Raw genomic sequence first — 72,089 nt, 5'->3', positions numbered from 1 at the left:
ATAACTGTTGGTAACTGATGCTTCAGAAATAGATATAACAAAAACATTGCTCTTATTATATATCAATTCTGCCTTCTTTCCAATAATATATAGAACAAAAATGATGGATTTTATAGAGCTGATAAGATGTGCCTGTAAAAGTTACTCACAAGAAATGCTATAGGGTACTCATCCACAGTGTCAGAGACAGGGACAGGGGCACGGTGACCCAGGGAACCAGCAGCAAATGCTGCATCCATGGCGTCACAGGGACTGCTCCCTGAGGATGAGGACAGGAATTTACAAAGAAGAAACTCACAGAAGGAGGAAACAAGTCAATGCTCTTGCTTAGCTGGTGAATCCTGTCCATGGGAATGACTTCTTCATTTCCATAATCAATGTAGAAGACATGTGCCTTCTTCTGGAACTCATCAACACCTCGTATTACTGCTCTGTTCCAGGTCTGCAAGGGAAAGAGGCAACATTGGCTTTTAAAACCCAGTTTTACAATCCTGATCTAAGAAGCCGTCACCCTAGAGAGCAGGTAAGCAAAGGTTCCTGTTTCAACCTCTGTAGGCATTCAAAAACTCAACATCCTTCGAGGAGATATCCCTAAAACGGTCTAATTAGGACAACTGAGAGTTGTTCTAGCCCAGAGGACTATCACACACACCTCAGCTCCACACAGAGGTGCAGCTGGGAAGGCCAGTAAGCAGTGCAGTCACTTGGGAATGAAGCAGCAGAGGCTGCTGGGCCAGTCCAGGGAGGAGTGAGACTAGGGTGACCCAAGTTTGCTTTAATAGCTTTAGTCTTCATGAAGTGGCCTCAACAAGGTTACCTTGTTGAAGCTGGAAGCATCCTGTTTAAAAATTCAATCGTCAGTGGTTACCTGATCAACCGTGTACTTGGCAACACAAACTTCCCCCTCAACAGGAAGATAACCATCTTCAGGCCACCATATCTGCATATGTCTCCTTCAAACTTGCAGACAGTTGGCTCATGTATTCTAGAACCTCCGAAGAATACAACTGGACATAAAAGTTACTTGGGTTCTTGAATTCAGTAAACTGTGCCCTTTCAAAGACAGAAAAAAACACCAAAACAAAATTCCTTTAATTTTTATACCTAAGATAGAGAAAAGTTGTACGTTATATGCTTAGTTACGCTGCAGACTAGAAGTTAACAGCAAACAAGGAATGAAACCCAGAAGTTCTTTAGATCTCTCTCCATGTAAACAAAACAAAATACAACAAAAATACCTTTATTTCCATGGTTTTCTTGAGTTGCAGACTTCTCAAATCAGAAAACATCACTCTCTCCGTTCTAGCAGTCATTTCTTTAGCAGTTCCCAGGGGACAATCACCCTGCTTGGAGAAAGCACACAAAGCTGTGCCCACTAGCATAACTGTCAATGGCCACCAGCCCTGCCTCCTCTGAGTGTAAATACACAGTGCAGGCACTGGGGAGGCTGCCAGCAACTCCAGATCCACCTTCCACAGGCTGGGGGACACAGCAAAGGGCTCCAACACAGGAACGATGAGTGACAGCTCAACCCATGCAACATTTAATATTCTCCAGTGTTTGAAATAGGACTCACTCCACAATGCAGGCCGGCCTGAAACTATGTAGCCTTAGCTAACCTAGAACTCAAAGCTATCTTCCTGCCTCAGTCTCTCGAGTGCTGGGTTTGCAGGCATGAGCCACTATATCTGGTAATATTTAAAAGTTAAAATGTTTACCTGTTATATTTTGAAACTGCTGTAAAATTTTTTTCAGAAGGTAGCAGCAGCTACAGAGAGACGAGAATTCTCTATGAATAGGAATAGGACACAATGGTAGTAAAAATGCTGTGGTCCAGATAGTTCCCTAAATGGAGGAGAGCTAACAACACAGGAGAGACGGGCCTAGAACGGAAGACCCATGGATGGAGAACCTGAGCTGGCAGGGCCATAAAGCAGGGCTCTGCAGTCGTCCTCGCTCTGTACAGGAACAGGACTGTCTGAAGAACATTTGGGGGAAAGACTAAAAATAAACAATCCTCAAGAGCCCAAGAAGCCACATTATCCCATTCCACCCCACCACTACTGAGTATGCAATTAATGGGGCTTTGTTTTGTTTAGAAATAAATACAGGCATGATGTAGATGTTCAAAGTATCTTAGCTTGCTAAGTCTTCTTCATAAAGGAGGGCTATTTAAAATTTAATGCCAAAAGATACCCTACCTCACTTTTCACGTCAGCGGTCTTTGTTTCAAACGGTTGATTTATTGTCTTCCAGCTTGTGCGAACTGAAGTAAGGACAGCTGATTAACATACACAGTTCAAACAACAGGGCATAAATCTCAATTTCGTTAAAATTCTCAATCAACAAAATTTAGGAGGTCAAAAGCTTGCAGAGAGTGATGTTGATAGCAGAAAGCAGCAGACCTGAGATGCCCAGGAGAAGCTCTACCGTGGGTGTGTGCACCGCATCTCCTCTAAAGACCCCAAATGAGAAGGCCTAGAGCAGCCCAGGCTTCCGGGTCCTTGTCTGTAACATGCACACAGTCCTTGCATCCCGCAGAGACTGCTGTGTAAACTTGGCCACAGCGCATGAGGCACTGTGAGGCTGCAACACTCCCATCCAGGAACACACGCAACAAGTGGGTGCTGTGAAAGTCTAGCCATTAGAAATCCACTCGAGGGGCTGGAGAGTTGGTTGAGTGGTTAAGAGCACTTGTTCTTGCAAAGGACCCAGGTTCAATTCACAGCACCCAAATGGAAGTTCACTATTTCCTCACGCATCAGACACACATGTGGTATACAAACACACACACACAAATAATAATAAAATGAATCCAAAATAAAAAATCCATTGAGGTTCTCAACCTTGCTAAGCACTAGCCAGTGCTCCAGACTTACAAGCAGGGCTGGCAGGGGGGTGAAATAACACCACGCACAGAGCTTGGGCTTGCTTAGTCCATTAAATCCTCGTCCATCAGAACAACATGTGCTCACTGTCCCAAGAGAACAGAAGCAGCAGTGCTCACCTCTGCTGCACCGGTCTGCAGATGGTGCTGTGGGAAGACCAGTCCCTCCTCTGGCAGGCTGTGGAGCAGTAGTACGTCTGCTTGCACTGGGAACACCTCAGCGACCCTGGGGAGACAGTCCATCTCAGCTAAAGAGCGTGGCTGCAGAGACACCTCAGTGGTGATGATGAGCACTGACTGCTCTTCCAGTGACCCAGGTTTGATTCCCCTCATCCACATGGTGGCTTACAGCCCTCTACATAACTCCAGTTCCAGGGGATATACTGCCCTCTTCTGGTGTCCTCAGGAAACGTGTGTACATGGAAAACAGACACTTAAAAGGCAAAATGCCCACACAAAATAAAAACCAATCCTTTTTTAAAATGAAAGAAATACACACAAAACACTGATGAGCTGAGGTTGGTCAGACAACACAATGATAATCACCAAGAAAGACCATGCAGACGCTGGGCTGCTCAGGTCAGGCCTTGGGAGGCGTTTTCAGACTCTTGAATGCAGAAAGAACAAGGGTGAAAGTGAGCGCAGGCTCAAGCTGGAGACACAAACATCCCCAGGAGAGCCTGGAACACACACTGCAAAATGAGAGATGGAGGCGCAGGGTTGCAGGAGGACATGGCAGGTGCAGGAAATGATTTCTATGTGACATTAAAAACAAAATGGGGAAGTGTCACACAGGGGACACAGGGACACTTCTGAAATAAAATCCTACCAGCCCCCAGATGGAAAAAAACAATCTAAAATTAAAAAACAAAAGATCTTAAATGCTTCAACTCTAAATTGAAAAAAATTAAAAAGCTAAATTTCCAAGTAGCCAGTAAGCTTATGGAAAAACTGTCAGGTCCTGAGACTACAGACCAGAACATGGGGCCACATCGCCCACCACGGGGAAGGCTTTCGCTAGACCAACAGCACCACTGACAAAGACACAGGGCGAGCAGGACTTATGGCCATGGAGGCGACCTAGGAAATGCTCTGTGGTTCCTCTACCTGTGACTCCCAGGTGGAGACTCAGAGGCCTCCACAGCCTGGGGCAAAGGGGCTAAGAGCTCTGTTTACCAGAACCAAAAGCTAGACCTGAGTACAACATCTCCAGGAACAGACAACCTGTCAAAACTCCACATTCTATACAACAAAGGTGTACAGGCATCTGTTCATCATAGCAAATAAACTGTAGAACACCATGAACACCATGAGACAGTCATACAATCACTGCTTCTCAACAAACATAACTGGGACAGAGATTAATCTGATAGCCATTCTAAATGAAATAACACGTAAACAAATGGGCCTATGGCCGTGCAATTAATTCTATTATGTGACACTGTGCAGCACGATTGTCTGGGACAAGACAGCAGTTCTAAGACTATAGAGATACCTCTATCTTAAGATGTAAGCCTGCATTTCAGGACATGTAATCTTTGTTTGAAATCATAAAATAACTGAGTAAGAAAGCAGGAAGAACAGGAAGGAGTAAGAGCAACAGGCCGCTGGAGAGGAATGAGTATACATTACACACACCATTTACAGTCAGTGTGTTCAGTGCTCACCACAATAAACATAAAGACCATCCCGTAGGCATCAAAAGCAAGCTTGCTTACCAAACAGGCCACAGCGGTGGCAGGTGGTTGACCGAAGGGGCGGTCCTAAAGAGCTGAAGAGCGCTGCATTACTTACAGACAAGGCATTCTCAAACGACTTGTGGGATTTTTTTTGGTTTTTCAGGAGACACATTATTGCTGGGCTTCTATGAAGAACAAAGAACAGCAAGGTTAAAATGTCTCTTCAGCACTACATGTGGGACCACCTTGCTGCTAACAGTGTAGGTAAGACTTTCACACACAATTGAAACCCTAAACTTAGCATACAAATCAAGCACAAAGTCAACTCTGACAGGGAGCATAGATGACACTAATTATGCTCAACTGGTAAAATGACGACCCCACCATCACCACCACAAGTTGTGTAGAAATAAAACTTACACTAACCACGAGGAAAGCTATTCAGAGGTATGTACCAATCGAAACAACGTTATGAAGCATTTACTTAACCCACAAAAATGTAAGGAAAACATGGATGGCAGAAGATAAGCTTTCAATATGTATAAATGGATAAATGAGGCATCACTGAAATATATCTTGTATGAGAAATTCAAGTAGTAGAAAGATGAAATATTGCCTCATAACTATAAATTAACAGAGATCAGGGGACAATGTACTATCAGATAAAAGATTACATTACAAAAGAGATAATTTCCACAGAGGACAGATATGATCAAATGGTCAATCCACAAGACGACCTCACATAGACCTAGGTTTGTATGGGGTCAACAGCAGAGCTCCACAATACGAAGCAAAACTGAGAAGAGAAAGGCAGTCAGTGAGATTTAAATGTTCTCTCTCAACAACTGATGGACTAGACAGAAAAAACAGCAAGAATTAGAACTCAGCATCACGTCAGTCAGCAGGCCCTGCCCGGAGGAACCAACAAGGGCAGACATGCCTTCTCTTTGAGGGCTAAGCAAACACTAGCAGCAAGCCTGAAACCTACTTTAAATCAAACTACAGCTTGAGAATGAGGGAAGGGACACAGCTCAATAGTGTGTGTCTTCTGTGCACACATTCATGAGAGCCAGCTTCCTTCCATCTCCAGCACAAGAAAAGGGGCACGGGTCTAAGAAAGGATGGCTGAACAGAAGCCACACAATACACTCCAGCTGGGAACAAATATTCAGAAGGTAGTAAGCTTATCATGCCAAATACTTGGAAACTCAAAAGCACTCTTAATGTGTGGGTCTCAGAGGACAAGTTAAGGCATACTGAACAGAAAAAGAAATACAAGTTATCAAAAGTTATGGGACACTTTGAAGCTCCATTGAGAGAAAAACCGAGAACAAAAGCCCCAAGTCAACAAGCTGATGTCTCCAAGTAGGCAATAAAGCGAAAAACAACTGGACTACACACTCTGCAAGCATCGCACAGCTAATCCTTGGCAGACTAGACTCAGCATACATAAGCATTGATTATACAAGTAACAGGGCCAATTTTAAACATTTATAAACCAAGAACATGAAGTAATTTGAACAGAGTTATAAATATTAAGAAAATTCTATCACCATTTTAAGACCCCCAAAAGAAACGACAAAATCCAGGCTAATTTCACTAGGGAATTCTACAACATATTTCAGTAACAAAAATAATGTACAGCTTCATTTTGAGGAAACAGAAGCAAACACCTTCCTTTTTTTTTTTTTTATCAAGGTTAATATTAATTGGTATCAACCAAGAGTAAAAAGTTAGTATTCCATAACCACATGTTATAATATCTTAATTGTAGTAAGGAGGACACTAGTACTTCCTGGCCACTTAGCCTCAAAATAATCACATAGAAACTGTATTTTTTAAAATCACTGCTTGGCCCATTAGCTCTAGCTTCTTATTGGCTAACTCTTGCATCTTAATTTAACCAATCTCCATTAATCTGTGCATTATCTACCAGCAAAGTTTCAGCACGTCTGTCTCCTCTGGCGGCTCCCTGGCTTCTCTCCGACTCTACCCTTCTCTCTCCCAGCATTCAGCATAGTTTCACCCACCCAGCTCTGTTCCCCTATAGCTCTGCTATAGGTCCAAAGCAGTTCCTTTATTTATCTATGGTGATCACAGCATATAGAGGGAAATCCCACATCAAGAGATTAATGTAATCCACAAAAATAACAGACTAAAATATCTGTCACCGTATAATCACTACAGTAAATGCATTTGATTCCTAGAATGGAGGACTTCAGCAAAGACAAGATGAAGTACAAAGTTCTGTCATTTCTGCTTCTAAGCAATGAGCTCAAGAACAAATAGAGTCTGCCAGAGGATCCATCATTCATTGGGGTGAGGAGTGAGTGCCTGAACCGGGCAGCTGCCCGGAGAGGGACCACCGACATTCCCCCAACTCCCCCCCCCCCACCCGCACACTCCCTGCTCTTCCTGCAGGGGTTATTCTCCCCGGATACTGCTTCTCTCTTCTTGTCCCTTCCCAGCTTGCACCCAGAACCCCCTACCCCGCCTCATCCTCCCGTCTTTGGGGCCACAAAATCCCACAGCTCAGCCTGTTTGGGCACCGGGGACCTGGAATTGAGTGCACCCAGGCCTGTGGGAGGTCCCCTCCATTAGCCTGCGTGTAGCAAGGTAGGCCCTTTGTCAGCGAGCTGCTTGGCCTGCAAGGAGACCTGACAGTCTGCCAGAGGATCCATCATTCATTGGGGTGAGTGAATTGAATTCATTGGGGGGAATTGAACTTCTAAAAGAAGACCCAAAGGGGATTACTCAGAGGAAGAAATGGGCAGGCACCAATGCAAGAATTCTTCCAACAATTTGAAAACAAATGAAAGCACCAGAACCAATGAAGTTATAACAGGAGGACTTGAACACACTAATCAAGAAGAAGTAGAAAAAAATGACTTTATGAAAGTAATACAGTCCCTTAAACAGGAGGTGAAAAACTCCCTTAAGGAAATGGACGAGAAGAATAACAAAAAGTTTGAAGAATTGAGTAAATCCATAAATGATATCCTAGGAAACCAAGAAAAAACAATCAAACAGATAATGGAAACAGTGCAAGACTTGAAAACTGAAATGGAGGCAAGGAAGAAAACACAACCCGAGGGCCAGCCATCTGGAAAATCTATGTAAACGAACAGAGACTACAGAAACAAGCATAACCAACAGAATACAAGAGATAGAAGAAAGAATCTCAGATTCTGAAGATACCATAGAGAAAATAAACGCACTGATCAAAGAAAACAGCAAATCCAACAAATTCTCATCACAAAACATTCAGTAAATCTGGGACACAATAAAAAGACCAAACCTAAGAATAATAGGCATAGAAGAAGGAGAAGAATTACAGCTCAATGGCCCTGAAAATATATTTAATAAAATTATAGAAGAAAACTTCCCAAACCTAAAGAAAGATATTCCTATTAAGGTTCAAGAAGCTTACAGAACACCAAATAGACTGGATCAAAAAAAAAAAAAAAACATCCCCCCGCCATATTATAATCAAAACACAAAACATACAGAATAAAGAAAGAATATTAAGAGCTGCAAAGGAAAAAGGTCAAGTAACATATAAAGGAAAACCTATCAGACTAACACCTGACTTCTCTATGGAAACCATGAAAGCCAGAAAGTCCTGGATAGATGTTTTGCAGAAACTAAGAGACCATGGATGCAAGCCCAGATTACTATACCCAGCCAAGCTTTCATTCACTATAAATGGAGAAAACAAAATATTCCAGGATAAAAACAAATTTAAACAATACATAGCCACAAATCCAGCCTTACAGAAAGTAATAGAAGGAAATTCACAAACAAAGGAGTCCAGCATCGCCCAAAATAACTCAGACATCAAGTGACCCTTCACCAGCAATCTCAAATAAAGGAAACACACAATCTCTACTACCAAATAAAAAATGACAACCGGAGTTAACACCCACTGGTCATTAATATCACTTAATATCAATGGACTCAATTCACCTATAAAAAGGCACAGGCTAAGAGATTGGATACAAAAGCAGGATCCAACATTCTGCTGTTTACAAGAAACACACCTCAACCACAAAGACAGACATCTACTCAGAGTAAAGGGTTGGGAAAAGGTCTATCAAGCAAATGGACCTAAGAAACAAGTGGGTGTGGCCATACTAATTTCTAACAAAGTTGACTTCAAACTAAAATCAATCAGAAGAGATGGAAAGGGATACTTTATACTCATTACAGGAAAAATCTATCAGAATGAAGTCTCAATCCTGAATATCTATGCCCCTAATACAAAAGCACCCACTTATATAAAAGAAACATTACTAGAACTCAAGGCAGCCATCAAACCAAACACACTGATAGTGGGAGACTTCAACACTCCTCTTTCACCAATGGACAGGTCAATTCGACAGAAACCTAACAGAGAATTATGAGACTTAATAGAGGTAATGAACCAAATGGACTTAACAGACATCTATAGAACATTCCACCCAAACAGGAAAGAATATACCTTCTTCTCTGCGGCTCATGGAACCTTTTCGAAAATTGACCACATACTCGGTAACAAAGCAAACTTCCACAGTTACAAAAACATATTAGTAACCACCTGCATCTTATCGGATCACCATGGATTAAAATTAGAATTCAACAACAATGATACCCCCAGAAAGCCTACAAACTCATGGAAACTGAACAGTCAACTACTGAACCACACCTGGGTCAAGGAAGAAATAAAGAAAGAAATTAAAGTCTTTCTTGAATTTAACGAAAATAAAGACACAACATACTCAAACTTATGGGACACTATGAAAGCAGTGCTAAGAGGAAAATTCATAGCACTAAGTGCCCACTTAAAAAAAAACGGAGAAAGCACACATTGGAGACTTAACAGCACACCTGAAAGCTTTAGAAAAGAAAGAAGCAGACTCACCTAGGAGGAGTAGAAGACTGGAAATTATCAAACTGAGGGCAGAAATCAACAAAATAGAAACACAGAAAACAATCCAAAGAATCAATGAAACAAAAGCTGGTTCTTGGAGAAAATCAACAAGATTGACAAACCCCTAGCCAAACTAATCAAACGGCAGAGGGAGAACACGCAAATTAATAAGATCAGAAATGAAAAGGGGACATAACCACAGACACAGAGGAAATTCAGAGAATCATTAGATCTTACTACAAAAGCCTGTATGCCACAAAATTGGAAAATGTAAAAGAAATGGACACTTTTTTAGATAAGTACCATATACCAAAGTTAAACCAGGACCAGGTAAATGCTCTAAATAGTCCTGTTAGTCGCGAAGAATTAGAAACTGTTATCAGAAACCTCCCTACCAAAAAGAGCCCAGGACCTGATGGGTTCAATGCAGAATTCTACCAGAACTTCCAAGAAGACCTAATACCTATACTCCTTAAGGTATTTCATAATATAGAAACAGAACAGTCATTGCCAAATTCCTTTTATGAAAGCTACAATTACCCCTGTTACCTAAACCACACAAAGACTCAACCAGAAAGAGAATTACAGGCCAATCTCACTTATGAACATCGATGCAAAAATTTTCAATAAAATACTGGCAAACAGAATCCAAGAACACATTAGAAAAATTATCCACTATGATCAAGTAGGCTTCATCCCAGAGATGCAGGGCTGGTTCAACATACGAAAATCTATCAATGTAATCCATCATATAATAAACTGAAGGATAAAAACCATATGATCATCTCATTAGATGCAGAAAAAGCATGACAAAATTCAGCACCCCTTTATGATAAAGGTCTTGGAGAGATTAGGGATACAGGGGTCATTCCTAATATAATAAAGGCTATTTACAGCAAGCCGACAGCTAACATCAAATTAAATGGAGAGAAACTCAAGGAAATCCCACTAAATTCAGGAATGGGACAAGGCTGTCCACTCTCTCCTTATCTCTTCAATATAGTGCTTGAAGTTCTAGCAATAGCAATTAGACAAAACAAGGGGATCATGGGGATTCGAACTGGAAAGGAAGAAGTTAAACTTTTCATTATTTGCAAGATGATATGATAGTGTACATAAGCGACCCGAAAAACTCCACCAAAGAACTCCTACAGCTGATAAACTCCTTTAGTATCGTGGCAGGATACAAGATCAACTCCAAAAATCAGTCGCCCTCCTATATACAAAGGATAAGGAAGCAGAGAAAGAAATCAGAGAAGCGTCACCATTCACGATAGCCACAAATAGCATAAAATATCTTGGGGTAACTCTAACCAAGGAAGTGAAAGACCTATTTGACAAGAACTTTAAGTCTTTGAAGAAAGAAATTGAAAAGGATACCAGAAAATGGAAGGATCTCCCTTGCTCTTGGATTGGGAGGATCAACATAGTAAAAATGGCAATACTACCAAAGGCAATCTATAGATTTAATGCAATCCCCTTAAAGATCCCATCAAAATTCTTCACAGATCTTGAGAGGACAATAATCAACTTTATATGGAAGAACAAGAAACCCAGGATAGCCAAAACAATCTTTTTTTTTTTCCTTTTTTTTTTCTTTTTCTTTTTTTTTTTTTTTCTCATGGTTTATTTTTTTTTATATTTAAAAATTTCCATCTCCTTCCCTCCTCCTCCCCCCTCCCTCCCCTCCTTCTCCCCTTTCTCTCCCCTCCTTCTCCCCCTTCCCTCCCCTCCCCTCCACCCATACCTCCCCTCCCTCCCTCTCAAGGCCAAGGAGCCCTCAGGGTTCCCCACTCTATGCTAAGACCAAGGTCCTCCCAACTCCCCCCAGGTCCAGGAAGGTGATCGACCAAGCTGAGAAGGCTCCCACAGAGCCCGTCCATGAAGAACAATCAGAGCCCAGAGCCATTGTCCTTTGCTTCTCAGTCAGCCCCCGCTGTTGGCCACACTCAGAGAGACGGTTTGGTCGCATCAGTCCCATTCCAACTGGAGTTGGTGATCTCCCATTAGTTCTGTCCCACCGTCTCCATGAGTGAACGCACCCCTCTCGTTCCTGACTTTCTCCCTCATGTTCTCGCTCCTTCTGCTCCTCATCGGGACCTTGGGAGCTCAGTCCAGTGCTCCAATGTGGGGCTCAGTCACCTTCCCCATCTGTCGCCAGCTGGAGGTTCCCTCACGGTCCTGACTTTCTTTCTCATGTTCTCTCTCCTTCTGCTCCTCATCAGGACCTTGGGAGCTCAGTCCGGTGCTCCAAGGTGGGGCTCTGTCATTTATACAATAAAGGAACTTCTGGAGGCATTACCATCCCTGACTTCAAACTCTATTACAGAGCTACAGTATTGAAAACAGTTTGGTATTGGCATAAAAATAGAGAAGTCGACCTATGGAATCGAATAGAAGACCCAGATCTTAACCCACAAATCTATGAACACCTGATTTTTGATAAAGGAGCTAAAAGCACACAATGGAAGAAAGAAAGCATCTTCAACAAATGTTGCTGGCATAACTGGATGTCAACCTGTAGAAGAATGAAAGTAGATCCGTGTCTATCACCATGCACAAAACTCAAGTCCAAATGGATTAAAGACCTCAATATCAATCTGAACACACTGAACCTGTTAGAGGAGAAAGTGGGAAGTACTCTACAACATTTGGGCACAGGAGACCGCTTCCTACGTATAGCCCCAGCAGCACAGACATTAAGGGCAACATTGAATAAATGGGACCTCCTGAAGCTGAGCAGCTTCTGTAAAGCAAAGGACACTGTCACTAAGACAAAAAGGCAGCCTACTGACTGGGAAAAGATCTTCACCAACCCCGCAACAGACAAAGGCCTGATCTCCAAAATATATAAGAAACTCAAAAGACTAGACTTTAAAATGCTAATGAACCCAATTAAAAAATGGGGCACTGAACTGAACAGAGAATTCTCAACAGAAGAAGTTCGAATGGCCAAAAGACACTTAAGGGCATGCTCAACCTCCTTAGCAATCAGGGAAATGCAAATCAAAACAACGCTGAGATACCATCGTACACCTGTCAGATTGGCTAAAATCAAAAACACCAATGATAGCCTTTGCTGAAGAGGATGTGGAGTAAGGGGTACACTCATCCATTGCTGGTGGGAATGCAAACTTGTGCAACCGCTTTGGAAAGCAGTGTGGAGGTTTCTCAGGAAATTTGGGATCAACCTACCCCAGGACCCAGCAATCCCACTATTGGGAATTTACCCAAGAGATGCCCAATCATATTACAAAAGCATTTGTTCAACTATGTTTATAGCAGCATTATTTGTAATAGCCAGAACCTGGAAACAACCTAGATGCCCTTCAGTGGAAGAATGGATGAAGAAAGTGTGGAATATATACATATTAGAGTACTACTCGGTGGTAAAAAACAATGACATCTTGAATTTTGCATGCAAATGGATGGAAATTGAAAACACCATCCTGAGTGAGGTAACCCAGGCCCAAAAAGATGAACATGGGATGTACTTACTCATAATTGGTTTCTAGCCATAAATAAAGGACATTGAGCCTATAATTCGTAAAAAATCCTAGAGAAGCTATATAAAAAGGTGAACCCAAAGAAAAACATATAGTTATCCTCCTGGATACTGGAAGTAGACAAGATTGCCAGACAAAAAATGGGAACATGGGGGTGGGGTGGGATGGGGGGATGGGGGGATGGGGAGAGAAAAGTGTGAAGTGGAGGATGGGAAGAGCTTGGGGGAATAGGATGGTTGGGATATAGGAAGGGTGGATATGGGAACAAGGAATTATATATCTTAGTTAAGGGAGCCATTCTAGGGTTGGCAGAGACTTGACTCTAGAGGGGTTCCCAGGTGTCCAGGAAGACGCCCCCAGCTAGTTCCTTGGGCAGCTGAGGAGAGGGTGCCAGAAATGTCCAGATCCTATTGTCATACTCATGAATATCTTGCATATCACCATAGAACCTTCACCTGGCATTGGATGGAGAAAATGGACAGAGCCCCACATAGGAGCAACCAGACTGAGCTCTCAAGGTCCTGATGAGGAGCAAGAGGGAGATCATGAGCAAGGAAGCCAGGACCGCGAGGAGTGCTTTTACCCATTGAGACGGTGGGACAGATCTAACGGGAGACCACCAAGTCCAGTCGGAATGGGACTGATGGAACAGGGGACCAAAACCGGGACTCTCTGAATGTGGCTGATGGTGGAGGAGGACTGAGAAAACCAAGGACAACGGCAATGAACATGAACTCTACAGCATGGACGGGCTCACTGTGAGCCTTGTCAGTTTGGTTGCTCACCTTCCTGGACTTAGGGGGAGCTGGGAGAACCTTGGACTTAACATAGTGAAGGAACCCTGATGGCTCTTTGTCTTTGGAGAGGGGTGGAGTGGGGTATGGGTGGAAGGGAGGGGAGGGAAGGGGGAGGAGGAGGGGAGGAGATGGAAATTTTGAATAAAAAAAATGAGAAAAATAAAAAAAAACAAATAAATACAATGACTCAAAATTCCTCAGCATAAATCTAACTCAAGATTTAACACACAGAAGCTGAAACCTGCAAAGCGAAAGAAATCAAAGACTACAAATGGACACACATCTGTGGGTCAGAAGATTCAGTAGAAAAGGTGTCTAACTGCATCAGATAATACATGTGATGCTATCTGGTCAAATCAGAGCAGTATTACTTTGTAGATATGGGAATGAGAGTATTCTAATCAGTCTATTTAAAGGCAAAGAAACTTAGAATCTTGAAAAGCAAAATAAAGTTGAAGTATCGATGCAATTTCAGGACTTATCTGTCTATGTGGCCATGGTCCCAGCAGGAGAACAGAGAACAAGTGGAAAGCAATGAAGAACACATTCTCTATGGCATCTATAACTTCAAGAATATCCTCAACTGACTTGACTAATTTGCAGACAACCAAGAAAAGCTAGCCTTCCCACAAACAGCACCCAGGACAACAGAACACCTCCAAACAAGACAAAGACTACAACCCAAGCTCATTAAGCAAAACTGAGTCAAAAAGGATTAAAATATAAAACCATGAAACATTCTCAAGAGGAACATGCCTAAGTTACCTAGAGTAGCAAAGAGTTTGCACTCAACACACACACACACACACACACACACAAACCACACTTGGATTCTGAAGCATAAAAACAGTTTTCAAAACTTAAGTTAAAAACAAATGATCCAAAAAGAAAATGGACAAAAAGACAAACATTTCTCCAATGGATATTGTACACGGACTTTTTATCAGATAAAATACTAAAAATCCAGCCCAATCTCCAAGGAATTACCCAGAGAGAAAAAAACCTGTAGTAGAATTCCTTGGATAAAACATTCTCAAAATGACTATAGAACTCGGATAGCCAGGGTTGAAGGAGGGGCAGGTGATGTGGGATTCCCCTCTGTATTCTGTGAATATTATAGGTTAATAAAGAAACTGCTTTGAGCCTATAGCAGAGCAAGGCAAAAAGAGCTAGGCAGCAGGGGAGGGAAGATGAGGACAGACTAAATGGAATGTGGGGAGAAAGAAGGCAGAGTAAGAGAGAAGCCAAGGGAGCCAGACAGAACTTTACCCGGTAAGCCACAGCCACATGGCGATACACAGATGACTAGAATTGGGTTAAATTAGTAAGAGTTAGCCAATAAGAAGTTAGAGCTGATGGGCCAAGCAGTGATTTAATTAATACTGTTTCTGTATGGTTATTTCGGTTCTGGGCTGCCAGGAAGAACAGGCAACCTCCTACAACAAATTGGCACACCAACATGGTTGACTACGACTAAAATCCACTTAAAACCTGAGAGTGTTTGGGAAGAAATTCTAGGCAGAAAAAAAAAAACCAAACCCAAACCAAACCACCCAAATTAGGCATAGCTTAACACCGGGGCTCCTTTAAGAGTGGTTTTCCTAATTCAGCGGCAGCAGAAAAAAAAAGTCACACAGTTTAGTAAGGGCAGCTTTCTGGGCTGTGCTGCCAGTGTGAACTCTGGTTCTTTCGGGAGGCCAAGCACTTGAAAGGGTTTGAGATCAGCATGCTGCAAGTTACCTGGTGGCAGCATGGGCCAACTGGTTACCAGAATTGAGGTGTTAAGGACGACTCCCACCCAGAAGTCTCAGAGGCAGAGAATGGAGCTCCACCATGTCAGACTGGGCAGAGCCAAAGGCAAAGCACTCTTAGAAGCGCTTAGCATTTTAAGAAGCACTCCTGGACATATAAGAATTACAGATACAGGGGCTGGAAAGATGGTTCAGAGGTTAAGAGCAAGCACTGCCTGCTCTTCCAAAGGTTCTGAGTTCAATTCCCAGCAACCACATAGTGGCTCACAACTCTCTATAATGGGGTCTGGTGCCCTCTTCTGGCCTGCAGGCATACACGCAGAAAGAATATTGTATACATAATAAATATTAAAAAAATAATAAAGTTGATTTATCAAATACAATACTTCATTCTATGGGCTGCTAAGCTAAGCCAACATGTGTATTTTAAAGGTTTCTTGAGTTCAAAATTTGGGTCTAAGGATTTGTTGCTTTGGAAAAGAGGTGGTTCTTTTGTTTCCACAGAAGATGAGAATCTGTGGATTAATTCTAGACTAATCAAGACCCCTGAAAGGTCACCATGTATACCCCCCAAAATACTTCACCCAACAAAAAGCAGGAAGCAGTTTGGAGATAACTATGCCCATATTCCCAAATATTGTCTATAAATGTTTATATTTAAGGGGGCATATGCTATAGAGATTTGCATTGGTGTAGATCTTAGTTTATTGATGCAAATTTTAGATCAATTCTGTTATATGTATATTTCTGCTCTTGATTAAGGTATTGTTTTGTGTAGCTCATCTAAAAATGTAATGTATAATTAAGAAGTATAGGTTAATAGATAATTATAATAGTCAAGCTTATAGTCATGTTAGTTAGGTTTTCTAGATAGAGATATATTTCAGTTAGATAGGTATTCTTCAAATATTTCAGAGACCTTCAGAATATGGCATTTAAAGATTTAAGAATTTAGGACTTTTCATGACAGCAAGACACATCTGCTCCTAGCAGCACTAATTGCTTCAAGAGGAGGATGGGCATCAAAGAAGCTCCTTTAGGAGTTTGCTATCCATTTGTGCAAGAAACTGCTCTTGCCTGGACTGCTTGATGCTATGCTGTATGAACTGGACATGCAGGACCCACACAGAAATGACTGCTGAGCTTGCCTAAAGGTGAGATGGTCCTTTGGGATTCCTGCTTCATGAAAGAGCCTGCCAGACATTGTGCAGGACACAGAAAAACGTGACTGGCAAACTGCCAATAGAGGAGGATCTATCTTTGAAATTTCCTGCTTCATGGAAAAGTCTGCTGGATACTATGGGCCTGCAGGATGAGGATGAATACCCCAACAATACAGAAGACCTTTGGGTGACTGTCCAGGCAGCGAGATGTGTCTCTCACTTCTAGAGTTTTAGAAGTTGCTTATATGTATTTTATGTTTACTTAGGTAATAGTATACCCTTCTGGAGTCTTTGATGGAGTTGAAGAATATATAATTATAGTTACAGTTTTCCTTAGTTATGATGAAAGATAAAATAGATATAAATATATTTAACTAATTCTTGCTTGATAACTTCTATGTAATTTTACTAAGTTAAAGTTTAAACCTTCCTTTTTTTATTTAAACAGAAAAGAGAAGGTGATGTGGGACTTCCCCCATATGCTATAAATGCCATTGGTTAATACAGTTTCTATGTGGTTATTTTGGTTCTGGGCGGCCAGGATGAACAAGCAGCCTTCTACAACAGGAGGGGCCTCTGGAGGCCACCACGGAAAGGCATGTAAGGGGCCCTGCGATGATAGCAATGGTGTCTCTCAGTGCAGGCTGTGACCCTGGGGTCACCAGATAAAGGTTACACAGAACCTCACTTTAACTCCTGCCTGCATGTGCACCTACAGTTACCTGGAAAAAGAAAAAGGAATTTTCCCTAAGAAAGGTTCTATGTTAGAGAAAAGCAAACTTGACCTTGGACCCCTAGAAAAAAAATGCCTCTTTAGTAGTACAGTCCAAAAATGTCAGAATGGAAAAAAGAAACTTACAGTTTTTACTTGCTTGGGTGGTGAATTGTTTCCAAGACTTAATGGTGACACTGGGTTCCCTAGGAGAGGGAGAACACAATTCCCAGTAAATGCCAAATAGTTTTCACTTCTGATAATGTAAAACAGCATAACCCAGTGAGGCCCAAACAGCAGCTCTCTCCCTAACAACCTCCCAGCTACGCTATAAAAAAATGTAAACGACATTTTTCAGGCAGAAAATAAAAATTTGCTAGAATCACAGATGTGCGTATCATTTCTTGACTACTACTTCTCCCACTGAACTTTTCTCCAGTCAGAAAGTAGACATTCTTACTCTCACCTTTCCAACTCCACAACGTTGCAGTTTTTAAATGAATGACCTAACACGTCAGCTGGATTCCTGTAAGCACGCTCCTCTAGCTCCTCTACACACAGTCACCTGTGACTGACGTTGTTTCTAACGTTGTATCTCAGAGGAGCAGCCAGTGATCTTCTCAGATAACTTAATGCTTTTCCTTTAACAGCAGCAACACTCAAGTGGCAAATTAAGAGCTGGTGCTAATACACAGGAGGACTAAGTAGGGAGTAAAGGTGAACGACTAACATTAAGGGCCATTTGAGGGGTTGGATGGAAACCTACTACTGTCAAAGCTTCTTAAAATATACACACGTATGAATAAAACTGAAATGAAGTCACCAGAAATAACAGGGAGGAAATGCCCCAACGTTCCCCAGCAGTGAAACCTCCTCCTCCTCCGATGCCAGGAACGGATCCCATCTAGTTGACTGGTTGGCCAAAGGTACTCCACGGAAAATTTCCAGACATTTCAGGGTACTGCCAAGGTTACTGGTTATGCTCTCCAGATGGTAAAACCCTACTACTGAACACTTATACATCACCGAACACTTACAAGTCAAGCTGTTGCCAAACTACAGCCTTCACCCTACTCACTAGTGTTCCTCTGCACATGACCACAGGGGAAGGTAAGCCACCAGTCAGCTGAAAACCCTGATGTGACATATTGTGAGAATAATCAACTAACTACTCTGATTGGATGCAAGCCCACTCCATGAAATGGAGCCCATGCTTGACACTCCTCGGGTGGCCAAGAACCTCAAAAGCCCATGGACCTAGGGGAAAACTGTTCTACTGTTTTATTGTTATGCTGAAGGAGCACAGCAATAAAAATGACAACATTCTGCTACACCTACAGACAGACCAGTGTCTCACTCAGTCACCACCAAAGAAGCCCTGTGCAGTGAGTGGGTGTGTACTAACAGAGCACCCCACAACGGGCAACGAGCAGAGGCTTTGAAACACTGAGTCCTAAATGGCATGTCTTTACCAAACTCCTCTCCTCGGGGCTCAGATCTATAAGGAAGAGGAAGTGAGAAGATTCTAAGAGCCAGCGGGGATGGAAGACCGCAAGGAAGCATTGACTTCCAGCCATAGCGGGCTGGCACGTGAACTCAGATTGTGGCAACATGCACCAGGTCTGCACAGGTGCAAAGTGGATGGGGTCTCAGCACAAAGACGGAAAAGTGAACAGGACCCTCCATCCCTAACCAGGAAGCTACATAAACTGATGCCCATTTACAAAGGAATCTGACTGGATAAGTAACCACATGGAAGGGCAGCCCCATGTCTATTGCCTAGCAGTCGATGTCAACACAAAGTGAGTTCTCTGGTGTGCGCGAAGACGTTTTCTCATGCTGCTGCTGCTGCGTGCGTGCGTGCGTGCGTGCGCCTTGCTAATCTTTTGCTTGTACCTTATGGTTTCTGATTTTGTGGGTTTTATTAGTTTTGTGTGTTTCTTGTGCTTTTTTTTTTTTTAAAAAATCTCGTTTACCTGTTTTCTAAAGAGGTAAGACAAAGAAGTGTGGAGTAGGGTAGATGGGAGGATCTAGGAGGAGTTAGAAGAGGGGAAACCATATTCAGAATGTTAGATGAAAATAATTTAAAGTGTTATGTTAATACAGCGTGGAGTCCCAGGCCATGTCAGTAACTTCTGCAGATGCATTAGAACCAGTGGTTTCAGCTCACACATCTGTGGCCTGTTGCCAATGGAGAACACTGGCTTACTGACTTTCCAGGAGCTGTCAGAAGTTGACGCGTCATGTCAGATGTTCATGCCCAGTGTCAGCATCAACATGCATGAAGCTCCTGAGTGCAAGTACATGTTCCTGAGATTATAATTTACCTAAACATTTTTTTTAACTTGGTGTAAAATATTTTTTGTTCCTTTGTAGTAACAAACTCTAATTTTGAGAAAACGTTTGGCAAACAGCTAAGTCAGAAGGAGGTCTGGCATCCCTTTCAGGTCACAGTCCTAGGCTTTCCATCCCTCACTAGAAACTGAGAGCAAGCCTTCCTTCCTTGTACAAAATACAAAAAAAGACACTTCTACACAAACATGGTAATTTTCACTGTTCCATATAAGTTTTTTTTTTTAACAGAGCTGGCATTTCTGGGTTTTGTTTATTAGTTTATGGCAATGAAAAATTCAAGGACCATTAGCCCAGACTGGTGCTGGACCTAAACTGAGCTATGAGGTGAATACAGTTTGCACATCCTTAGTTTAGACTTAAGGGCCACACTGGACTGGATTAGCACAGCATTAAAAGATCATACTTCATACACCAAGAAATTAAATCCTACTAGGCCCTCCTCTCCTTAAAGAGCAAGCTCAAAGCAAATCACATGAGAAACTATTACCATCCTAACTACATATCTGAGGGCTACTTTGTGCAAGGTAATTTTAAATCAACTTCACGATTCCCATTCCAAACCAGCATGAGTCAATCTCTCCACATCCTTGAGGATCATCTGTAGCAATTCCCTCCTGTGAAATCTTTTCTGTGATTAAAGAAGCCAAGGACACTACTTGGGATTTGCTTTCCCTTCTAAATAATAATTAGGTGAAAGAACTCTTCTGTAGTCATTTGGCTGCTGTTACCCCACTGACGTTCACTCTTAAATAGTCAGAAAATCCATCAAATCAAATAGAAGAGCAGACTGCACTCACCTGTGGGCACTGTCTTCCTGTCTCCTTTGGATCCACCTACTTCTCCATTGATACCAGCAGGGTTTGAAGAGACCACCGAATTGTCTTCCTGACTAGCTAAATACTGTTTGCTTTGCTCACAAAGCAAGAAACTGTTTTTATTTCCACTCTCTGGGCTTTTCAGTCTGAAGTTGGGATGATTATGCTGTGCTACAGGGCTTCTTAGTAAATCCTGTGGTGGAAGCTTGCTTTCCTTTTTCTCAAAATTAAATGGCTCTGCCATTTTACAAGTAGAGGCTTCCAAATTACTTCGTGGAATCATATTAGGTGGCAATTTAGCATTCACTGAAGTCTGGGGAAAGAAATACATTCAAGAGGTGAATTGAACTGAGAAAGCAGAACAATAAGTCCAGGTGACTTCTTTCAAACATTATATATCAGATAATTCCTATAAAAAGCCAGCAGATTTTACGTTGCTATCAAAGTCTGGCCTACAGTAGTACATAAACATGTCTCTATAATTATAAAGTCCAGGCTTGGCAGATCCGCTTACACCAACTCAAGAGCAGGAAAAGCATCGTCTCAGAGATCCACACCATTCCTTACTCTGAAGTACCAGGAGCAGAAAGACCTTTCACAATGGAAAGCCTCCTCCTTCCTAGTGGAGAGGGATATGGTCTACTGCTCCAATCGGGCTGTCACTCTGCTGTCTGTCTTACGCCATGCCAACTCGAGCATCACCAAGTTCCACTTTACCCAAAAGCCCTGGCTCTCCCACCTGCCTGATCATCTGAGCCATCTTTCTCAACTCCTCTCAGCTGACCTCTAAGCTCTCTGGTTTTCTCAAGCATTCCAGCTGAGCTTCATAAACTGAAAAAACAAATTTCTTTCAAGGACCTATGTGTGTATGTATATTCCTCTGAAAATGCGAGACTTGCTGCAAGTTTCCATGTTTCGGTGTCTCCAAGGGCCTGGGAGGCACACCTGTAGGACACTGCTGGCTGGAGGTTTTCCTGCCACCTGTACTCATGGCCTAGACGGAAGCCCCCGGAGGAGAGCAGAGTGGCTATGCCATGCAGGTGAAACTGCCTTTTCTCCAAAACCTTCAAAGGGAGAAGCCAGAAACTACATGTCATTTACAGTAGCTTTGAACAAACGGACGGCAGAAAAATGCTTTTGAGTCCTCAAACTCCTATTTCATTTGTTTTAAATTAGATGTAGTTTAGTACAATCCTGACAATCCATAAAAGATAATGGACTTAGAGACCATGAAAACAATCCAGCAACAGAATAAGTTTTATGAGCATGCAGCATCTGAAACACTAATCCGGATTCAAATAAGCAGATGGCCCGCGTATTTCTTATTATGCTTATTTCTTATTATGCGGTACTTCTGATAGACTTCCAAGCGCAGTACTTCAGTGGCCTTCGCCTTAGCCTACACCAGTGTAACCTATGCTGAGTGCCCTCAAACACCGCCCCAGGCACTCCAGCCCAGACTTGAGACTTTTTCTCCTCCCAAGCTTGCTCTTGCCTTCCTGGTGGCCTTGTGCATTTCAGGAGAGACATCCTATGCAAAAGGAAAGGCTGTTTTAGAGCTGCAAAATTCGATGGCTCCGAAGAGCCCCACCTTCCTCATTAAGTAATACTAGTTTGTTCAAATCACTTCATCTTTCTAGCATTCAGTGACTCTGATAACTTTCTCAACACTAATCGTGAAGATTAGACACGTGAATCCGGGTCAGATACCTAATTATGCAGTTCCCGCGATGTCGGGGAAATAAAGACACCTGAGTTGCTTTAACTCTGGAGGCCAAGTAGGAGAAATTTACAGCTGGGGCCCTAGAAAAGTCTAGTGCCAAGATGTCTGACTGGCACACAGCGGGTGCGTTATCACGCCTATTAGGCCAGCAAAGGCCCTCACTTATAACCTGATAGCCCTGCAGCTGCTACAGGAGGCAAGAGGGTTTAGGCAAAGGATCTAAGCCGTCCTAACAGCACTCCTGCAGCGGCTTTAACCAAAGCACTGAATCTATGAGTCTTTGGGGAGAAAAAAAAAAAAAAAACAAACGCGACCCAAACAGCTTTTGGCACTGGGCTGTTTCCAAGCCTGTTTGCCCACACCCCAGTTCCCGGGCCCTGGCTCCCTCTAACCCAGACAGGATCCACCCACACACCCAAACCTCTCAGCCAGGCCCGGAGGGTCGCCTCTGCCCTTCCAGCCTCTCCCCATGAGCAGGTCCTGTGCCCGCTCAACGCCCGCCCGACTTAACGCCCGACCTCAACGTCCAGCTGCCAACTTCCGGCTTCCAACGACCCAAGCCCGAGGCCCATCTTGACGCCGCGTCCTGCACCCTGGTGCCCAGGCCTCCTGCCCTGGAAAGGGCCTTTGACCCCGACCTGTCTCTGAAGCATGGTGGTGCTGGTGTTTGCCACAGCCCGAGCGAGGGCCAGGAGCTCCACCCGCACGCACGTACGCACGCACTCACCTCGCTTTGAGGACCCAAGGCCGCCCTCGTGCCTGGCCCCGCGCCTGCGCAGTCCGCGCCCACGCGCCCGGGGCTCTGATTGGAAGCAGGTGCTCGCGGTGGTGCAGGCTCAAGCACCCCCGGGACTCTTCTAGCTTTCTCTAGAAAGGTGTCCCCGGAGCATCAGGGGCGAATTTCGAGAGAAAAGGCTTCCCTGAGTCACGGGGTTGGCATTTTAGCTTTGTGAGGGTCTTTTCGTTTTCCAGCCTACTCCTTTGCGCCTGCCTCTACTGGAAACTAAACACACGAGCCCCAAGGCCCCCAACTGAGGGCTCGCCTTTGGGTGGGGGGAGGGGATGGAACTTTACTAACAAATTTTAGAAGAACAGCATTTCCATGTGCCTGTCATTCACTTTCAAGAGGATTCGTTGTCAATCTTGTCTGCATTTTTTATCCCAGCCACTTCTTGAATGTTTAAAAGGAATGCCCAGATTTATTACTTTACTCTTTTTACATTTTTTATTTATTTATTTTGTGCCATGGCACATATGTGGAAGTCAGGGGACAACGTTTGGGAGTCAGTTCCCTTGTTTTGTTTTGTGAGACCGTGTCTCGCTATGTAAGCCCTGACTGGCCTGTTATTTGACCCCGCTGTCTCTGAAGTCACCAATGATTCGCCTTCTTCTGGCACTATGATGACCAGGCTGGCCACGAACTCAGAGCTATCCACATGACTGTCGCTGGAATGCCGAGTTTAAAGGCATGAGCTATTGTTAGGTCCCAAAACCAAAACAAATGACTGAGATACCTATTTAACATATCAAATTGGACCTGACCGCCAGGTTCTCCTAATACCCCTCATTCCCTACGAGTATGCCTAGCATACCCCATCCTCTACCCTAAATTTCTACAGCCTAGGGGCTGGGCTGCCCTTCCCTATGTAATCCAATCATTTTGGTCACCCAGTCTTTTGACTACCCTTTACTCTCCTGTTTTCCCGGTTCTCCCAACTCCCCCCCACACATCCCCTTCTCTCACAAGGTCCCCACTCAGGGTCATGTTCACTCTGGACTCTCCTAAATGTCTCTGCCTCTGGCTGTGCCCTCCCTCAAATCAACAAAACAAACAAAAACAAGAAACCCTTCTCCACCATACCTAGGAGCAGTCATGTCTTTCCTTTTTTATTTATTTTTTATTCAGCTGCCATGCCTGACATTGCCTTTTTCATCTTTAATAGATTACTTTTAGAATAGTTTTACCTTTACAGAATGAAAAAGAAGAGGGTTTTCATGATGAAGTCACATCCAGTTTCTCCTGCTAGGACCGTGTTAGTGGGATAAGGTCTTCCCTTTTAAGGACCCATTGACATCAACTGAGGCCCATAATCTATTCAAATCCCTGCCTTGCTTCTATCCATCCTCTGAGCCAGAACCCAACATTCCCTTTAGTTATCTTTCCATCAGCTTTCTCCAGACTGGCAGCTTCCGGGAGTACTGAGCAGGCTTTTGGAAGCATGCCCCATGATCATGAAGTTTGTTTGATCTGAAGTTTGTCTTGTGGGAGCCCATGTGTGACTCAGTTTCCATCTGGAGTCATTCTGACTTAAAGAAGTCATTTGAGTTCACGCTTACCTGCTCTGCTTCTTCCAGTAACTGTGAGGGCTGTGAGTAACATCTGTGTTAGCCCACAGAAAGAGCATTTTTTTTTTTTTTTTTTTTGCCCAGATGAAAGAGCACATTTTTTTTTTTTTTCTATTAAGATTTGGGCTGGTGTACTCCAGCCAGAGGTACTCCTAGTAATAGATTAGAGGCTGCTTAGCTGAAGAAGATAATGCACCTTCTGGAGCTGCCTCCCGAGGACAGTGCAGGGAGGTGGTCAGCTGACTGTGCTCTTCTTTGTTCTGCCTTTTGGCAGTATTTAGTGTAAATGCTAGCTGAGAAATAAACTTGGGGCTGTTTGATATTGGCCTTCAGTCCTCCCAGTCTATCCTATGTTTCTGTCTTCATTTCTCTTGATCTAACATTTCCTCAGCCTCAGTGTCCCCTCCCAGGGAACCCCCATCTGATGTCTGCCGGAGTGGGCTCCGACAGTTCTCATGACCGGGAGAGAGTAAGAGTTGTTTGGAAGACCATGGAGGCAAAGTGACATTTTTATTGTAGGATATCTGTCAGACAAGGTCAAGAGACTGAGGCATGGTGAACAGTGCCTTGGGGAGCTGTGGGGGAGGCTCCAGGAACAAAGACAGAGGGCTTTACCTCAGGTGCACTTTGTTCCCTGGATTGTTCTGGGACATGATTTTGTGCCTCCTGTGTTAGACATTTGCATTCAATTTATAAGGCATGTTTGTTCTTGTTGGACACCAGAACATAGCTGTGACCCCAGTCTGGTCAGTGCACCCCGACTCTGGAGATGGCCTCTGCCTTGCTTTCGTGCTTTCCCAGATAGAATCTAGAGTACGTGCCAGACATTGTGTTCAAATGGTCTGTCCTGAGAGAGTTCTGAGAAAGGGCTGTTCCGTCGATGTGTGTGTGCTGGCATTTATTGACGGGTTTTTCTGATCATGCTTCTCTGAATGCGAACAGCCTTCCTCGGACCATTGCTCTGTTATATCTGTGTATAGAAGTACACTGCAGCCAAAAGGAAGGTTGTCTGTTTTGTGATTTTTTTTCTGTTGGCTTTTTGAGGGGCCCACTACCAGCTCCCAAATAAATCACACACGGAGGTTTATTCTTAGTTATGAATGCCCAGCTTTAGCTTGACTTGTTTCTTACTAGTTTTTCTAACCTAAATTAACCCAGCTACCCCTTGCCTCTGGACTTTTATCTTTCTGTTTCTGTACACTATCGTTTACTTCTTTCTCCATGGTTTGTTGTTTAGCTAGGTGGCTGGTCCCTGGTGTCCTCTTCTCCTTGTTCTCTCTCCTTTGCACCTTGCTGTCCTTCTTCTCAGATTTCTCCCTCTATTTATCCTCTGTCTGCCAGTCCCGCCTATCCTTGCTCCTGCCTCACCACTGGCCGTTCATGTCTTTGTTAGGACCATCAGGTGTTTTAGACAGGCACAGTAACACAGCTCCACAGAGTTGAACAAATGCAGCGTAACCAAAATCACACACCTGAAAAGAATCTTCCCAACAGTTGTTACAACTTTAGACTGCTGTCTGCCCCATTCTTTCAGGTTTCAGATTCCAGGTCCAGCAGACAAGAGCTGCACAGGTTGATGAAAACCGACAGATATCAAATACACATTTTATGAATGTGATTTATGATCATGGTAGCATGTTTGATCATATAGCTGATATAGTATTTATTACATTTCTCCCCTGTAAAGTTTTCCCTTTCTACACGGTGTGCCGTAGGAGAAGTCATTACTATTACACATTTCTTGCCCCAAACTTAGAGTCAGGCCTTGTAACTTTTCAGACCAGGCACATTTGGTGGGAAACAGAGATCTGGAAAGTAGGGCAGTTCTTTAGGCTGTTCTTTTCGGTAGACACTTTTCACTTCCAAGGACTAAATTCCAGGCCTTGTCCATGCTAGGCTAATGTCGCATCGCTGACCTCTTCAAAAAACAAACAAACAACCAATTTCATTTGGGGTATTTCTAATTCCAAATATAAGACTACAGTATTCTATCTCATTCCTCTGGTTTTACATCATTATTTCTTTTCTTTTATGCTTAAAAAAATATTAGCTCCTCAACCATACTTGATGTGTTTTGTTACTCGTTATAAAACCAGAAATCCATTTCAAAAATAACGCTAGCGTTTCTCCTGACAATGTGAACACAGAAATGGTATCCACTCTTCTTTCGCTTTGTAATAACACACCTCACTAGTAATGTTTGCCCAATTTGTTTTTCAAGCCAAACAATTCTTTTCCTATGCATGTATGTATTTAGAGACAGGGACTCCAAGAGGTAAAGCTCAAAGGGCTTCCACTCTACCTTCCCAGTGTCTGGATAACAGGTGTAAGTCGCGACTCCCTACTCAAGCCAACAATCTGTCATTGGCATCTTCATTGCAAAATGTGCTGTAGCATTAGCGTCATTTACGGAGGGAGGCATCATATTCTTCTCAAAAAGACACTGGCGTTGCATTTTTTCCTCCCCAGCAATTACAAAAGTAGTTTAACAGGAGTTAAGTTATGCCTTTCACTTGCCACGGAAGACAAGTCTTCATTTTCACTCACGATTCATGTCTACACGGTCCTAAACTTTAAAACATCTTTTCATTGGCGGAGGTGGTTTGCAAAACCTACAGACTGAAACTGCTCACCCTTCCTTCCCTCCCCAAATTGGGCTTGGTCTATAATTAACACCCTTCTTGCAGCCAAGCAACCTTCTGGGACACTCAGCCAGGAGCCCTAGGTCCTCCGCAAGGAGACAGATGCATTAACAGGTTATTAGTAAACGATGGTATAGGGTGAAGATTCCAAGTCAAGGGTGTCATGCAACCGCTGCCGAGATCTCTCACGCACAGGTTGGTTTGCTCCTGCCGACTTGGCCCACCCACGTCCAGAGCAAAGTTTGCACCTTCAGAACCGGGAAGCCACATCTCGGATTCTCTTTTTATTACTTTATGCCACTGACTCACTACGTGACCGGCCAAAGGGTGAGTAGGGAAGATGGCAAGAGTCCTTCCTACCGACACAAAGCCACGGGCTTGGAGAGGGAAGGGCACGGAAGCCCAAGGGCAGGCGTAGGTACGAGGTACAGGGAAAGGTCTTTAGGAGCCCCGGGACAGGAGGCGGTGCTTCAAAAGCCACGCCCACCCCAGGTACCTAGCGTCACGCTGCTCGCGCCGCGCCGATTGGCTACTCCCGGGAGTCCCGCCCCCTCAGCTGTAGCCGCGCCGGCTTCGGCGTCGCCGCCATCTTTGTTGATGTGTCAGCTCCTCGGGGGTGTTTTGGGGGGGACCCTGGGCTGAGAGGCAGGGGTCTGCCGCGATCTCCACGCGTGACTTCCTCGCTCACCCCGTGTCCGCGGGACCCCGCCATGGAGACGCTGGCCCCGGAGCAGGAGTTTCATCGGCCTCGTTAGGGTGCGGCCCGGGGCCGGGCGACGGACGGTGAGTGGTCGAGGGACGTCCGGGGCTCGGCGGGGGGACTCGCGGGGGGCTCGGCGGGGACTCGCGGGGGGCTCGGCGGGGACTCACGGGGGGCTCGGCGGGGACTCACGGGGGGCTCGGCGGGGACTCACGGGGGGCTCGGCGGGGACTCCTGGGGGCTCGGCGGGCGCTGTCCGCGCGCTGTGGTTCCAGCCCCGGCCGGGCCGCGACTCCGCGCGTGGGGGCGACGGCGGGATGGCGGGGCCCTCGGGGCTGTGCCCGCAGAGCCGGGGACTCCGGGAACTCAGCCCTCGGCCGCCGCCTTGCCTTCTTCCCACGCGGGCTGCGAGCTCACGATTCTTAGGAATGGTTCTTTCTGTTTGTGAGCAAAGATGTCAGTGCCTTTCGGTAGGGAGTCGTCTCCAGTGTAGGTCTCCCCTTCCCACACATCCTCAAAGTCGCCACCCCTGGGAAAGAGCGCAGGTAGAAGGGCGACTCAGCTGCTAGCCACGGGTCACTCGTTAAATACCCGCGTCTTGGTTTTTGTTTAGTGAAGAGACCCGGGTTCGGGTCCTGCGGCTTCCGTTTGTGAGCTTCGGCGCAGAAGAGGGTACCCACGCCAGCTAGCCAGGTTTATCGGCCCCGTGCCCTGCGCCTTTGATGGCCAGCCTTTTGGTTTCTTCTGAAGTGGTAGGCAGGATGCTTGTCTGAGGAAAGTGAGGCAAATCAGCCTGACAGTGTTTCCAGGGACACTTGTAGACACTCAGAGAACAGTGTAAGTGTTTCGGCTCAGGTGTGGAGTGGCCTTCACAACGTCTTCACCTGTATCTTTGAGTGTGGATCCTGTGGAGGAGGCTAAGGACCCAGAGACAGTGGTACTGAAACCCAAGGGTCTCAGCTACTCTTCAGCCCGGTGTGTATTAATGATCACACAGATAAAACAGCAGTGTTGATTGGACCATTTCTTTTTGTTCCTTTTTGGTCTTTTCATGTCTTAAATGCAGTGAGAATTTGGGGGAGGCCGGCAGTCTTGTGGTGCTGCCCCAGTGCATCCTCCTTCGCACAGTGTGATAGGTACAGTGTAACTTTGGAAGACTGCCAGAAGATGCATGGACTTATTTGGTTTTTTTAAAGGCCTATTTTAACTCAGAATATAGACCCTTTTTTTTGTTGTTGTTTTAACAGAGCTTCTATGGAGTGTGATTGACAGAGTCTTATTTTTCTTGACCAAAAGGCTGTGTGCTAGGGCAGTGACCACTCATAAGCATTTCGTTCCTTCACCCACAGACTAAAGAATTATCCTTTGATGCTGCTCATTGAGGCAGCATAGCTGAGGATGGCTTAGCGCGGTCAGTTCTGAATGCCGTTCCTAACTGCGTGGTGACTGTAGTACACAGCATGCTCACACAGCCCCGTGAGGAAGCCGTGGTGTGATGGTTGGAAGCACAAAGCAGCCATATTTAGAAAGCTGTCTCTCCACTTGAAGGGGACTAGTATTCTCCCCCAGTTTACAAAAGTTATCTGACTCACGGTAAGGAAAGAATATTTAACCTCAAATTCTGCTTTGTTTTCCTTTTAGTAAAAACTAAGGTATTTCTTTTACTTCTTGTCTTAAATGACTAAGGCCAAAATTTGAATTTCTCATAAGTTCACAAACATCTCTTGGCTTACAATATTTAGTTGTTCTATTTAATATTATTTTAGAAGCAGAATAGGAAAGATGATTTAGATCTACAAATGATACTATAATCTTACACCATTTCAAACTTACTTGAACTTTCTTAACAGATTTTGTTTGCGATAAGAAGTAAGATACTGGGGGGAAGGGGCCTTAGTCAACAAGAGCTGAAGCAAACCCAGCACAATAGTGGCTGGTGTGAGCACATTTCTTAATGCTTTTCTGTCAAGGTGGGTGAGCTGATCGTTCACTGTAGGATTATGTAGTAAGTACTAATAAATAGTTGTTGTTTTGAGTAAACTACATCTTGGCAATTAGCTAAATTTAGGCATCAGTCCAACTCTTGAAAGGAAACTTACAAATCCCATTTAATTGTGGTTTTCAGATTTTAAGAACAGTGAGATAAAAATACTTGTTTTCTTAGACTTTGTTACAGTTGATTGAGTTTGTAAAAATAGCTTCAAATTAAGATTTCTATATCAATTTTATGCCTTAATAGTTTAAAAACCATTTTAGGGTCATATAAAAATGCATAGATCTAAAGTACCAAAACTATGATTGCTTCTTCCAAAGGCAGGTGTTAATTATATATGCTTCAGGATGTATAAACTACCTCAGTATCTCATTAGAGATAAAATATGAAAAGATCAAAAAGAAAGAAGCAAATCCACCAGGACTGTTTCATTTGTGTAGTGAATAAAAACCTGAAAGATGCTCAGTACACTAAAGTTCTAATTTGTATTTGAATGCTATCGTTGAAAAGTCTTCCTTCTCGCAGAACATTCCTAGAATTCTCAGAAACCACTGCCTCAGCTCTCATCTCTTAAAAGTAGAAATTGATCTGCGTAAATTTGCCTTCTAGGAAACCTCAGTGCCAACCATTGTAGTCAGGGCAGCATGAGTCAATGTTTCTTACACAGGTTCTCTTCTGTTCTGTTACTTTGTTACTCTAAAAGTATCACAATTAATGCAGCTTCACATTTACTAAATTTACTTACAAATTTAGGGATTATGAGGAGATAATGATTGGATGCTTTTAAATTTGATTTTTACTTTTGACTTGAGTTGCCATACCAAAATCTTGTTAGAACTAATCAGAAAGGTAAGTTTATTTATGCTTTTTTCAAACTGTATTTGGGAAATGTGCAAACATTTCTTGAAATATTTATACTCCTAGAAAAGACAGGAAACCATTTTATTGAAGAACAGAAGTGTGCTCACAGGCCAAGTTTGCATATGTTAATACATATTAGCTCGAGAAGTACACAACTAGTATTTGGGAGTGGAGTGGCACATAATTTAAAAATTGTAAAAAGTATGCTGAACTAAGATTTTCAACTGGATTTAAAACATATATGTACACACACACACACACACATATATATATATATGCACACACATACATAACATACACATACATATCTTATGAAATGCTAGCTGACTTTGAAGTACTGTAAATACTGATCTGTAGTGTTTCAGCATTTTACAGCAGCAAAACAAATGAGATTTATTAGTCTCAGTGTTAGTCTGTTATACCTCAGGTCTGCACTTGAATGTGTCTATTTTATTCCACACCACATTCCCAACACCTAGAACAATGTCTACGTTGAAAAAGCTGCCCCATGTATATTTGGCAGATGAGCACTTTGGAAATTATTTTTGATCTAGTACCTTTGCATAAGGCTTATTCGATAACCTGTTACCAATTATATGTAGGTGGAATTCAGTTTTACTTACAGTTTAGTGAATTAGCCTATGTTTTTTTGTTCATAAAGCACTAATTAGTGGGAAACTGGAAAAAGAACTGAAAACTTAAGTGTTTTCAGTTACACAGTTTGTGTGGAATAACGTTTTAGAAATGAGTGTGCCCCAAAGAATAAAAGAGGAGTTGGAAGAGCACGTGGCCTTGAGCCTTTGATGGGTTGCCTACAGCTGATGTGCTCTACTCAGAGGGAACCCAGTTCCCACTGCAACAGACTTAAGTGTGAGCTGGTCCTATACTACTGTGTCAGAAACAGGAAGAACTGTGAGGACAGCAAGAGAATTAAGAGGGATTTTGTGATTGTGTTATAAATATTTTCCTTCATGAGTAACTTACTACAAAGTCAAAATAGCAATGCACGTTGTAATCGAGGGATAACCAAACTTTATGTATCTGTGAATATGATTTGGGTTTGTCTAGCACTTAAAACAGTCTTGTAATCAGTCTCTAGTTTTACTCTCCTCCCCTTTTATACTCTATTCACTCTTCAATAATTTTGATGACAACACTTCTTCTAAAAGAAAAGACTTGGACAGCATCCAAATGGTTAGTTTTACATCAGCATTGCTAACTGGGGGCATCTGTAGGGGAGCTCAGCTGACTCCCCCTGCCCCCTAGTTAATGGTAGATAGATCAATTATCATTGGATTCATTGGTTTCCGTCTGCAGCAGTTAATGCCCTCCTCAGTGTTGACATTGTTATGTGTACAAGCATAGATCCTCCTTAACATCTCCTTTTTTCCTCTGGTCAAAGTCAGTATTCATTGGGGCATCAACAAACTAAATTTGCACAGTCTTAATGGATATCATGTGCCAGTTTATATAATTTTTTCACAGTTCATAACACATTGATAGAGTATGTAAATTACTTGTCTTTTAAGTTTAGTCTTTGATAGATTATGTAAAACAAATTCAAAGTTTGTGTAAGCAGGTTACTTTGTTTTGCTGTTACCTAGATAAAGCTCCTGTAGATTGGGAGATGCATTCGTTGTTCTGCACTTTCTTGTACACTAGAGGTCTCCTTACTAAAGCCCACTAGAGACTTTTCTGTCCCAGGTCATTTCACAGAGCAAGTGAGTGGGTCCTGCTACCATTGAGAAGAACTAAACAGTATTTGCAAAAATGGCAGTAAATGTTGTACAGAGTGTATTTGTTAGGTTTGTCTTGTTTATTGCTGTTAATTGTTTGATGTTGCAAGAACTACACTCATCTAAAAGGTGACCGCATCTTCAAAAGGGTCAAGGCTGTGTCTGCTTGATGGGTGTAGATGCAATGTGTTTTAATTTACAGGAAGGAGATTGTTCTTGTGCTTGTTATAGGGATAATTTGGAGAAAGATATGGCATTAGAATCAGTCCTTAAACATAATTAGTCTCTTTCTGAATATGAGCAGAGGTCAGGTTTGGAAACTGGTAAGACAGCTTTTCTGAGGAATCTCAGTGATTTCATTTAAAAAACAAAAACAACAACAACAAAAAATCACAAACATATTCTCCCTGAAGAAAAACAGAAGAAAACTTGAAGCTATAAGTCTCTAATTGCTTGACTTAACAATGTCTGTCTAATCCTACTCCATGGAGACAGGTTTCCTGTCTTTTCTCTGGCTAGCCTTTTCAGGGTGGAGACAGTACTGAAACTTTAAAGAGGGAAGAGGAGGGTCCAGTGCATCACCAGCTGTCTGTGTGTGATTACTGTCTGGTGGAATGGACAGTAAGTGTTGGCAGGTTCCTAGCCTCCATGCTTGCCCTTTGTATCATGGGAGGCTCACTTCACAAGTACTTCCTGGTCCTTTTTGGCAGTCAGTATACTACATACTTCTTCACTTCTTTGAATTTGATGGTTCACTTCAATTTGATGTCCCCACTCCATGTGACTGTTCCAAATAATCTGCCCTCTATTAACTGCTTTGCTCTTTGACTTGGATATACAGAAAGAGAGAATTGAATGAGACTGAGAAACTACATGTTCCAGGTCAGAGATGAGGCCCAGGTTGGATTGAGAGTAGTGACAGAAAAGCAGGAGAACAGATTGTTTGAGATTACGAAAGCACAGTAGAAAAGGGAGAAGTGAGATGATTAAATATAGGATGCCATCGACGGGGAGGTACTCCACTACTGGGACCATAGTTAGAGGTTGGCTTTGGCCATTTTGTTTAAGACTTTGGAGAAGCTCCCGTGGGAATTCCTGTTGAAGTAGACCTCAATATAGTACAGGCATAGCATGATGAAGAGGACAGAATGCCACGTATATGACTCAGTACAGGGCTGAAAATTCTTGTCTAGGCATCCGCTGTGGGTTATTGCTTCAAGTTAACTAACTGGGTAAGTGCTAGGAAGGGAGAAAGATTTAAGTGAACCCTTGGGACAAAGGAAGCCAAATGGAAGAATGTGTTTTACTGTTGACAGTCAAGTTACACAAAGAAGAGTCTCAAAGCTGTTGATAAAATTTCTTCTTAACGGAATGCTAGGGAGTCACAATGCCTTTATCATCTGTTCTCTGTTAAAGGGATTCTTTATCTGCTGTGAGTTCAGCTTCTGTTGGTAGAGCATTAACTAGTTATGAACTTTAGAGCCATTGCAGTTTTACATTTGTAAGATTTCCAATTCAACAGCAGTGAATTATAGCTTACATTCATTGTATATCATTTCACATGTTATTCTTTAAAGAAAGATACTTTGAGTGAGCTAGATTGTAAGTTGCTTTGAGGCTAGTACACCTGTCTGAGATTCAGATTTTTGGAATAAGTTACCGAGATTCTCTTGTGTTTACTGCATTTATTTGTCCGGTCTAAAGTCTTTAATATCAATACAGGCTTGGGCCTGTTTATGAAACATAGACAGCATAATAGTGTTCATTTGTGTCATTTGGAGGTAGGTGATACATAGTTAAGTGATTGGGAGCCTGGGATTAATGACTGTAGTAATTGTCTCCACAGGTGGTCCAAAGGGACAGAGTGTTGGACAGTGACTCCTTTCTATGTTCTAGAATAACATTCTTCAAGGACTAACTTTATGTTTTGCAGGTTTTAGGTCAGCAAGTATTCGAGAGCTCACCAGATGCTGGAGATCATACAGTAAAATTAAATGTTGTATAAGTCTTACATATTTATTATAATTATTATATTATAATTACAATAAATTATAATTTATTACCAGTTTATTATAATTCATCCTTAACAAAATTCCCTCCTCCTTAGTGCTGTGAGGTCTCTGAGGCCAGTCTTCCCTTCCTTGTCTCAGTGACCTCTAATCATAGCCCTTCTAGAGTTTGATGTAGGCATACATTCTTCTGTTGCACAAGTGGGTCTTTGTCTTCCTTTCCACACACATACTTCATATTGGAATTACTTCACTGTAGTTGCTCATCTTCCCAGTAGCAGTCTGATCTCGTCTTTGGTAGCTTCTCTGTATGTATGTGCTCTGTTGAAACATGACCAGAGACACTGACAGTTCTTTTCTAATTAAAAGTTTATATTTTCAATTTTGTGTATATATTTGTTGGAGTTAGGGGTTGTGCTTATGAGTACAGTGCCAGAGGATGTCAAGCTAGGCTGTTGGATCCCCTGTTATAGGTACAGGCATTTGCGTGCTGCCCAACATGGATGCTGGGAACTGAATTTGAGTTCTTTGCAAGATCAGTAAATACTCTTAACTACTGTACCATCTTTCCAGCCCCTGGTAGAAGATCTTATTTCCTATATATATTTCAGTATAATTTTTGAAGTTGACTGATTTTCCATAAAGAAGATAGAGGAGGAACCTTTGTAAATAATATAAAAAGGTATTCTTACCTAGTCAAATAAAATGTTGCTCTTGCTGACCTAGACAGATACAGGCTCTGCTTGATTTACACTAAGAGTGCTTTGAAATCAACAGTAGAACTGGATTCCCAGATCCCTACCTAGGTGAAAAGCTGCTTCCTGTCGAGGGTCGGTTCCCAGCGAGGTCTCTGAGCTGACACAGCAGCTTATTATTTTTCAGTTTTCTTCTTGGCGAATTTCTGTCATCTTCACTCTTGTGCACTGTGTGTTATCTTCCTTCCTGGTCTTCCAGTTACACGGGTTGTTCCTTACCCCTGCAGTTACAAACCAGAACTAACTAGTGAGGCTGACTGACCCAAGAGGGGGAACACGGTGATACGGCATTGGGCCGTCTACTGTCCCCTTTGGGTTGACTGTCCTCTTTGTTCTCTAAGGAAGGCCTTATAAAGGAATTGTGAGTGGTATACTTTATGGTCATGTCATAGAGTCTGTGCAAAAATGTAAAAACCCTTGGTTTAATTTTTAAATTTTATTTTGTTTCTTATATGTAAATGAAGATCAGGAGCAAATTTGAAGAAATGCAGAGTGAATTGGTGCCAGTCAGCACATCAGAGACAGCGCCTATGGCCTCCCCTTCTTCCAACGCAAACACTGGGACAACACCTGAGATAAAGGAAGACTCGTGCAGCCCGTTCCTTGGTGATGAGAGCAACAAACTAGAAACCGAGTCTGAACTATTGCCATTGAACTCTGACAAAATTTTATATCAACCTAATGAACACAGTAGTCAAATTGAACAAGAAAACTGTATTCCAGACTGTGGTGCTGGTGAGAATTGTTGTGCAAAAACAGACGCATGCCCAGAAAACTCTGAACAAGTAGATGACTTTCCTGCTGGGGACTTTGCAAAACAGGTGTCAAAAACAAGTGACCCAGAACAGACGGTAACACAGATACTAGCAGAGTTAGGGTCACCTGCATTTACAGAAGCCAGTAATCCAAAGACTTCCTCAGCAAGCCTCTATGATACGGACTGCACCAGGAAACTCATTTCTCAGATAAAGACTGTTCCAGCATCAGACGATTTGTTGGGAGAAATCGAATCTGAGCTCTTATCTGCAGAGTTTACAGAGGAACACCAAGTCCCAAATGGAGTGAATAAAGGGGAGCACGCCTTAGCCATGTTTGAGAAGTGTGTGCACAGCAAGTACCTGCAGCAGGAGCTCACTATTAAAGAGTAAGTCTAGTGCTGCAGGAAGAAACAAGGGCAGGCTGCATTTTCTGTAAGGAAAGTAGCCTCTTTCTCCTTTTCATTTCAGAATGCAGCCATGCACATAGTTGGTGGGTGGGTGTCTACTCCCTAATAACTGAGCCCACTCATGTTTGCTCTTTGCTACTGTTGTAAGTCTAAGGGAATAAATATGGTAGCTAGTTAGTATAAGTTAATCAGGGAGTGAGAACCTTTTACAAAGGCAATTCAAGTTATGTCAGAATAAATTTGAAAAGAAATTCAAAGTCCTGAAATTTAAGTTTGGAAGAACAGAAGAATTAGTTGATTGAGCACATTGTGCTTTAGAATTATGTTTGTGTAGTGGTTTTTGATTTTCTTCAGCCTGTTTTTCTTTTTTGTTTGGTTTTTCGAGACAGGGTTTCACTGTGCAACAACCATGGCCGTCCTGGAACTTGCTCTGTAGACCATACTGGCCTCGAAAACACAGAGATCCACCTGCCTCTGCCTCTTGAATGTTGGGATTTAAAGGCATGCACCACCACCTCCCATCTTAATTTTTCTATTTTTAATTTAAATTTTAAAAATTTTTAAATTTTAATTTTCTAATTTTTTAATTAAAAAAATGAGTGTGTTATGATGTGAGAGGTGTGCACATGTGGAAGTCAGAAGATGACTTTATTGAGCCATTTCTCCCGCTGCTCACTTAGATTCTAACCTGGAATACTGCTGACCTGTGTAGACTCTGCTTTTGTACCTGAACCATCTGTGCTTCTCTTCCTTGTAGGCTTAGGGTAGCTGCTGCCTTCATTCCCTGGTAGTCTGCATGTACTGTGGTAGCACCACCCCCAGAGATTCTTTCCTGTTTTTCTTAGATGTTGAATCTTAGCAGTCTGTATAGCACTTATAAATTTAGGTGCACACATCTACTAGTCTTATGTGCTAGTAGTTACGTGACTGGCACGCCCCTTAAGTTTAGAATCTTCATAGATACACTTATGTACTGCTGTCATCCTGCTTCGGGGTGAAATGGAAGTGTATACAGGCTTCAGAGCCAAGCTTTGTGAGTTTGGCTTTAGAAGTTTTATCAGTTATTACTGGAAATCATCGGGTTACAAATTGTAAATAAAAAGTATTAGGAGTACAGTTAAAAAAAATCCTCTTTGTTCCACCCTGTCAGAGCAGTGTGGTAGAGTGGGGTGAGGGCTTTAATTAGAAGTCTGAAATTGGAAGAGTCCCATTGTCTGAGTCAGATTGTTCATTCCTGAGAGACAGACGGAGCTTACTTGGTGTCACTCTTGTGGATATTACGGCATCATATAAGTGTCAAATATTATTATAAGCTTCACTGAGTTTTTTGTTTTGTTTTACATATAATATTTTTAACTCCAAATAAAAAACACTTGTTGGTTCAGGTAAGCAACTTGATGTTTTTCTTAACTCTTACCTCCATTTAATATTCTGTGAAGAACATTACTTTTCAGTTCCTTTGATTGAGACTTTCAAAATGCATCATTTACCAAATGTCTGATTTGCTGAGGTTTTGTTTGTTTGCTTGGTTGGGTTTTTTTTTCTGGCAAAATTGTACATATTGAAGATGTACAGTGTGATGATTTAAAGTTATTATAAAGTGACTCTACAATCAAGCCAGTTAAGATATCTGTCCTCTCGCATAGTTGTGTGTGTGCTGTGAGCCCTTAAGATTTACTCTCTTTGCCAAATTTCCTGTTCCAAATACTGTTTCCTCTCTTCCTTCTCTGGGTCTGTCTCTTGCTGTATGCCTGTATGCCCTGCCCCACCCCCTTTCTTCCCTTTCCTTTTCTCATCCTCCCCTCACTCCCACTTTCCTTTTTTTTTCCATCCTCTTTTCCCTGTATTGTGCTAAGGGACCATAAAATGATGGATATGTATCTTCTACACCCCCAGCCCTATTATCACCACTAAATTTTCCAGAACTTGTCTTAATCGGGAAGTTTTTACCCTTTGGATTTCATCTCCTGTGTCCTCTTTCAAGTCCCTTGAAAATACCATGCTACTTTGTTTGCATTCTGTTATCCATGTATCAGTAGTATTGTTTAATGACCCAACTTAAATTTTTTAAAGATCGATTTATTTATTTATTTATTTATTTATTTATTTATTTATTATGTATGCAACATTTCTTCCATGTATGCTTGCATGCCCAGAAGAGGGCACCAGATCTTATTATAGATGGTTGTGAGCCACCATGTGGTTGCTGGGAATTGAACTCAGGACCTCTGGAAGAGCAGTCAGTGCTCTTAACCTCTGAGCCATCTCTCCAGCCCCCCAACTTAAATTCTTAAGAACAGCTGTCTGTGTGGAGTGTGTACACATGACATCTAAGAATAACAAATTTAGGCTGAGGGTGTGGCCAGTGGTAAGGAGCTTGCCTAATAGGGCTGATTGACCAGAAAAAAAAATTTTTTTTTTTAATATCTGATGTTTGAATCAACAAAGTTGAGTATTTAGGCTTGCTAACAAAAATATTTGCTCTTGCCTTTCTCATCTTCTTACCTTTTTTTCTGTAGACAGAATTAGAAATAGTTTATCCTTAAACTACAATCACTCGATTGTAAAGACATGCTCTGAAGGCATCATTGGGTGTGGGGTTTTGTTCTTATATGAGTATGGTATTTTATTATAAAGAGGTTACTTGAGAGTATTAGCTTATATAATCATAGGTGTCCACATCTAATCTGTAGATAGATACTATTCCACATCTCATTTCCCTTTTTGCCATATTTATATTGCCATTTTATATTTAGGTTAATTAAAGAAAATAAGAATCATCAGGAACTCATCTTAAATATTTGCTCAGAAAAAGACAATTTAAGAGAAGAACTGAAAAAAAGAACAGAAACAGAGAAGCAACATATGAACATAATTAAACAGGTAAAAAAATAAGTCTTTCAAGACCATACTTAAATTTATAAAGTAAATTTCTGAATAAAACAGTGTAGTAAATTAAAGCACGTCAAATACGGGACACTACTTCATATTTAAACCATTGGAATGACTGAATTGTCTTATATAAATAATGACTTGTATAACTGTTCCAAATAGGACACATTTTTTGCCCAAACCATGAAAAAGGTCTGATTTGGTTTAATTTCTTACCAATTAAGGGAAGATGTATGTTAACAGTAGTAACGTTTCTGGACGTTTCTGTCTAGCCTTGGGATTTTTTTCTCTTTTATGGTCTAGTATGGTTTCATTCTCAATGTTCTGTAAGTTCTGCTGTGAAGGTCATGCCATGCTAACTGGAGTCCATAGCCGGAACTTTCCTTCTTTCTCTCTTTTAGCGGGTGTGTTTGCTGCATGGATGGACAGGCACGTGGTTAGGTTGCTAACAGCAAAAGCCGCTCTTGGTTTTTCTGAGCTGTTTTTCCCTCTGTGGACAAGGTGTGAGTGTCCTGTACTGAGGTGGCAGAATGTAGCACTGGCATGTTTTTGTGTGGGCATCACAAGGTGCACTTGAACTAAGACTGCTGAGATAGTAGGGGATGCAGTCTTGGAGTGTGCCTACAGCCCGTCATTTGCACAAGCACCTTCGTGCCTCTCATGACTATCTCCTGTTCTTTCCTAGAAAGCTGTGTAATGCAAACAGCTGTATAATAAAAATTAAACCAAGTTTTTAGTTACTTGTGTTTCAGTTTATTACATCTTTACATAATGAAAGGAGACTGTAAGCTGTTGTGTACAGTAGTTAATTGTGATTTTCATGTGTTCCAGGTCCCACATGTAGCCAAACTAAAAGGCTAAAGCCTGTGAGGGAACCTGAGCAATAATCAGGAGAGAGATTTTGTATTCTTCCATTGTATGTGTTAATTGTATCATTGGTCTGTTTGGTACAGCTATAAACTATAACCTGGAAATCATTCCTTTTACAGTTAGAATTAAGAATAGAGGAACTGAATAAAGAAATTAAAGCTTCCCGAGATCAGCTAGTAGCGCAGGATGTCACAGCTAAAAAACACAATCCAGCAGATCCACAAAGAGATGAGCCAGCGGATGGACCAGGTATTCATATCTCTGTTAATCTGGTAGTTCGGTACTTGTTTGTTAGAGTACAGCGGTTAGGCTGTTGTGACTCTGGTGGTACTAATACACAGATTTTAAAGGAAGCCCAAGGACTGGAGGGGATACTCAGCTGGGAAGACTGCTTGCCGGTCTTGCAGAAGTCAGGAGTTTGCGTTGTAACATCCAATCAATCAAGTGCTCCCGACCCCGTCACGCCAGTGCCAGGGTTCCGATACCCTCTTGTAACCTCCAGGGGCATTCACATGCATGTGTTGAGACAGAGATACACACATACACATAAATATAAATACAAAAATAAGTCATAAACAGTGCTAAGGCAATCAAATACATGCTAATTTTAAAAATTTAATAAATTAAGTGACAAAATGAGTCACCTCTTTACCTGTGTCTCCAGTCCCTTCCTATCTCTTCTTTGTTCTATCGGTAATTATTGACATTTTGTTACATCACATGTACCCGTGCTATGACGCCCGACACCTGCTTGGGTATCCATGTTTTCACTAGCCCCTTTGTGTTGCTTGAGTCTAAGATATTCTGTTACAAAAACAGAAGCATATTTATGTTGTAGTTCTAGAGGTTCCAGGGCAAGCAACTCAGAGAGAGTAGTTGTGTTATATGACTCCTGGTGACCGGAAACCAGACTTCACTCTCTCTTTCCAAGTGTCTGCCTACCGATCCTGCCAGCCGAACCCCACTGCAAGTGTGAGGATACAGGAACTTGTTAATGTGGACCACGATGGATGGTCCTCTTCCTGGGGCCCAGAGTGGCACAGAAACTGGCAAGGAAGTATATGTGGAGAAGAAGGGAAATATATATACATAAAAATCACACCAACCAAAGTAAAAAGAGTAAGAAGGGGGCCGGGCACTTAGTACAAAAGTATGTGCCCACACTGCAGGGAATAGTGTTTATCTGTAGATGTTTTTATGTGAAAATATTTTTTATTAATGTTAGGTAATGTTTTCTTTCAAAGGCCAATAAGAAATGTGAAGAGGCCCGTCAGGAAAAGGAAGCGATGGTAATGAAGTATGTGAGAGGTGAGAAGGAATCTCTAGACCTTCGAAAAGAGAAAGAAACACTTGAGAGAAAACTTAGAGATGCAAATAAGGAATTGGAGAAAAACACTAACAAAATTAAGCAGCTTTCTCAGGAAAAAGGGCGGCTGCAGCAACTCTATGAATCAAAGGTATAATTTGTACCTAATCTGAAGGTCATGCCTCTTTCCCTAGTCACACAGTGGTGTAGGACTGAAGCATTCGGACAGAAAGTGCTTTTTATTAGCTGACTGACCTGCGTGTTTTAGGTGCCTCATTCCTTGCTTATAGAAAAGTTTTAATTAATCATTTTTAAAACTTTCTTCTATAATCCATTGGAAAAATTAGTTTGTATCTCAAAAAATTGTTTTGCTAAAATGTGTACATATTAGTGTCAGCTGTGAATAGCTTTAGAATCATAAGAATAATTTGGCCAGTGTCTGGTTTTTTTTTTTTTTTTAAATATATTTTCCTCATGTAGTGCTAGGAATTGGGTTTAGGGCATCATACAGGCCAGACAAGGTAACCACTGCTGAGCGCATCTCCAGACCTGGTCAGAATCTTAGTACAATGCTTAGTTTACCATAGATTAGAATTTATATTTTGCTTATTCTAGAGTTGTCCTAGAAGGTTGAATAGCTGAAGCTATGGCTAGTCAGAGCTTTTGCTTTTGTCTTTTGGTTCGGAAATGTTATTTTCCTCAGGGATTCTAGCAGAACCAGCTCAGTCATTTTTTTTACTTTACTGCCAGGCAGTTAAGAAGAATCAGAGTGTGTTTGTCTTCTTCTGTATTCACTGGCTAACCTAGGTAATATTTGTCCTCGTGTCTACTAATTTGATTTAGAGTTTTATTAATCTCTTATTGAACCTTAAATCAGCTTTATGGCCTGTGGGCCATAGTGTACCCACCCTTGAATTATTGTGTTATGCACAAGGGTATAAAGATGCACAGCTGATTGTTTAAATGAAGAATGACCTAATGTGCTTTTAGGAAGGTGAGACGTCTAGACTCATCAGAGAAACAGACAAGTTAAAGGAAGAGATCAGCTCTTACGTCATTAAAGTCAAATGGGCACAAAACAAGTTAAAGGCTGAAATGGATTCGCACAAGGTGAGTGTGGCCATGCAGCGGGGTAGCCGTGAACACTGAGGACAAGTTTGGAGGCAGCTAACGAGTCCTAGAACTTTCCTTAGTGACTCCTGCGGGGTGGTTTGGATCTGAATGTTGGGTCATCATAAGAAAAGGATTTTCTGCCCAGGCTTAGAATGTTAAAATTTTATAATTCAGAGTTTACAACACCTAAATTTGCCATGTTATTTAGTCTTTTTATTTTATTTTTTTGATACTCAAAATCTGAGGGCAGAGAAACTTCAATATATGTTATTGGAATTAAAATGAGGAAATTTAAAATATCTTAAGATTCTCATAATTAAAAATACACGTTCATATGTAAATATAATTAAATATAAATAGCTTATCTGTTTTCATAAATATTTTATTTCTATAATGCTGCCAAAAACAAATGTATGTGCATAAATGCACATGTAGTGCTAGGCTAATTACCCTGTCACTGACTGCTTGCTTCAAATACCATTTTATTTATAAATTAATATAATGAAATGGAGTAATAAAGTCCAGTAACTGGTAATGTAGCTAAAACACAAATAGAGTTATCTTTGGAGAAATAAAAATCTGTAGATGATAAAATAATGGTAAAAATCAGCTCTTAAATGTGGCTTAAATAGAAGGATGGTGTTATAGAAATAGTGTGTCATTTTCCAAGTTTGTATTTTTTTATTTTTTTTAAATGCAAGTATGTATTTTATTGCAATTTTAATAAGATTGTCTCAAAATTCATACCCCTTTATTTGAAAGTAATAGATTGATATTTGATTGGTATCATTTGATAATGGTATGTATAATAATTCTGGACCATAAGTAATCCTAATTTTAAAAACTGATTTATCTGTATATGTATTTGTATGTTCATGCATGTGTGTATGTGTGTGTGTGTCTGTGTGTAAGCATGACAGGTAGGCCTGCTCTTTTTTTTAAACTTATTTATTAAAAATTTCCACCTCCTTCCTTCCTCCCATTTCAAAAATAGGCTTAATGATACTGTCTAAAACAATTTCAGGTTGCCTTCTTGTCGTTATTTATTATTTATTATTTGTTTTGGTTTTGGTGTTATGAGACAGTTTCTCTGTGTGTAGTTCTGGCTGGTCTCAAACTCAGAGATCTGTCTGCCTCTGCCTCCCAAGTGCTGGGATTAAGGTGTGTACCACTACCGCCTGGCCAGATTGCCCTATTAAGGATTACCAAGTCAATAAAGTTGTTAATTACCTTTGGATGTTTGTATGTTAGTGTCAGAAAGTTGTAGGTAGTATGTATTGAGAGTGGCCAAAGGTAGGTTAGTAGTGAGCATGTGGGAAACTACCAAGAACTCCCAGAGGCCAGTGGGGCAACCTGACTCACTCAACTACTCAAGACTTTCCTTGTACTCTGGGTTATGTGATAAGAAATTAAAATCTGAAATTCCTAATTTCTAGCTGCCTGAGTTGCTTTAGGTTCTGAGCACAATGCTCAATTATTTCTAATGTCTATGGCACTTTCTTTTCCTCTGTCTATATTCCTAAGAGGGAATCTTAGATCTTTTTGAATATTGGCATTAAACGTGCATATCTGTGAGTCCTGAATGTTTAAGACAGGTTGTGAGAGACTTCTAACGGCAGCATTGAGAGGTGTGAAACCAGGTAGTTTAGAGAAGTGACTGAGGCTAATTCCTGTGAGCTGACATGATGTAGATTAACCAGTTAGAACATAAAAATAGTAGCATATTGACTGCCGCGTGGGAAACTGGGGTTTACTTGTTCTCTTTTAAGTAAGGCCTTTGGGTTTAGCCAGCCAGCATTAGCCCTGTGTACAGCACTGTGTTAGGCAATGCGGAGATGTACGTGTCAGGAGATAGCCTTTGCTTTCAGAGTGTCTGCACCAGGGCTCTGGCTCAACTTGTTCTTTGCATCTTCCTACTGGCTGGGAGATGGAATTGAGTCAAAATTGAGTGGTAATCTGGCAGTATGGGAAACCACTCAGATGAGCAAGAGACAGAAGTAGCTTTGTGAACTTTCCTGGGCCCCGCTGCAGTCTTAGATACAAACACTGGATATTGTGGGTTCTGGATCTGTTGTGAGCAGTAGCCCTGTTCAGCCCTCCAGAAGCATGTTACCAGACTTGAAGTCTAAACTGTGTGATCTGATATCCAGGTCAAGATCAGACTATAGAAATTATTACCTCCCCACACTTGTTTGTGGGCTTAACTAAAATTATTTCTCCAGTATCTAGCCCTTTAAAACAAAAACATTTTTTTTTTTAAATTTTGAATGTAGTGAATAATGAAGAAACGACTTTCCACATTGTACTCATGTACTTGCTTATCTGTCTGATTGACATGTCTCACTTGCCTGACCTCAGAATAAGAAGATCTTCCTGGAGCATAGGTATGGCTGGCAACGATGTGATCATTGTCCTTTGGCAGCATGGTTAGCTGTGATGGGTGCTTGCCAGGCATTTCTGCCTCCAAAAGCTAGCATTCTGGAGTGGTGTCTTCAGCAGCATCTATAGAACAGGCAGGATACAAGAGAACTTACCTTGGAGGCCTTTGTGGACTGGCACTGTTGTGTGTGTTCTGTCTGCTCCACTGCCTAAAGCCAGGGCCTGTGCTGCCTATGCTCCATGGCCACTGTCTCTGTCACCGTGCCTGCCTCATCCTCATGGGCTGTTGGGCTCATTAGCGAGAGTTGGGAACTTCTGATGTGTGTCCCACTTCCTAAGCCGCCATCCGTGTGTGTTCCATAGCTTACGCTTGAGTTGCACTCTTGCACTGTGGGATCGCAAGACCCGGACATATCCTTCCACCTTAAACTAAAAATGTTCCCAAAATACAGAAACTGAAAGGTAAAAAGAAAACAAAACCTTATGTACACACAAAGGAGAAAAATAGTAAAAATATGTGGGTGAAGGTTTTTCAGACTTGAGACAAAAGACAGTATAAGATAGTGATCCCTATCTGAAATAGATGAGGTTATTGCCGGGCTTCTGGCTGCAGCACAAGGAGAGGAATTGAAACCAGGTCCAGCACCTTTCTGGATTGAGGATATAGAGTGCAAAGTGTGGAATACAGGAGGATGGGGTTTCAGACATGCAAAAGTAGTAGAGTCAACAGCCTCTGAAGTCCTCACAAAGGCCAGGAAATAAATGTTCTTGTTGACAGCAGCCAAAGTGCATGGACTCTGACTGAGCACACAGGGCATCAAGTGGCCCTCAGCAAAGTACTACTTTAGTGGGTGAGGGTCAATCTTACTTGAAATAAGCTTGCTTAAAAGCTATGTAATTTAGCCATGCACTCAAACAAATTATAAAATATTTTCAAGTTGTTTTCACTGTGTTTGACACCTAATGAAAAATTACCAGCATGCAAAGACAACAGAAAATTGTAGACCGTAGAACAAGAGGATCAGTCAATAGGACAGATCCAAGATTGACTCCTAGTATAGAATGGTAGACAAGAATGTTAAAGTAGAAATTATAAAGTATCTACAAGAGATAAACAAAGGCTTGAGTCAGATAAGAGGAGACATGAATGCTATTTAAAGTTAATATTGATACAGTATTCATGATTGAAAACATTGTGTAGATCAACAGAAGATGAAATACTGCAGAAGACAAAATCATTGGATATTAAACAGCAGGACGAGTAGGCTGGGGTTTAGCCTCAGTTGATAGTTATGCATGAGCCCTGGATTTAATCCCTATAAAAACTGAGCCTGAGTGGTGCATACCTGTGATCCCAGCACTTAGACAGTGTGTAGCCTGTGATCTTCAACACTTAGGCAGTGTTCAGGGTTATCCTGAGCTACCTAGCCAGTTTGAGGCACAGCCTAGGCTGCGTGAAACTTTTCTCAAAACAACAAAATCCAGCAGCTTCCTGAGTGATTCCAAATATATAGCTCTACACTATAACACCAACGCCTGTGTTTGACGCATTTTTTTATACCGACATCTTCAATAATTCAGTGTCTTAAACTAACTAATTGTTCCTTCCCTCCATTACCCTCCCTTCTCTGTCACCCTCCTTATCTGAATAGATGATGACCCAATCTTTTAGTTGCTCATGTCAAAAGGCTGTGTTTCAACCTGATTTATCTCAGCATATCCAGCCTCTCATCTACGCCTTTTAAGTCTGCGTTTACCCAACACCTCACTGGAACTGTTTAGACACGTCTGTGTAGGCTCTGAACCCCTCTTCAAACTTTGTTGTTTATTTTATTCCTTAGTCTCTAATATAATGAGCATGCCCTTTACTTATGTATTTTTATTTATTTTATTCTAGCTTCATTAGTAGACTGTCAGTTTCATGGGGGTAGAGATACTTGTTTGGTTATACAGCCATTTTCCTTGAGAATAGAACAGTGTCTGTAAAGGCTGGGGAGATGGCTCAGTGGGAGACAGTGCTTGCTATGCAAATGAGACCTGAGTTCAGATTCCCAAAAACCCATGTAGTGAGGGCACTCCTGTGGTGAAATGGGGGCTGAGACAGGAGCATCTCCAGAAACTGGTAGGCTAGCTAGCCTGGTGCATGCAGCATGCAGCAAGATGGACAGTAAGGGCTGACAGCTGCTGAGGTTATCCTCTGACCTCTGCACACATATACACACACAGGCATACAGGTTTAACAAAAAGGAAACAGTGCTGGAAGTGCTCAGTTGCTAGGTAGATCAGATCAGTAAGCATCCTTAACCTATACCCAATATGACTTTTTTAAAACTTTATGCAAATGTTCATTTAATTAGTAACATTTATTGGTACACAGGAATCTCACTTGCTGGTTTTTGGGGTATTGAAATGGTCCAGAATATATGTCCGTTGGTCTTGTTTCTGCTATTGAAGATGCTGAACCACAATTGTTACCTAGTCTAAGATTCTTTTAATCTTCAGATTAAAGGTTGCTAGGTTTTAACATATGGCCACTTACTTAAAAGACCAGTAGCTCAAGGAAGATGACGTGTAAATGCTTATTATGGTATTTGTTGTTAAATGACACATGAAGTAGTATGTGGAGCCTAGCTGCAGTTGCAGATGTTTAGGAGAGAAAGGCACAACTGTTCCAAGTGTAAGAACAAAAGGAGAGCAGTAAAGGGACAGGATGTCGACCTTGCCTAGAGCAGAGGTTGCTGCCTGGCGTCTCTTCGTAGATGCAGTAGGTTCTTTTCTCATCAACCTTGCCAGAACATGGGAGAAAAGCCTAAGGAAGGCCTTTTGGGGTCATACGTTTGCACTATAGCAGGAGAAGCATGGCCGGCAGTTTGCAGGGCCTGGTCACAATTGCACCTGCATCAGGAAGCTGGGAGAGCTCACCCTCTGGTGAGCAGAAAGCCAACAAAGGAACAGTGACATACACAGAGAGAGTATGAGTGTTTTCAGTGGGAACGTGGCAAGAGTCAAGTGGTCAGGACTAGAACAGGTGAGTAAAAGAGTAAGACTGAGAAAAAGCAACCTGGATTTAATGGGAAGTAGTCCCTAAAAATCCTGTGTGAAGAATTGCCATTTAGTAGAAGGTAGAAACAGACCGTATTTAGTAGCATTGTTAAGTCAAAAGAGAGCTTCAAATCGATGTTAGACTCTGGGATGTGCAAAGAACCATCGAACACTCTGCTTTTCTTACCACCTTAGCATTTTGAGGAATTTGGTGTGAAAACTGTCCGTTTTAACTGATTTATTATTTATTGTCCATCAGTTAAACTGTGCTGACCATTTTCACTTTGTCCCTTGCTTAGCCCTAGTCTAGTGCTCCCAGCAGCGCCCTCAGTCACTGCTCTCTTGCTTGCGATTGGTGGTACGGCTCCGAGTCCAGAGGGCTAGTCCATTATCATGGCAGGAAACGTGGAGACCTGCAGACAGACATGGTGCTGGAGGGGGGCTGAGGTTCTATATCTATATCTAGATCCTCAGGCAGCAGGAAGGAATAGTGAGCAGCCACTGGATCTGGCTTGAACTAAACCTCAAAGCCCACCCCAGGTGGCATACTTCCTCCAGCAAGGCCACACCTCTAAATAATGCCCCTCTCAAAGTCTGTGGGGGCCATTCTCATGCAACCCACCACAAGCAGGACTTGCTGTTACTGTTCCCCACATCACTGTGGTTAATTTTGTCTCATCACTTTGTCACCACAGGACACCAAAGATAAACTCAAAGAAACAACTACAAAGTTAACACAGGCAAAGGAAGAAGCTGAACAGATCCGGCAAAACTGTCAGGATATGATAAAAACATATCAGGTATATTTCCTTTTTAAAACAGACTAATTATCAGAACTCTGTTTTCACAGACTTTATCCGCCAAATTTGAAGTGTATATGGATTTCTTAAGGCAGTTAAGGTAAAATGCAAGTTAGTTCCTCTGTGAAAGTACCTGCAATTCAAGGCTGGGAAGCTGGACTGGTGGGGGAAAATGCCCAAGCAAGCATGAGGACTGGAGCACCCACATAAAAAGCTGGGTTTGGCAGCATGCATCTGTAACCTTGGCTTTGTCTGGGTGAGGAAAGATGGGACAGGTGGATCCGTGGAGCTCATTTGCCAGCTAATTGGCCAAATCAGTCAATTTGAGGTTGTGTGATATCCTGTCTCAAAAATAAGGTGGGGGGAGCAATTGAGGAAGACCTACTGTCCCTCTGGCCTCCATGGGAAACACAGGCACACAACTGCACCACATATGCAGCACAGACTAATCTTACTAGAGATCTTTCCATCAAAAAAAAATCCTAGAAAATCTCAAAATAAGAACAAATTAAGGTAATTGAGGGAAGAAACACTAAATTATTGAAGATGTCAGGTATAAAGAATGCAGTCGAACATGGGCATTGGTTTTATATGTAGAAGTTATATATTTGGGAATCACTTAGGAATCTGCTGGATTTTTGTCGTTTTGAGAAAATAAATAAGAGTGAAGAAATGCCCAACTTAAAACACGCTTCTGTATTATGTTGTGATTCCAAAGTGCACTGTCTTGTTTCTGCAAAGTTAACGTTTAAAATTGTTCAGTGCATTCTTCAATTTTAACTGTATAATCTACTGCACAATTAGCAAACTTGATTGCAAAGCTTTGTTTCATTTTTAAAGTGTAAGTACTTTTCATTGTTTTTACATTAGGAATCAGAAGAAATTAAATCAAATGAGCTTGATGCAAAGCTCAGAGTCACAAAAGGAGAACTTGAAAAACAAATGCAAGAAAAATCTGACCAGCTAGAGGTGAGGAGTTTAGTTCTTCTGTGTTGTATCATGAATATACCTTAGATTGCATAATGAGAAAAGGAATGGAGTACTCATTACTGTCTGCAATCCAAGACTTTTATAGAAGAAGCCGGCAAAAAGCTGGTAGTGCTCATGTGTTGTATTAGGTTTGTGTCTTTTCCAGATGCATCATGCCAAAATAAAGGAGCTGGAAGATCTGAAGAGGACATTTAAGGAAGGCATGGATGAGCTCCGGACACTGAGGACAAAGGTAATCAAACCTTCAGGCCTAGCTCAGAGTTGGGGTAAATATCTTTCACTTAGAATTTACTCTGATTTTTAAAGTGTCAGGGAAGGAATACTTAAGGTTCTTTAAAATAAAAGAACTCAGGAGAAAAAAAATAACATTTTCCAAACAATGTTGTTGAGCTCAAGTGCTGTTAGTCACTGGAAGTACTTTGCCATGCAATCCTGTCAGAGGCACACTTGAGGTGTCTGCACCTTACATGTGGAGCTAAGGAACAGTAAAGCAGGATGGGGTGGACCTAAGATATCTATCATTTTAGTTTCTAACACTAGTGAATCCCATGTTATTAGCCTTTGTTGTTAGAATAACTGTCCTTTCAGCATTCATGTGCTGTCTCCTACATGCCCCTCATTTATGTAGAACCCGTTCTGTGAGCTGTTCCCAGCTGGGACGGCAGGGCAGGTTGTTCCTCAATCAGCAGATGGGGGCAGTAAAGCGGCTTCCTATCATCTTCTCACCAGCACTGTAGCATTGTCTCTGGGTGCTGTGGGTCTGCCTGTCTGGAGGCAGCTCATACAGAGTGTGAAGGTCTGTGCTGCAGCTTGACTGTGATCATTTTACAGGCAAAATGTCTAGAAGATGAACGCTTGAGAACTGAAGATGAATTATCAAAATACAGGGAAATTATTAATCGTCAGAAAGCTGAAATTCAGAATTTACTAGACAAAGTGAAAATGACAGATCAGGTACAAGAGGAGCTTCAAAGGTATGAACTGAGTGACGAGCCGTTAATTCTGTCTCCAGAGAGCATCTTTAAGTACAGCTGCCGTATCAAAGAAGAATAAGTTTTATAATTGTAGTTGACAGTTCTTCAGTTTGTGTCTTTGGACGTTTTGTATTGTCTTTAAATTCTAAAAGTCAAATTAAAGTTTATATTTCATGACACTGACAGGAATCATTCATAGATGGGGGTGAACTTTGTCTTTCTAGCTTCACAGCTGTCCCTCTTCTAAAAGAGGCCTGGACCTGTACCCAGGATCTTTACCTTTGCATGTCTGTGGCTTCAAGGTCAGAGCTGACATTCATTTCTTGAATCTCAAAAGCATTTAAACTTGACTCCCATGTCATCCAACAGAGCCTGGGGTTCAGGTTAAATTGTATTATCTGTGCTTGCCCGTCTCCATGAAGAAGTGTTCCTCATACCCTCACAGGTGGCTTCCCTCAGCTAGGGTACAGTGTGTGCCTGTGACTGGACCCCTGTCCCCCTCTCAGGCCTCCTCTCTCTGAGTTGTACTGCTCTCTCCCTCCTAGCCTGTGATCAGTTACAGGAAACAGAGGAGCTGTTGGTGACTCTTCTTTCACTTTCTTGTGCTCAGTTCTTTGAGCGCCGGCATTGACAGCACTGTCTCCTGTCATTGTGCCTAAAATGGTCCTACCCTGAGTTGGATTATTCCTTCTGCTGTGGGTCCTATGACTACTCCTTGTCTATCTAATGACTTTCTTTTATGCATTTATATTCTTTTTTTTTCTTTTTTCTTTTTTTTTGTTTTTCGAGACAGGGTTTCTCTGCAGCTTTAGAGCCTGTCCTGGAGCTAGCTCTTGTAGACCAGGCTGGCCTCGAACTCAGAGATCCGCCTGCCTCTGCCTCCCGAGTGCTGGGATTAAAGGCGTGCGCCACCACCGCCCAGCTGCATTTATATTCTTAAGAACTTTTGTGTGTTTGAATGTTTACCTGCCTATATGTGTGTGCATTACATGCATGCCTGTGAGGTCTCTGGAACTGGAGTTACAGATTGTTATGAGCCACCATGTTGGTGCTGGAAACCAAACCTGGATCTCTGCAAGAGCAGCCAGTGATCTTAAGCGCTGACTCATCTCTCCAGCCCCTGTAGACAGAAGGCTGTTTAGAGCACAGCCACAATGATCCACTGAGTTTTGTCTGTTGGCTGTTTTCACAGTGTAGTGACAAAGTACATCTGAGGCAAACAACAAACAGCAGCCGCAGCAACAGCATAGCTCAGAAACCTGCCTGCCCGTCCACAGGATGTGGTCACACATACTGAGCTCAGGCTGCCAGCTTGGTGTGTCCCTCACACTCCTGTCATTGGCCTGCTGCTGGAGAAGCCCTTTGAGAGCAGGCCTGCTAACCGTGCTCACTTAACTTCACAGCTGTTCCCTCAACATGAGCATGTCAGGAATGTTTGAATGGATGTGTGATTACGAGTACCTCTGTGTAAAGCTTTCTATTAAGTGAAACTTCCCACACCATTAATTTAATGTTTTTTAATAGCTTACTTAAGTTTTCTTATATATAAACTTTGTTTTTTAGTGGTAAACAAGAAATCGAACATTTGAAGGAAGAAATGGAAAGCCTTAATTCTCTGATTAATGACCTACAGAAAGACATCGAAGGCAGCAGGAAAAGGGAGTCTGAGCTCCTGCTGTTCACGGGAAGAAGCTCACTAGTAAGAATGCACAGCTGCAGTCTGAGTCCTGCTCTCTGCAGTCACAGGTGGATAGCCTCTCCTGCAGCTGAGAGTCAGCTGCAAAGCCAGTGCGAGCAAATGACACAGGCGAATGCCAACTTGGTGAGGATAAATGCACACTTGGTTTTTCTCTGTGTATGTCTGTGCACCACATAGTGCTGTGCAGAGGCCAGCAGAGAGTAATGTTCCCCTGTCCACTGGAAGAGCAGCCAGTGCTCTTAACTACTAAGTCATCTCTCTCCAGCCCCCAGGGTTCGTTTTTAAACAACATAGCAAGAAGTACAGGTTATGTTTCTCTTACAATATCAAAGTATAGTGTAATTAGGTTTAGGTTCTTTAGTAATACACTGGTAATTTTAAATTTTATAAAATATATTTGCTTTTCTATTTAGTGAATATAATTCATATAATAATATTTTCTAAAATGACGAAGAATATTGAACTTTTTAAAATAAGGAAACCATGATTTCTGTCATTCTTTTTTAAAAGATATTTATTTATTTATTATGTATACAATATTCTTTCTGCATGTATGCCTGAAGGGCAGAAAAGGGCACCAGACCTCAATACCGATGGTTGTGAGCCACCATGTGGTTGCTGGGAATTGAACTCAGGACCTCTGGAAGAGCAGGCAATGCTCTTAACCACTGAGCCATCTCTCCAGCCCGATTTCTGTCATTCTTAACTAGACTCTCAATTATTTTAAGGATATTTATTTATTTATTATTTATTTATTTATTTATTTATTTTGGTAGTTTGGAGTGGTATAATATTCCTGGGTCGTAAAAGTGCCATCTAATTACTCATAAAAATAATTTTAGCCAGTAGAGCTAGTGGTGGCATACAACTTTAATCCCAGCACTCTTAAGGCAGAGGTAGGTAGAACATAAGCAATTCTCAGGCCAGCCAGGAATACAGTGAGATCTTGCTTCAATAGATAAATAAATGAATGAATAAATGGAGTCATTAGGAATTGTAGTGAGACCTTGTCTCAACAATATATAAATATTATATAAATAACAAATAAATAAATAGATTCAATCTTTTGAATTAAAAAAATCCAGGACGGCCGGGCGGGGTGGCGCACGCCTTAATCCCAGCACTCAGGAGGCAGAGGCAGGCGGATCTCTGAGTTCGAGGCCAGCCTGGTCTACAAGAGCTAGCTCCAGGACAGGCTCTAGAAACTACAGGGAAACCCTGTCTCCGAAAAACCAAAAAAAAAAAAAAAAAATCCAGGACTTACACTGCAGATGTGTCTCACACTGAATGTCACCCCCGCCATGTGGATGTTTGCTGGGCTGCTGGTGAGGATGGGCAGGAGCTGTCACAGCAGAGTCTGTTTCTCCTTATATTTTTAAGTTTTTAAAATGAGCAATAATTGGGGGTGGGGTGAGGAATGCTTTTTAACCATATGGTACTTTCTGTTCAGGAGAGCAGATTGCTCAGAGAGGAAGAGCTACGGAAAGAGGAAGTCCAGAGCCTGCAGGCCGAGCTCTCCACTGCGCAGATGGAAGTTAAATCCCTGAGCACCCAGGTGGAGGAACTGAAAGACGACTTAGTGACGCAGAGACGCAAACATGCTGCTAATGTCAAGGACCTTAGCAAACAGCTTTCAGCAAGGTACTCGTGTCTTCGTGTTGACTCCAGCTTATGTCTGTGGTACAGACTGGTGCACCCACATGCCAATCAATCCTCGTGGCTGTCTTCCTGACTTCGCAGACCTAGTCTTCTGCCTCGCGCTCCTCAGGGTTGGGAATAAAGGAGTGTGCCTCTGTGCTCTGTGCACCAGAGTAAAGTAAAGCTGCCAAGATGGCCAGGGCTTGCCGTTCTGTACACAGTTTGCTCTATGCTAAAGGCTGTCTATTCACACAGCCATAGAATGGACAAATCGGGAGGGATAATATAAACCTTTTTAACTTTGCATTCCAAGACAGGGTTTCTATGTGGCTTTGTTGCCCTGTCCTAGAAATAGCTCCTGTAGGCCAAGCTGGCCTCAAAACTCACAGAAATCTGCCTGCCTCTTCCTCCTGAGAGCTGGGATTAAAGGCGTGTGCCATCACTGCCTAACTGCAAAAATTTTTAAATGTATTTCCCCCCTCCTAAACATCATGTATGCTAATGACATGCCTGCAATCTTGCAGGATCAAGTTCATCCTCTGCTACTTAGTGAGTTCAAGGCCAGCTGAATTCAGTTGTTTTGTTGTGTTGTTATTGTTGTTGTTTGGCTTCTTGAGCTCTCTTTACTTGATGTGTGTGGTATTTAGCCTGCACACCTGCTGTTCATGGACACCAGAAAGGGCATCAGATCCTCTGGGACTGGAATTATCTGAGCCACTACGTGGGTGCTGGAATTGACCTGGGTCATCTGGAAGAGCTCTTAATTTCTGGTCTATCTCTCTTGCCCTGTTTTTTACACATGTAACTGAAGGCAGATTTGGGAGTGATTTCTGATATTGAGAAGGATCTGAAAGTTACAGTCAGTGTAAGCAGACAGTGCTACTATTAGTTGTCTTTGTTTTTATTTAACCCGTGCATTTCTAAACGTCATTTTTATATGAATGGCACCTCCAGTGTTCTAAGATACATCTCAAGAACCTTTGTCTTGTGGTTTATGCCATTTTTTCCCAAGTGACCTTAGCAGTTAATATCACATGACATGAGCAAATAAATGTTGATTAAAACTGTCACAAGCGATCTCTTTCTTTTTTTCAGCACGGAGAAAATTAGACCAGACTGAGAATGGAAACTTCGATAAAGAAGTCAGCAGTATGGGAAGCCGTTCTAGTTCATCAGGTAAAAATGGGCTTAGTTGGTAGCAAGTGTTTTTTTAAAAAAAAATATTTTAAGAAGTATTTGTATGCTTTGTTCTATTTTGAGGCTTAAAATAGGCATTACATATAATTAATTATATTGTAGAAAATATACCTTATTAATTATTTACATTCTGCTCTTTGGCAAGGTTCCAGGTTTGTCTTGGGCTCTCTATGAGGCCCATTTTCTTTGCCTGCACTTTTGTATCTGTGCAGCCTTCCCTTTTTTAATTTCTGAAATTTAGATTTTTTATCCAGCCATATCCATTATGTGGACTCTGTTCCAAATTTTAACACCTAAGAAGTGATGAAATGGCCATCCTTATTGTATTGCAGTGGCTACTAAAATCTTTTTTAAATGATGCAGTCTCTGTATGTATCTGTGCCATCCTCCCACAGACTTTAAATCTTCTAGAGTGTATAGATAATATAGATAATCTCATGTCTAACACAGTGTGAATGCCAAAGTGTAGTTATCAAGCTGTTTGTTTAGGTCATAAAGATCTGTATATGTTTAGTATAGACACTTTTTAAAAAGTATTTCCAGTTTGGTGTTTGTTGAACCTATAGATGGGGATTTCACACATATGGAGGAGACAATTGTGTGTCTGTATTCTGTTTTTCTCTGTCTCTGCCTTTCTTTTTGTTGATCCTTTGTTTTCTTTCTGCTAGAGTCTTAAAAATTGTGTGTTAGGGTCAAAGCCTCAGCAGTAGTTACCATAGTAAAAGAATGTGTGAACAGAAAGTACCTAGTTCGAAATTGCCATTGTATCTTAGGTCCCATCTTACTTGGTTGTGTAATGGGGCTAGGGTATCATTTCCTCAGGTCTGTGACAGGACTGAGGAGGCCATTCATGTTAGGTGACTAGGTTCAGACACTGATCTGCCAGGGTCTGCTGGGATGCTGACATTTACAGAGTCTAGGCATGGGGGAGCACAGATACTATATGCATTATTGTACTGGCATCTAATGAAGGGTAGCAATCCTGTGAGGTAAATCACTATTTTAGCAGAAATAGCCTAGGCACTGAGGTAACGTGTACAAAACACACTAATAATGTGACTAGTAAGTAGATTTGAACAGTGATTTTGCCTCTATTGGCAGTTTGTCGATCACTTTCTTCTGTATCCTGCAGAATGTCTGACAGGTATGTCCTCCCCTCCCACACATGCCTCTTTTCCTCTCCTACCCTGTAAACAGAGACTGCTTGTTTGTTTCCCTGCCATTCAGACCCGAAATGATCCCACAGAAACTATATTAATTACAAACATTGGTTGGCCAATGACTTAGACATATTCCTGCCTAACTTTTACATCTTAAATTAACCCGTTTCTATTCTTTTTGTATCGCCACAATGTTTTGGCTTACCTGGTCAAGTTCCAGCATCTTTCTCCTTCGGCAGCTACATGGAGTCTCCCTGACTCCACCTACTTTCTCTCTGTATCTCTGTTTGGATTTCCCACCTGGCTTTACTCTACTAAGCCATTGGCTGAAACAGCTTCTTTAATAACCAGTGGTAACATAACATATTCATAGCACACAGAGAGGAACCCTCCTCGCTGCCCTTCTTCCCCCAATGTTCTTATCGTTTGCTCTGTGATTCTTTACGCTTGCCGTTCTTGTTTACTTTCTAAGATTTTGTCTGTTGTCAGTTCTTCATCTCGGTCCTGTGTGACGTAACAGGCGTTGCTGACTGCTGCTGTTATCTGTGCTTTCACAAAATAATGGCGGTCACAAGAAGCCCATTATGTGTCCTTTGCCCAGCAGTGGGCAGTTACTATGAATGAAATGAGGGGGCCTAGGTTACACACACTGACTGAACTTGCTTTTCTGTCTTCAGGGTCACTTAATGCTCGCAGCAGTGCTGAAGACCGATCTCCAGAGAATACCAGCTCCTCGGTGGCTGTGGACAACTTCCCAGAAGTGGACAAGGCCATGCTGATTGAGAGAATAGTGAGGCTGCAGAAAGCACATGCCCGGAAGAATGAGAAGATAGAATTTATGGAGGACCACATCAAACAACTAGTAGAAGAGATAAGAAAGAAAAACCAAGTATGTATTACTGTGGTAGTATAGCCTGTGTTCGAGGACTGCCATTCGCATGCCCTCAGAAATTGGTGAAATGCTGGTCTTTTCCATGGGGTTCACCATGTTATCCAGGCTGGCGTTGCATTCCTGGGCTCATGTGATCCTTCGGTATCAGCTCCTTGAGTAGCTGGGACTATAGGCAAACGACTCTGTGCTTGGCTTAGTGATTCCTTTGGCATTCCGTACTCTTTTTATCACCTGTTGTATTCTAGGTTTAGGGGATACAAAGAGAAAGAAAACCAAGTTTCTCCTTAAAGGTAAAACATCAAGAGAGAGAATGAGAGAGAGACAGAGACAGAGACAGACAGAGACAGAGAGGGAGTGGAGGGGTAGTGGTTTTGCTTTTTAACATACTAAATAACTTGGGACTTTTTTTAAAACTCATTTAGCTTTTAAAAGATAGGAAGTTTTGAGAATTTTTTTCCTACTGGTTAAAACCTAATGGATAATAATTGAGCTCCTCTTGGTATAAAACATTGTACTTGGGGCTGGTTAATCAGTTCCTCAGGTCCACTCATGCTTCTGCTGAGTGGGTTCTCTGAATCTTCAGGTAATGCACTAAGTTCATAAGACCAGCCCTACCTGCAAGGGACAGACCAGCTACACTCCAAACCCATCTACCTGAGCCACAGCCTGTGGCTCACATTCCTCTCACAGACACACACTTAAGGAAGGTTTGTCTTCATATGAAAGTCTTCTCCCAAACCTTTTAAAGTGATTTTGAAATAATTTTAGACCTATATAAAATTTCGCTTGTAGATTTTAAAAGAAAGGGCAAAATAGAGTTTAATAGGAACTATTAACAGAAATCAAACCAATAAGTAATGACTAAATATTACACACAAGTACGGAAAGAAACAAAGCTGTACTTATATTTCTTTAAATACCCCAATTCAATGAAAAAGGGACAGTTTAAGACACCATTTATTGGGCTGGAGAGATGGCTCAGCGGTTAAGAGGACTGACTCTTCTTCCAGAGGTCCTGAGTTCAATTCTCAGCAACCACATGGTGGCTCATAACCATCTATAATGAGATCTGGTGCCCTCTTCAGGGGTGCAGGTACACATGCAAGCAGAGTATTGTATTCATAATAATAAATAAATCTTTAAAAAAAAAAAGACACCATTTAGTAAGGAAAATTCTACGCCAGCTTAGGTTATTGGCCTAACAGATGTTTATTTTATGCTAATCATCTTTATGCTTATGATTCATTGATCCCTATAAATCTCAGGGTTTTATTCTGCAAGCACACAGAGTATCATTTTGTTTTGCAGAATAATTCAGAGTTACATTTTACGAGAAGAATCAGGCACACTTTCTCAGAAGCATCTGATTTTAACAAAGTGCATTTGAGTAGGCCGTGGTGGCATCATGGCGTCCCTATACACATCCCATCCCGCTGACAGCGGGCTGACTCTGGAGCTCTCTTTGGAAATCAACCGGAAATTACAGGCTGTTTTGGAAGATACATTGCTAAAAATATTACTTTGAAGGTATTTGTGTTTCCTATTCATTTCCCACTCAGTAAGTGTGGCACAATGATGCCTCTTCATAGTTGGCTAGCACCAGCTGTTTACCTACCACAGGATACCATGGTATCCAGAGATAAAGTCAGTGTCAGGCACTGAGGTGGATTTTTCACTTCACTGTGGATGGCTTTTGCCATATGACTGTAATTATAATTTTTTAACATAGCATTTTAAGTGTATTTTGTGACTTTTTTTTCAGCTATTGTCAGACCCAACTTTTCTGTCTTTGCTAGGCATGGGCCTTGATAGCTATTAATAGATTTTTAAAATAGCTTTTAATCTTAAGTAATCGTTATGCATTAAAACATGACATAACTGCAGTGAAAGATTATAACTGGGTCAGGTGTGGTGGTGCACGCCTTTAATCCTAGCACTTCTGGGAGGCAGAGGCAGGCGGAGTTTTGTGAGTTTGATACTAGCCTGGTCTGTCTACATAGTGAGTTCCAGGGACAGCTAGAACTACAAAGAGAAACCCTGTCTCAAAAACATGAACAGACCTATTTCACTAAAACATGTGTCTAGTTTATATCAGTAGCAAGAACTAGTCACTCAGTCTCACAGTTGAGGCAAAAGCATTTCACAGGGTACTTGTATTATACTCAGTACTTCTGTTTTCTCTTCCCCACTTATTAAAGGAAAATCTGCAAACACTTGGAACAGAAATAGAACGCCTTATTAAACACCAGCATGAACTGGACCAGAGGACGAAGAAAACCTAACACAAAAGCTCTTGCCCAGTAGACAGACAAGAGCCACAGAGCAGCAGGTGCCACTGTCCAGTGTCCTGAAACAGTCCTTGCTTTGTGTCAACTAATCAAAAATTCGTTTTACTTCCCTGTGTAGAAAGTGCCCTTTTATGAATGCATTGATGTGTGTGCCATAACTGTCAGCTCAGTGAAGTTCATTTCTGTGCGGTGCAGTTCAGCCCCCTTGCCACTGACTTCAGTATCTAATTCGCTTATTGCCCTAAAGTGCTGACTAGTTGTACAGGGGTTAAAAAAAAAAATCTTCCCTTAGTGATTTCTTCCATTGAAAGTATTCGCAAAAAGGTGTTCTCCATCCATCCATCCATTGTTTCTGCAACACAAAAGAAACCTAGAGAAATCATAAAGTTTTCCAGTTTGATCTGGACACAGTGATCACCCTGTAGTTCTAGCTACTTCGAAGGCTAAGGAGGATCTGGAGCTCAGGAGTTCAAAGCCAGCCAGGGCAACATCCCAAAACCCCATCACAATTAGCCTTGAGTTGTGCTCTAAGGATGGATATGAATGCTTAATTCTGATTTTAATGACAACGAGACAGAAAAGCTGGCTGTTGGTGGCTAGCAGTGACCAGGCACTATTTATGTCTGTCAGGTTTCCTTATTTGGCATAGCTACATTTTCACATTTAAGTTGTTTGAGTTACTAGGCTTTTAAATCTTCAGTTATACTTAAACTATGAGTTTAAATAGTGTATATACTTAAAAATGTCCTGTGGATTTGTTTAAACTTTAAAATGTGAAGGGAGTCAATCATGAGAGCAGACAAGTGAAGACTCTGAAACTGACATGCTTTGTTTACTGACACTGTGTGGAGGTGACGGCGACGGCTTACGGCAGTGGTTCTCAACCTGCGGGTCGCGGCACTAATAAACGTAACAGCCTCTGGGTTAAGGGTTTATGAAGACCATGTTCCCAAGAGAAGCCAACACTTAGCACTGTTAACTTTCCATGTGTGCACCCATTCTTCATTCTTGATAGTTAATTAGCATAATGAAAGTTCTCCCCAAATGCGATGTTTCACTATATTTTTAAAAACACAGTTATATCTTCATAGCCAAGGAACTTAGAGCCAGATTGTTGTATCTTGCTGGATATTTACAGTATTTAAGATGTATACTTAATGTTGCCGATTGTAGTACCAATGTTTTTGTCATTGAATTTTTTTTCTCACCTACCAGAACCTAAACACTGCATTATGTTCAAACCATCTGTATCCTGGGAGACCTTGGATCATATTGGCAAGCCTCTATTTGTTTTGTGCTTGGGCATTTTTTCCTCTTAAGGAACTTGAACTTTGGGGTAGACCTTTAAGAATTGTATGGGCTCTAGCGGACATAGTAACACTTGCCGGTAACCCCAGCACCCAGGAGGTACAGGAAAATTAAAGGGCAGCCTCAAGAACAAAGTGAATTGGAGGCCAGCCTGGGCTATGCGAAGCCCCATTTTATAAATAGAATTGTGTGGGCTCTATAAATTTGGATCATGTCCTTTTAATGTGTTTAACATTGCCTTAAATCAACATTGATTGTAAATGTAATTACTAAATACTAGATGTCAATATAGTGTCTTTTTGTGAATATCTCTTGTTATCCAAAAAGTATCTCTAGCTTCAGAGTGAAATGCGTTCAAAGTTGTTTTTTTAAATGAGTTGTAAAAAGTATTAGTCATAATGTCTTGCTCTTTTTATTATTAGTAATTTATTAGAATAAAAAAATAGGGTAAGTGCAATAAGTTCTGAACTTTTTCCCCATTTATTCTAGACATGCTGTAACACTCCACAGTCTACATAGCATAGGCAGTTTAGCTACACTTCCCTGGTTTCTCAGGTGATATTGATTCATAAGTTACAGTGGTTGGATTTTTTAATTCCAAGACACAAACATGCATAACAGAGACCAATAGTGATCATGTCCAGAGTATTCTGTACCTGTGTATGGAATACTTTAAATTATATATACATTCAGTAGAGAGTGAACAAATAGTGTTAATATTTATGCCACCATGTACTTGGAAACTTAATAATGGAATAATTAAAGATATTACTAAAAGCCATACTTTATCATACTACTGTCTTTTTCCTATCTCTGAGGCTTAAAAGCTGGAAAAGGCTTATTTTCTTTTCACTTGCCATCTCCTGTGTCCTTCCATACATGGTCAGGACTGAGCAAAGTAATGTATAAAAATGCGTGTGCTGAGTGATTTATAAACAGCTCCACTCCAGATTCCTCGGGTCCTCCTACTGATTATGTGGAGAAAAGAACCTGAGAACCCAGGGAGACTTAGACTTGTTGTATTTGAGAATTGTTAGTTACAAATGTGAAGGACTGTTTTAGTTATTTAATAATACTTTGGTATCCTTAGGCAAGAAATTTTGTGTATCTGTGTCTGTCTGTCTGTGTATCTGTGTGTGTGTGTGTGTGTGTATCTGTGTATCTGTGTCTGTCTGTGTATCTGTGTGTGTATTTGTGTCTGTCTGTGTATCTCTGTGTGTGTCTGCATTTGTGTCTGTCTCTGTGTGTGTGTAAATTTTCCCTGTTCTCATTTGAACGTGAACGCTCATCATTCATTTTTTTCCTATACCCCTGAGATTTTGAGTCTGTTAAAACAGTCTCAGGGATTGAACATGGTGAGTTTGGACAGAATGAACAATTGTTGGTGGTTTTGTTTTGTTGTACGTAACTATTTAAAGTGGTTCAACCAGACTCCAAATGTCATTTATTCATTTAAGAAATAATAGACAACCTTGTCCAGCACCCTAGAGGAAATGTGGTTATGGCTTTCCAGTCTTTAGGGACTAGCAGTCTCATGACAACAGCAGGACAGGTCTTCAGACCTTGCGCCCGCGTCGGCCCATTATTGGGCTGAGAAGAAAGTTGATCCATTTGCACGGTAGACGCTAGAAAGTCCCAGCCCGACCAGGAGCTCTGACCTGGGGAGCACTGCGAGTGCTGTTTCCATGGTGCTTCTGCACTTCTCACTTGGTAAGGGGAAACCTGAAGACCACAGCATGGTGTTAGACCTTTATCACCTAATAAGTGTCTGACTGGTGCCTGCTTGACATCCCGATGAGTCTGTGTTGTTCAGCCTTCCAATTCTCTCTACAGGATATTGATTATTTCTAAATATTTTTACAAGAAAATTTAGGCTAAAATCTGAAAGAAAAAACTCAGAAACTATTAATAATGTAAATGTGATATATGTTGCTCTGGTAAGGATATTTTTTCTAAATAAGGTCATTCACGCCTTGGGACTGTTGACTCTACTAATCTGCTTTTCGAGATTGTTTTTTTGTCCAGCGAGGAGTTCACACTAACACTGTTAATCTAGTTGGTGGCACTAGTAACTGGAAAACTGTCAGAGGTGAGCAAGAGAAATCATTGAGAAAGCAAACTAAATGAAAACTTAGTTGCATATTGAAATGTATATGTTCTTCTTCTCGAATGGACTCCTGAACTGCACACAGCTGTCCTTCGTGACTTGTGTTATCTTCGCTTCCTGACTGCGTGGATGTCCACATTGTATAGCTACTCCTGGATTACACTGTGCACTCTGTACATATTCTGTATAAAGCGATGCTCTTGGGGGGGTCTGTACATTCTGTACCATTAAATGAGCAGTGCCTGTTTACCAAGCTGTGTCTCGGTGGCGTCTGTAGTGACTTACACACTTCACATGGCTAACAAACATTCTCCACTATCAGCAAGACTTATAAACTGCTTGATTTTGTTTTTAAACTAGACTGATTATTCTTGCTTCTCATATGTATCTTTATCCTATCAAATATGATTGAAGTAAGGTTAAGTTGAACGCCAGATTTTATTTTAAATTTAAACTATAGATAGCAAAACTGGGTATTTTATAGAAGACGTTAGTTCCACAGACTAGAAAGTTTCCTCTGGCTGGTAACCTGTGGTACAATCTGACGTTCAGAAAACTGTGGTTCTTCTGTGCCCACGGTTTCCAGCTTCTTTAACAATTAAGAACCAATTCAGTGCAAAAATGAGTTAACACACAGTGAGTATTTCACACCACTTGGCGTTGCCTTGCATCTCTCTGGGGTTCTGGTGCTTCCTGCCCTGAAATTCAGATCTGTAGAATGCGGTACCTGACAGTGATGGCGGCTTCCACAGTGTCCTCTGCAGTTTGCCTTTCAGGAACCAGTGCGTATGTGCTCACACGTCCTGCTTCTACTGACTAGTTGTCGACTAACATCTAAGAAACAGTTTGTGTAAAACAGCACCTCGGATAGAAGGAACATGGGGAATTTCCAGTCATTTTCCATTACCCTAGGGCCATGCTTTTTTTTGGACTGCCCATCCTTTGACATGGCAGTTTCTAGATAAAATAGACCAGGAACTACATTTGCTTCAGGAGAGACTGCATACACATATTTTTGAAGTTTTGTCTTTAGTGCTAATGAAAACGATAAGGGCGGGAGGTGGGTTTGTGTGTTGAGCACCCTCCCATGTCTCTTGCCTCAAGCACTGACCAGTGGTTTTTGTTGGACTATGTTGTGAGCACCCCCTTAACGCACAGCTCTGATGCCCTTGCCGTAATCTATAGCTTTGCCTGCGTTATCCTACCTTGGAAATGGCTAAAATAAATCTGTAAACTGTTCCAGGTATTTGGGGCAATAGTAACTAAGCAGCATGGATGGAACTTCAGCTTAGGTGGAAGTGACTTGTTTCCGATGCTGTGGACTGGATGTTGACCGGATGCCGCCCAGAGTTTGGCAGCCCTTAATTAGTAGGACTTTCAAGAAAGATGGTTGGTGATCCCCTGATTACCAGTCAAGCTAGAGAATCATATCTAGTGATAAGCAGCAAAGTGGTTGAGCATTTCTGTTTATTTTTCTTTTAAAGATCGTAGAAGATACATTTCAAAGGCATAGAGGTGGATGTATCTGTGTGTCCTGTGTTGGGTGCATGGGGTAGGAAGGAGAAGACTTGCAGAATGGTTGACAGACTGCTCTGATACTTTGTTATGTAACTTAAAGGTGACTTGAGGGGGTACTAGTGTTTGAGCCTTAGCTGTCACAGGTGAGGTGCCACGCCGCTGAACTGTGTTATCACTGGCCCTCTATCCTGTGCCCAGACTTACGAGTTGCCCAGGCTGTCGTTGAACTCACTGTGCAGTCCCGGGGTCCTGGCCTAAGGTTGCCCTTTGGGAAAATTCTTTAAAGCCACTTTAGGAAACCAGATTGCAATGCGTCTGATTTCCCCCAGGTTAGCCCCATTTTTAGAGATTCATTAACAGAAAAAGTTAGGGTTAGGATATTAATGTTGGCTTCTGAATATGAGACGCAGAGACGATGCTAGTTGGAAGTGCATGGGCAGAGCTGTGTAGTAAAGGCCACGCTCAGTGCAGTGAGTCTGCAGGACTAGACTAGATCCAGGTGCAGCTGTCTGTACGAAACAGGGGTCCCCAGAAGTCACAAGTCACCCTGGGTAATTCTGGGTATTTCTTCTCAACCTAAAAGTGGCTACATTTGTGTACATAGATTTGTCATCAGAGTTGCTATTGTGTGTTTTATAGTTTATTCAATGCTAGGTTTACATAAAAAGCAAAATAGCACTTAGGGCTATTCTGGTCAAAGATTAAATACAGCAGGCTGTACTGCTTTTTTTATTTTCAGAACGTCTTGTTCTCCTTTGTGATAATAAGGAACACAGTTAAGTTTAAAAGACAAACATACCAAGAGGGACAGGGACGTCCTAATGAACTGCTCTGAAACGACTCAGACCACCCCGTGAGATGAAAAGTACACTCAGCCTCTGTCCCAGGAATTCAGTCCAGGGTTGCTTGTCATGAATCTGCTACTCCCCAAGTTAAAAGGTCTAACACTCCAGTAAGTCAGATTGCACCCCGCAACTTCAGCCAGGGGAAAGGAAGATGGGACCAACCATTTTGTAGCCGGTTGAACTTAGAGGAGAGCAGGGGATTGAAGCCAGTGGGGCTGAGAGTTCCTGGCAGTCTGGACTCTGGTATGGGCCGGCGCCACTTCAGCTTTGGTGTGGATACGCTGATGTCTTGCTCCAATCCTGATGAACACTCTGCTTTTCCTGCCCCATCTCCAGCCAAGGCCATCAGAGAACACAGGTGTGAAGTACCCTAGACGTGGAAGGTCCTGCCCTGCCTCTACTGTGACCCCTAGACAAGCCTAATCTCTCCTGAGTTTCTATTTTCTCTCTGCAGATGGGGGTGATAGTCTGCCCGGCCCAGCAGTTCTATAGTCTAAATAGAATGTGTAGGAAAGAGCTCTGTGTCGTGGGGTTCTGTCAAAACTGAACATCCAAAAACAAATATACGAATTTTTAAGTATTAAAAATGTTTAAGGGTGATATTCATGTGTCCTCTAAAACTTGTTTTGATGATGTCACCTTTATAAAACAATACACCACTGTGTGAATGCCTCCATGTGGGTATATAGCACAAACGTTGTGGCTGAGGCTGAGGTGTACCAAAGCCCATGGTGGTTCCCCCTGAGGAGTGGGGGCCTATATTTTACTCAATAATCTGTTTTCAGAACTGTTTGAAAGGGTATTGCACTCTTAGAGTTTTCTCTAAGACCGTGCAGCGCTCACAGCACAGTCCAAGCACATGGTGAAGGGCTGCTGTGGGGAGCACGCGCTGACTGGAAAGATCGTGTGCAGCTTTTCATTAGGACTAAGATTAGGAAGGAGCCGGGCGGTGGCGCACACCTTTGATTCCAGCACTCAGGAGGCAGAGGCAGGTGGATCACTGTGAGTTCGAGGCCCAGCCTGGTCTACAACAAAGTGAATTCCAGGACAGGTTCCAAAGCTACACAGAGAAACCCTGTCTTGAAAAGCAAAAACAAACAACAAAACAAACAAACAAAAAATAGTGATAATAGAACAAACACCAAACAAAAACAATAACAACAAAAGAAAAGATTAGGAAGGAGTGTGAGACATTGCTGGCGGTGGGAGCAGTCTCCTGCCAGACCTGTAGTCAGTTCCATTCTACTCTAAAACCCTGGCTTGGGCTGGAGAGATGGCTCAGAGGTTAAGAGCACTGACTGTTCTTCCAGAGGTCCTGAGTTCAATTCCCAGCAACCACATGGTGGCTCACAACCATCTGTAATGAGATCTGGTGCCCTCTTCTGGCCTGCAGGGATACATGCAGGCAGATGCTGTATACATACATAATTAATAAATAAATCTTTAAAAAAATAAAACCCTGGCTTGACTTCAGCATCTACCTAGACTGTAGGTGGCTCAGTGAGGCCACAATCGGGAGATCCCAAGAATAATCACACTGGAAGAATGGACAAACTCCCATCCCACGTCCTGGGCATAGCCACGTGTCAGCAAGGGAAGTGTCCAGGTGGCTGCAATACTTTTCATTAGTTCTTTGAGAATTTTGTACATGGTGTTTTAATGACGTTCGCCCTTCCACATTCCTCCCAGATCCATACCCTCTCCACTACCCACCCAACCAGTGTGTCCAACTCGACCACCACCACCCATCAGGACCAGTCTGTGCAGCCTGTATATTCTTGGATGTGTGGCCGTCTGGATCGGCTAACTAGGGGCAGCATTCTTAAAATGGATTGTCCCTCTCCAGCCGCTAGCGATTGCTAGGAGCTCCCTGTGTAGGGGCAGGGATTCCTTCCACCTCCACTCTCCACACTGGGATTTGATCTGACTCGAGCTTGCACAGGCAGTACAGCATCACAGATTATGATAACATAGCACGTGTAGGGAGACTTAGGGCCGGTGTTCAGTAGAACTGATAGCATCTTTTTCCTGTTGCTAATCTTTGGCGTGTTCCGCAGAAATGGTGAGCCGCATATGAGTGGGAGGGACTTCAGAAGTTAACTAATTAGAGGCTGGGAACAGCCTCAAATATCACACCACCCACCGGAAATCCTGCTTCAACACTAACTCTCACATAAAGTCTCAACCACTAATGTATTGGCAATCTATCGGTTATTAAATTAATATTTAACATCAGGTAAAGGGCAACTTTAAAATAGTTTAAGAAGTTATTTTGAAATATGTTTTCTCCAAATAGAAGATTTTGCTTCTTCTAAATTTGGTTGACAAGCTAATTGTCATTCTGTATCAAATGGAAGGCTTCCTGGAGTTGCCTCCAGTTGCTAGCGATGTACCGAGAAATTGTAGGTTGGAAATGTGTGGTGCTTTCCACGATTGAGTGACATGTAGCTGACAGTGGGGGATGAGGAAAGAATATAAATAAGTTAGTTAACAGATGTGTAGACAGCAAAATGACTTGGGTCTACAAGGACCTGGCTAGAGGTGAGAGACTTGAGAGAGAGCGTAATCCAAACTTACGATGATGAGCTTTTGCCAGAATCCTTCAACCCTAGAGTTTTCTCAAAGACCATGAGGGAAGAAGAGCACATCCTAGAGATGAAGTGAGTTCGATGGAGATCTGTTGAGAGGACGGCACTGGGTGTCTCACAGAAGTGGAGAACCAGAACAAGAGTGCTTCTGGATGTGTGGGCGACTCATCTGCTTTAGTCTGAGCAGTGCAACCAGCTCCATGGCTGCATAGCAACAGAGCTGGTACGCTCCTCCTAGAGGATCTGCAATTTCTGCGGTTTTGACCACATGGCCTTCAGCAAGTGTGTAGCTCTTTCCTCCCAATTGAAACATCATCTCAGGAAGAAAACAAAACAAAACTCTCACAAGCCCCAGTAAACTTCTGAAGCTGACAGCGTTGCAAGGCCCCTTCCTAAGCTGCACACAGCACTGCAAGGTCCCTTCCTAAGGCTGTTCGCAGTAACAGTTGCAGGGAGAGAAGACACCCCCATTGGTTGGCTCAGCTGCTAGCAAGGTGTGTCAAGGCTCCAAGCAAGTGGCTTCCTGAGTCCTCCCATTCCACAGAAGTAGGCTTTGGGGGTGAAGCAGCTGTTTGACTCACCCTTGCTCCTGGATGTAACTCCAGTAATTGGCTCTCTAAGCTAAGCCTGGGAGCAATTGTTTCTTTGGTCTAGCCTCAGTACCCTATCTAAGATGAAGTCACACAACAACAGGTTGATTTTTTTTTCCCTCAAGATTAGAAAGTGTGGGCTGGAGAGATGGCTCAGTGGTTAAGAGCATTGCCTGCTCTTCCAAAGGTCCTGAGTTCAATTCCTGCAACCACATGGTGGCTCACAACCATCTGTATGAGGTCTGGTGCCCTCTTCTGACCTGCAGACATACACACAGACAGAATATTGTATACATAATAAATAAATAAATATTAAAGTTGACCATCTTTAAAAAAAGATTAGAAAGTGTGACAACACTGGCTGACAGTGGTCTAGGAGCAATTTCACAGTCACATTCGTCTTTCTCTTGGTGATGGACATAGGGCAGAGGCTCTGCTTCCAGCTGCAGTAACCTACGGCCATCCCAGTGAAGATGCCCTGGGCCTGGACACACAGGGGCTATTTTAGATGGCTTGCATTATTGCATTTGGTGCTTACAAACAGATACATCCATTTTAGGCATGGACAAGGCAAATTAAGTCCTGCAGAGTTCTTGGGGTCACCCTATTAGTTAGCTAGGTGACTAGCTGAAGAGTCAGTTTGAACCAGGCCGGCTGACTTTGAAGACTTGTGCTCACAAATGGTGACATCATCAGGCTGCTCAGCCCTAACATGGCCCCAGGCATGAAGAAAACATGCTCTCTCTACATACAGTGTCTGTGCCAAACCCAATGTTCTCTTAAGCACTGTTTGTCGAAGTCATTCCAAGACCAAATTACACAGTGCCAAAAAAAATTAATACGGGCATAGGAACAGCATCGCAGTGGCTCTCTGTAGATGGAGCAGCCACATTGTTTTCTAGGTAGCTCAGATTAATTGGAATAATACAATATACAATTTACTCTGCAGGTCATTGCCAAATAAAATGCAGTGCCCACATTAATCGTAAAATACAGAAGTGACACGCATTTCTTGCCAGTGTGGCAGGAATGCCTTCTGATGCTGGCCAGTTTTTCAGCACGCAGGCTATGGGAGTGGACACTGCTCAGCAATGACAAAAACTGTCCTGGCAGTGGGTAGGGCCACAGCCGAGCTGAAGGGATGCAGAACTTAGACATGCGTATTAAAAAACACTGTCTTGAAGGTTCTTTTATATAGTTTTTTAAAAATCATACAAATATATTTTTGTGTTTTTAGAAATTCTGTTTTTTTTAATGAAAAGTTCCCTTAGAAATTTAGCTAGAGTTTCAAAGATATATAAAAGATTTTTGTAGTTCAAGCCAATTTAAAGACTGAGCCTCAGTGTTCATTGAGTGCAAAAGAATTAGTTTCTCATTCTATTACCTGTTATAAAAATACTACCTTGACAGACACAAGGTTGGGCCCCCTGACACTGTCATGGAAGGAGGGGCTCAGAGGGCACACCTGCACTGAGACGTTACACAGTTCATGGTTGACAGGAGAAGAAACTTGACAGCATATGCTTCCAGATAAGTCCATTGATGATGTTTCTGCCCTAGTGGCCCACATAGCACCTCCTAGCTCTGTGGAAGCTAGCCAGCGGGGAAGACATTTCCAACTTAGCTCCAGCTTCGTTTCGGTGCATCTTGCAACTAAAGCACACTTTGAGAACTGGGTCTTACCATCCCGTCATGGTGCACAGCCAACACAAATGGCAGCAACCTTAGGAGGTATTTCTTGTTTGTATTATGGTGGGAGACCATAAAACTTGTAAATATGTGTGGTGGTGGGCCTTGATTGATTTTTGTGTGTATGAGTGTGAGTGTGTGTATGAGTGTGAGTGTGTGTATGAGTGTGTATGAGTATGAGTGAGTGTGTATGTGTGTGTGTGTGTGTGTGAGAGAGAGAGAGAGAGTAGAAATGCTCAGGATTACCGACACTAGCACTGTGCCCACAGCGTACGTGGTTCCGGGAATTCGAACTCACATCCCTACACTTGCGTGGCAAACATTTTACCTACCATCATCTGCATCCCAGTCCTGTTTCTCATTATTCTTTTGCAGTGCTGAGGATCAAGCCCGGGGCTGTAAACATACCCGTGCTCTACCACGGAGCAGCAGTGAGACCAAGGCTGAACTTTTAAGCAATTTGAGCACCTGAAAAAGTAGATAAGTTCATTAAAATTCCACTGGCGGGGGCAATGTGAACTTGAAGGAAGCTGTGGACAGATGCCTAAGAATGTGTGCTCTGGAATCTGCCTGAGCGTGTCCTGACTCCATCCTCTGGAGGATAACTATAGGAGATACCCTCTAAGGAATGAGAACGTGCATAAGGCACCTGCAGACCCAGTCACATAGTGCGGAATAAATGTTAGCTATCCAGAGTGCCATGTGGGAACGTTCTGGGCAGGATGGAAGGCCGCAGTCAGGTGAATAGCATGATGTCACTGAAGTCTGTGTTTTCCTCCCAAACAATCCGGATGGCAAGGCACAGAGGAGATGCAGCGTGGAGTCTGTGGAATTAATGCCTTGTCTCCAGGGATGGAGCCAGCAAGGATGTTCTTGCATGTGTGTATGGTTTCTGTGTTGTGACACACTGAGAGGGAGCACTTGTCGCTTTTCACAGATTGTCAAGCCATATGTCCATGGTAAAGTGACTCCCTGTGGTCATTGAGCATCACAGCACAGACTCCAATTCGGTTCTGGAGTGCCCCTTTCTCTGGCGGACGACCTAGAACTCTCTCTGTAGACCAGGCTGGCCTCGACCTCACAGAGATCCACCTGCCTCTGACTCCAGAGTGCTGGGGTTAAAGGCGTGTGCCACCAGTGTCCAGGAGACTTTTAGTTTGTGAGTGCACACAGTTGCCACTGAGCAAACGTGGAGATCATGAGATCGTTTGTGGGTGTATGCTCTCTCCTGCCATACGGTTCCAGAACTCAAACGCAAGCTGCCAGGCTTTGTGGGAAGCGCCCTCCCTTGCTGGACCATCCCCACTGGCCCTTGATATGGCTACTTTAAAGTTCAGTTTGAAGGAAAGAAATAAGATACTGATAAATCTAGGCGCTCCAGCTTATGGGAAGGAAGTGTGGGCCCTGAGTGCCACTAGATGGCAGAGGAATGTCACCAAACCAACCATTGTCACAGCTCGGCACTGAGAGTATCTTCAGTCTTACCACCCAGCCCTTCTGTGGGATCCTCAGATATCTGCAATGTGAGCTGTGCTCCTTGCCTTTCAGAGTCAGGTGACAGACAGCCTTAGAGGAGTCCTCCTCACCCAGCTGCAGGCACTAGCTCAAACTAATGAGTGTGGTTTCACTACTGCCCAAACTCCTAACCCAGAAAACATTTGGAGCTTCCTGCCCTCTGAGAAGTTTATTTCCTACTCTAG

At 42.3% G+C, this 72,089-nt stretch overlaps 2 protein-coding genes across 2 annotated transcripts in view; one reads left to right on the top strand and one right to left on the bottom strand.

The window, feature by feature from the left end:
• Tdrd1 (tudor domain containing 1) overlaps window positions 1-22,964 on the bottom strand; it is a 47,766-nt gene extending 24,802 nt beyond the window's left edge. The window contains 12 exon segments of the mRNA XM_038333851.1: window positions 299-442; window positions 869-931; window positions 933-1,046; window positions 1,239-1,343; window positions 2,202-2,237; window positions 2,239-2,266; window positions 3,008-3,113; window positions 4,606-4,720; window positions 4,722-4,751; window positions 17,552-17,610; window positions 20,557-20,887; window positions 22,816-22,964. Coding sequence (XP_038189779.1) covers window positions 299-442; window positions 869-931; window positions 933-1,046; window positions 1,239-1,343; window positions 2,202-2,237; window positions 2,239-2,266; window positions 3,008-3,113; window positions 4,606-4,720; window positions 4,722-4,751; window positions 17,552-17,610; window positions 20,557-20,887; window positions 22,816-22,950 — 1,266 coding nt within the window. The 5' untranslated portion in view covers window positions 22,951-22,964.
• A 12,833-nt stretch (window positions 22,965-35,797) lies between these two features.
• On the top strand, window positions 35,798-63,412 carry Ccdc186 (coiled-coil domain containing 186). Its single transcript, XM_038331639.1, is given in 21 exon segments — window positions 35,798-36,483; window positions 39,261-39,387; window positions 40,386-40,463; window positions 40,465-40,515; window positions 41,511-41,723; window positions 42,563-42,682; window positions 48,802-48,906; window positions 49,777-49,875; window positions 50,042-50,128; window positions 50,728-50,870; window positions 52,434-52,554; window positions 52,557-52,637; window positions 52,639-52,692; window positions 54,020-54,218; window positions 55,303-55,383; window positions 57,242-57,453; window positions 58,745-58,805; window positions 58,808-58,848; window positions 58,850-58,961; window positions 58,964-58,983; window positions 59,655-63,412. Coding segments are annotated over 21 exon segments (2,775 nt in total). The 3' UTR covers window positions 59,739-63,412.
• Window positions 63,413-72,089: the final 8,677 nt, after the last annotated feature.

The sequence above is a fragment of the Arvicola amphibius genome, chromosome 1 (assembly GCF_903992535.2).
Source record: "Arvicola amphibius chromosome 1, mArvAmp1.2, whole genome shotgun sequence".
Classification (NCBI taxonomy): Eukaryota; Metazoa; Chordata; class Mammalia; order Rodentia; family Cricetidae; genus Arvicola; species Arvicola amphibius.
This window is presented reverse-complemented; position numbering and strand designations above follow the sequence as displayed.